This window comes from Castor canadensis, chromosome 12 (genome assembly GCF_047511655.1).
Source record: "Castor canadensis chromosome 12, mCasCan1.hap1v2, whole genome shotgun sequence".
Taxonomy (NCBI): Eukaryota; Metazoa; Chordata; class Mammalia; order Rodentia; family Castoridae; genus Castor; species Castor canadensis.
The window spans coordinates 11,606,044-11,678,132 of NC_133397.1; the positions used below are offsets into that span (position 1 = coordinate 11,606,044).

General features: G+C 37.2%; 1 long non-coding RNA gene and 1 other non-coding gene across 2 annotated transcripts; one reads left to right on the forward strand and one right to left on the reverse strand.

Moving 5' to 3' along the window:
• The first annotated feature begins 15,565 nt into the window (after positions 1-15,565).
• Positions 15,566-15,649, forward strand: Trnal-caa (transfer RNA leucine (anticodon CAA)). The gene has a single exon. It is a non-coding gene; the product is annotated as a tRNA-Leu (tRNA).
• Positions 15,650-27,987: 12,338 nt separating this feature from the next.
• LOC141415008 (uncharacterized) lies at positions 27,988-59,971 on the reverse strand. The gene is made up of 3 exons (XR_012440027.1): positions 59,913-59,971; positions 41,105-41,231; positions 27,988-32,785 (listed from the first exon to the last, which is right to left on the reverse strand). It is a non-coding gene; the product is annotated as an uncharacterized lncRNA (long non-coding RNA).
• Positions 59,972-72,089: the final 12,118 nt, after the last annotated feature.

The window sequence follows — 72,089 nt, forward strand, 5'->3', positions numbered from 1 at the left end:
AGCGATTCATCGCCTGAAATTTCCTTGGGCATCTGGGAGTTTGAAAGCCCTCGTGAAGGCCTGTGAGAAGCTCAACATATGCCCCATCTAAAGATAGATACAGGCTCGTGTCCACAGCAGGGAAGATCCACTGCTACTCCTCTAATTGATCATTTGTGCATATTTCCTCAAGGACAATTTGTTGTTTATAAGAAGACCTCCTGCTAGGGTCAGAGGTGATCCAAAATGAACATATTTGATGAGTCTCACACCCTGGTGAGAATGCCAAACAGTGGAGAAAATACAGAAAAATTGCAAGCATTGCTCCACACATTTCATATCTGTGAACTCCTTTGGTTCCTAGAGCATTCCTATATAACAGTCCTAGTATAGTTTCATCCTATAGATGGAGAAACAAGCACAAAAACACCTATCCCTGGCCCAGGATGATGTACTGTGTTCACGGGCAGAGCACTGCAGAATCCTTAGTCTAATTACTTCTATTTCTAGAAAGAGAACCCTAAATAGAAGCACAGCTGGAAAATGCTGTCAGATGGTTTTGTGTGACTCAGACTTAGCTGTCACAATTTTTCGGTCTGTTTTCTTTGTTTTTTTTTTTTTCATGTTTTTATGAGTTTTTAGAAACAATAGAAAGCCTACTGATGAGAGTATCCAGAAAAAATAATTTCCAGAATGGTGCTTTACCACCTTTAATAGGCATTATTAAGAATTTAAATTTAAAATTTTTAAGTTTACTATAAATAAGAAGTCTGCTTATAAAGTAAAATGAAGTATTACAAAAATAAGCCTTTCAAGACTGAATTCCTCTGATGATGCCAAGGACTTTTTCTGTGGTTCTTGACGATGCCAGCTCTCTGTGGCTTGCTTCCCATACACTGAGGAGCTCCAAAACTCTCGGATCCTCATGCAAGTCATGAGCCTCATCTTAATTAACATGCAAAGCCCATGTGCTGATCTAGTAAGATTACACCATGTGAGATTAGACTCCCTCATTGGGGCTAAGATAGAACTCTGGAGGGAGCGAGGTCACTATGGATGCACCAGTTGCAAGTGAGGAAATCCCAAGATATCAGGAATCAGGCAGGTCAGGTTCTGAATGAAGGCATGGCACAAAGAAAGTGGTGATGAGGAGAGCTAAATGGGAGCCTAAGTGTTTGCCCCATGTTTGAGCCCCTTCCATATTCTGAAGATTTATATAGCAAATGCCTCAAAAAATAAAAAATGTACTTCAAAGGTGAGAAAGAACTTTTAAGTTGACAAGCACTACAAGTGGCATAGGTCAGAGAATCAGATTTGAGGAGGAAATTGGTGCGAGCAGGGTCATAGTCACCCATACAGGAAGAATCAAGTAACTGACAGCTGATTCAGCTGCAACTTCTCCAAGTGTTATAAAACTAAAATTCAAGACTGTGAGACTCCTTGATGAATGGAAGGCCTAAGGAGGAAGGTCATGAAAGTGATTCTAAATACCTTAGTACTTAGGTAAATGGTAAGCACAAACTAACTGAGACAATTTGTCCTTATTAAACTTCTCTTAGAAAAAGTAAATGACAAAGACAAGGAATTACAACAGAATTCATGAAAAAAAAAAAAAAAAACTCCAGGATCTCTCTAGATCATTCCATAGCTGGAAGGAAACTTTCAAAAGACAGCCAATACTTCAGGAGTTCCAAGAACAAAAACAGAAATGCTATGGAGAGTTTGACGGAGAAAAAAAACTCATTATGAAACATTGAGAATTCCATCACAAATTGATGGGTAAAGATGTTAGGCTGTAAAAATTGAGAAGAGAGAAAACAATTAAAATTTAGAGAAGAGCTATATTAACCACCCTTAGAAAGAATTCTTTGCAAAAGAGAGTTTAGCACAATGGACATCAGGTAAAGGGAAAATAATGCAAAGATATAATACCTTTAACTGAAATCTTAACCTGCATTGAGTATAGGCTGCTTTTGCATATTAGACTAAGGGACTTCCCATATTCCTACTTTGCTGAGGTGTTTTACTATGAATGGGTGTTGACCTTTTTCAAATATTTTTTATGCATCAGTGGTGAAAGTCATACTTTTTTATTCTGTTGACATGATGAATTAAATTGATTACTTTTCAAAGTTTAAGCCAACTTGCATTCTGGTAATAAATCCTTTTCCGTGGAAGGGACAGTAGAAGAGAGATTTTATTTGTCCACTTTGATGTGAGCTAAGGAATCATATTCAAGCATACTCAGGAAAGAGGACAGGCTCTGAAGTCTGGCATATTTTGGTAAATTAGTTGACTTAATGGTGTCTTTATGTCTCTTTTGTTCTCAACAACAACCATAACAGTACTTTATTTGTGTCTATGAAAGTAAATGCCTCCTTGACTAGCTGACTAAGATGAATATTCATGGAACAAATGTAAATGATTATAATTATACATAAGATTTTTATGAGTCTTAGGAGTTCAAATCTTCGCTAAAATTTTTTCTAGCTATTTTGAATGGTTGAGGTAGACAGTGTTCAGAGTTCACAACATGGTTCACAATAAAACAATAGAAATATGGATGGTGCCAGTCTTCACTTGCAACTATGGAAAGTGATATTTAAGAGGAATGAATATAAAGGAGCAGAATGGATCACAGATCAAGAAACAAAGCTTCTCACTGAGTTTCAGTGGCTCCCTGTGGATAGATATCCAGTGAGGGCTGCAGGCATCCTGGAACTTGGCTCCCAAGCTTGGCCCACCCTCACCGAGAAGGGGTCTCTGTACTTTGCCAGTGCTGACCAGTTTTGACCCAGAGAAAATCAAGGAACTTCCAAACTATGCAGGAGTGATAAATACATCTTGTTCAATGAAGTCTGAACATTAGTTTTAAAGAGAAACTACTCCTCATACTCTTCCAAATTGGTTCCTTCCACATTTATTTTTCCTTAATTATATTTTTTTCCAGTATGGAGATTAAACCCAAGACCTCATGAATGCTAGGCAAGCACTGGACCACTTGAGCTACACTCTCAGCCTTTTTATTTTACATTTTGTTTTTGAGATAGTGCCTCAATAACTTTACCCAGAGCCAGGCACCAGTGACTCATACCTGTAATCCTAGCTACTCAGGAAGCAGAGATCAGGATTGTTGAGGTTGGAAGCCAGCCCGGGGAGATAGTTCAGGAGACCCTATCTCAAAAAAAAACCATCATAAAAAAGGGCTGGTATAAACCCTCAGTTCAAACACCAATTCCACTAAATAAATAAGTAGATAGATCGATCAATCAGGAAGGCCTTAAATTTGTGATTTTCTTGCCTCCTCCTCCTAAGTAACTGAGATTATAGGCATGTACTACCACACCAACTTTTATAAGACATTTTTTAAGTTTTTTATGACTCTTTAAAGTTTTCCTCCTTATATTTATCAGTAATAATTATTTATATTAAATTTATCAGTTCCAATTACTTTGTACTTTCATTCTCTTGATTGAACTCTAACAGACACAGACACATAGGATTGAGATTAGCAAATCAGTCTTGATTAAAGCAAGTGAGTCCCAGCCTATTTACAGAGAAGTGCTACAGGAAAAAAATCAAGTCAAAATTAATTCAAGGAGGAGAAGAAAAGCAGACAAAATTTTAGGCTCTTAGGAGGAAGCTCAAGTCTACAGAGTGAGCAGAAAATCTCTTCAAACAAGCCTAGAAGAAATGCAGTTGGTAGAAATAGGTCTCAGAAAAATGAAAATGTATCCCCAAACTAGCAAGGCTTTTCCCACCTAGGACAACAGAATTTCCTACATTTGCTAAAAATAGGTGTAAACAACATAGCAATTAACAATCATGAAAAAAATAAAAATGAAATGAATCTGTACTAGAACACAAACAAAAGTGTACCATGCTGCAAACATCACTAGCAACAGAGAAGACCTAAACCACACAAAGAATATGCACACTTAAGTAGACAAATCAAAGAACTTGGCAATACAACATGCATGCCTATTTTATGTTTTTGTTGTTCTCTTTTTAAATTGTTGAGAAGATAGATAGCTCTTCATAGCAAATTAAAATATGTCAATAATCGGCCTTTGGAGATGGGATAGCACCCAGATGACTTCAGAAAGCCTAAAAGAAGAAAATACAAGTAAAAATTGGGTCCCTTATTATCACAGAGAAATGCATGTCAGACTGTTCAGTTACAAATTATGAAAAGTGACCATCAAAGACAGGAGAACTTGAGTCACAATCACAAATAACAGATCTATGTCTTGGACAATCCCTTCTACTGGCTTCAATATCGATTGAAGGACAGAAGTATAAAGACTCCAGTGTGTGGATTACAATGTGGCAACTTTCTGGGGTTCATTTGAAACTGAATAAATGAGTCATAGCAGATCAGGCATGCTTAGAAAATAAGAAAATAGATTTTTAATGAATTTTTTTCTACCCGGAGTAAAAGGCACTTCCATCTCCTTTTCAAAGTTAAACAATGTTTGCAAAAGATGTTTGAAGCCCTAATTTGTGTCATTAGAGCCACTGTTCCTCTCATGATTTCATTCTAAACTGTTAAAACCCTTGTCCCTGGAGCCACCAAGTGATCAAAAATATCCCAGATGCCAAACTTCCAGTAAATGAGTCCACAGGGTATAAACTTTTCAAAAAATCAAGTACGATGTCACTTTTTATTATTTCTTTTGTCTTTTTTAGGCCATATTCATATGATGGAGAAAAAATAAACATTAATTCAAATGTCAAGAGACCTAGAATCACATCTCATCTTTGTTGCTACCTTGATCTGTAACTTTAGAAGTGTCCACCTTTCCTGGCTTCAGTTTCCTCAACTAAAAATAAGGACCCCGATATCATTTTCACATAGTTATAGGCACAAAGGCCCTTTAAAGGTATTGTAATAAAGACATGAAAAATGGTACTATTTTCTTGATAGCAAAATAGAGTAAAAAAATAGGCCTCTATTCTTCAGTCAAGAAAACTAACACAAACACAGTTGCAAAAGACTCATATGCAAGGCAGAAAGGTATCTTCAGAGAGAGAGGGGAGTTGGGACACCTAAGTTCACAGGCTGAGATCACTCTCTCTTCACAATCAGAGCGTGGAGAGGTAGTTAAATAAGGGCCAGCAAGAAAGATGGTAAGCTGCCTCCTTCACTGACCGATAGGCAACTGCTCATATTTGGAGGCTTGAGTCCCACATGAGTATTCTGGGTGGCTGAAGAGGCATGATCTCTGAGCCCCCTCCCCTCGAGTCTGTCTTTGGCACCACAGTTTCTACTCTTTATATGGTTGTTCACTGCAGGGACAGGTCTCTGCTCACTCAGAATATGAGCCTGCGCTTTGGTATGATAATGTCCCCACATTCGTGACAGAGAATTCCTTTTGTGAATCCCTTCCACAAGCATCTTTGTGATAAAATCTTCAGAAAGGTAACACGTAAATATAATCTGCAAAAGAGAAGCATAAATAAACACACTTGCCCAAGAAACATCCATCCAAAGACAACATCCAGGGAAGACAAAGTTTAGACAAAAGAATAAAAAAGCCCAAACTTGCTTTTTCAGAGGTTGTGACACAAGAGGCAGAGCACAGGCTTTGACTCAAAAATGATTTCATTCATAGCCTCACAAGCAGTGTCCCTCTGAATGAGGTTAATCAGCTTACTGAGCTGGACAGCTCATCTGTAAAATGGAGATAATAATATAAGCTATAGGATCATTTTGAAGATTAAATAAGATTCTAGCAAAGTATCTAGAATACTTCCTGACACTGAGGACTGCTTGTAAATGCTGAAATCCTTTCTACATTTTATTATCAAGAGAAATCAAGAGTCTATGAAGATAAGACAAAATAATCTGTCATGGTGCAAAGCGAGAAGTTACAACATTGCAACTACGCAAAGTGTTATGAGAACAGAAAAATTACGGTCTTAACAAATGAGGTCTCAACAATGAGAGAAAATATAATTTCTAATGACCAGATAGAATCCATTACAAGTTTTTGGTTAGGTTAAGGGCAGTGAACATTTTATTTTAGCTGTCTTGAAGTGGCATAGGGTTTGGCTTGGGGACAGGATTAGGTAGCAAGGGCTACCCTGTAAAGGCCTAAAATGTATCAGGGAGATATGCAGAAAGAAAAAGACAAGAACCTGGATGTCCTGAGATTATGAAACAATATGTGATAAAAGATAAATAGCTTCAAACTTTTCTTTTTTTCCCAGTGTTCTAATCACTAGATCTTTGGCTTGTGACCTCTCTGATTAATCTTTAATATAGTCGTGGTGAGTCATACATGAATTATGCATTTCTTTTTTTCCCTTGTTACTTTAACATAATCACTTGAATAAAATTCAGGTCTCAAATTTTACCATAGTATTACACATCCAAGAATTTGTCGTCTTTTCTTTATTTCTCCCTCATTTCAAACCAACCCCATAGAGCTTGGTTTATAAAACTTCTTTTAATTTTGAGAGCTAGAAAAAAAGTATGATTTATTTAATGTAATAAAATGTAACTGTATTTTATTTCCAAGTTTTCTCATAAAAATATATACAGAGAGAAAATTATTCAATTGTCCTGTATGAAAATTCAGTCAGTTCTGTAAATTTTCTGACCATTCCCAGATACTACACTGGTCCTACGGTGATTTTAAATTGTCACCATAATCTCAATTCTATGACAGATACTAATGCAACTAAGTGTTTCTCCTTAACTTAACCTAGATAAAGATGGAAGAGAATCTAATTCTCTCTTTTTATCTGTGTTACTTATTTCACCATTTGCTAGCTGCTGTGACTGATCCTCCTGGAGCTAAAAAGTGAAATGCAAATAAGGTGAAGGAAATCTAAGCTTTTCTAGTCATCACAGTTTCTGAAGATCCTGGTGATACACAAACCACTGCTTTCTCTGAGCTGAGGTCTTTAGAGAATCCTTTCCTGAGCCCCTCTAACAGTTACTCTCATGATATCAGTGATGCAAAGTATTCTCCCAGCTACTGCTTCTTCTTCAGCCTCTGCTGTTATGAAAATGAACTAGCAGTTCACATGGTAAATTAACATGAAAGGAAGCCCTTCAAGAAAGAGAGGCATGCTGTGGGAAAATACTCCAAGTGAGTGGCATGTTTAAGTCCTAGAAGAGAAAAGTGAGAGATGGATAGAAGGTCAGGCAGAGCATAGCCTATGAAGGAGTGAGCACAAGTCATGCTCGCCATCGATGGAGACTCACTACATCTCACTCACTCCAGATTTTAACATACGTTACCTATTCAAACCTTTCAAATACATAAAAAGTGAAGGGGAACAAGGGAATAACTAGTTAGGTTTTTACTTAGTACCCAAAACAGAGTGGTCTTTCTAAACTTTGAATCTGATCTCATCATTTCCCTGTTTGAAATATTCTACGCTCAAGATAAAAACACAACTATCTTGTAATAACATAGAAATTCATTATCTGATCACTCCATCACCTGGAACAACATCATTTATAATGGCTAAACCTACTCATGGTTTCTTAAAGGCTTAAAGGAATAAATCACTTTAAGTAATCATTAAACTGTTAGCTTCTATTGTGATGAATTTGTCTTGTTGCTTTTGCCCCAGTCTTTTGCGTGTTATCACCCTGCTTGAAATGGTCTTCACTAACCACTTTCCATTTTACCTGCATAATTCCTGTTTGTCCTTTAAGTCATAAAGTTCTCCCTAATGTCTGTATTGCGCTCTGAAGACCATGTTACAGGTTTCCTGTAAACTTAGTTTGCCAGTTTCTACACTATTTACTTACCTCCTCCCACGGGATAGTATAAACTTTCCTTATGAGTGAGGGACTGGTCTAATGCAAACCATTTTCCTCAGCATCCAGGACACACTGTTGGCAAGCAATGTGCACCCAAGACACATCTGTTGCATTAAAGGATCATAAACACAAATGTGTTTTAAACTTCTGGCTCATTCATTTATTTGGAATGTGCTCTCGAAAACACTTAATGCATTTATTTAAGCCTCCATTTCATTACTTATAAATGAAAATAAATAATATCACTTTTAATACCTGTAATGATTCCAGGTAGTGTGTGAACAATGAATTTGTGCTCAGTGTTCATTATTCCTTTTCCCTGTTCATTTCCCCTTACAGAGAATTGGGAGCAAGAAATCACCTATATTAAGTACCTTATGAGTTATATCGCTCATTGTTAGTGCTCGGTAAATGCTATTTTTGTTCCCATACAAGTAGGAAGGGATTTACAATTCTAGAATGTTCTATGATGTTACTGAATAGATACCACGTCTTCACTCAAGAAGATTAAAGGTAAATTGACCCAAACATTTGTATCAACCTTATCCAAATAAAAGTTTTAAGAATATATATATATATATACAGATATATGTATGCATATACATATATTTATTAGAGAACAGCTACCTGTTTTGCGGCAAAGACCATTATCTATTAGCTTTGGCCAATGTATTCACTGCAACCTTTGCACTCAGACTATGCCATCCTGTCTCATACTCTATTTCAGCAGCAAAGCATGTCTTGGGCTTAATTACAGTACTTGTCCTAAAGCATAGACTGTTTCCCTCAGTGACCTTTTGATTATCTTGCCCATTACATTTTAATTATGAATCTGCACTAGCATTCAAGCAGCTTCTCCTCCATCTTGGATCCTCATTATGCAAGAACACTGGGTTTCCTGAATGTCATACCACTTCTCAACTTTGATTTTCTGTAGCAACTAGAAATAGTAGTGTGCTGATAAATGCTTATAAAGAGGCTGGAGAGGGGAGATAGGGGTGAATGCTAGCAGATTTCTCTTGGGTCAGTGTCCTCCCCTTGGCAAATTTCAAGATATCATGAAGCTAATGAATGGAGACTTGGGTCAATACACACAGTGTGCACATATTTGGCAATCATATGGACATGACAACTCACACTACCTCAGGAGTACGCACAGTGATACATGTCATAAAATATCCAGGAAGTTTTGAACATACATTAATTTCACTTTGAGCAGAATTTATTTAACTATAACTTGATAGAAGTTACTTTTAAATAATAGTTGTACTTAATAATCAGATCACAAAAGCTCCTAAAAATTTCAAAATTGGATCTCAGCTCCACACACAGAAGCCTTGAATTGTGCCTAAATACTACAGGTCCACAGTACTATGTATGAATTGTTTCCTCTAATTAACAAAATATTCAGCAACTTGGCTCTGTTCTCCTTCTTATGACATATAATATGGATCAAATAAAAACAAATAATATGACTGAAGACTACCTAAAAGGTGGAGTTTGAGTTCCTATGAAAAATGAAAAGAAATTTAAAGTCCTTAATATAAAATTATAATAGCAAAATAACAAGGGCTGGGGATGCAGTTGTGCTGCAATACTTGCCTGGCAGCTTTGTGTTCAATCCCACTGAACTAATGGGACATTGAACTAATGACTCATAAAGAGGTATCATTATTATGACAGAGAGTATGAAAGAAGTCCTGAATAGGACTCAAGAAAGACCTGCCATATATACCTGAAGCAGAACATCTGCAAATGCCTAAAACAGTTATTGAAAGTTATTAACAAAATCACACTATATATTACACTTTTTAATTAAATGTATAAGAAAGAACACATTTTCCATGAATCTGTTGTTATAAACCACATTACTTTAACAACTTTTTGGTACATATTGACAATAGGAACTCATGATTTCAACTTCAAAGCTGAAAGGAATGTCAGTGATTATCTGGTTCCACGTCTACATCTAATCAACATGCTCAGAATTGGAGCTGCACTCACTGTACTAAGTCTCTTGACTTGTAGAGGGGAGAATGGCTCCAATTTATATACATACCAAATTCTAGGACACTGTGTGGCTGCTGTAAGATTTATAGATTGAATCAAGAGTAAGAGTTAGAAACCCAGACTATCACTTTTTGGTTCCTTGCTATGATTTACAAAATTGCCACATCTTTCATATCCCACCCCACTGTTAGTTAATGTTGTTATTTAACATGTGCATTTATTCATCCATTGAATGAATGTTATTTTTCACATGTCAAAACCCCGGGGACAGAAGGTTGAACAGAAGTAGATCCTGCTTGTCTTTCAGGGAAGATGCAGGTCTATAACAGGGTAAATGCACACAGTCAGCAAGGCCAGGCAAGGCTCCACCTCTGAGTGACAACTCCAGTCAGAAAAAAACAGCCCTGGTCAACAAAACTTTCATCAGCAGTGTCTCTCCTCCTAAACAGCCCCCAAACTGAATTGTCCAACCATTTTAAATGAAGCTCACCAGCAGAGATCTTGGGACTGAGAAAGGAAAGTGTTACACTATTCTTTCTTTAAAATTATATTTTAATATTTTGATTAACATTATAGCTATACATATTAATAAAGCATGATTTTCAACACATGCATACATACAACGTACAGTGATCAAACCAGGATATTAAGCATTTCCATCTCTTTATCCATTCTTTAGAGACTTGGGGCTTCTCTCTGGTAGATATTCATAAAATATATAATAGGTTAGTGTGAACTAAAACCATCATGCATAGAACTTGTAAGTTCCTATATCTATCTATATACACATACATATATATACACATGTACTTATATATATATATGTACATACATATACATATATATATTCTCTTGGTTGTACTGGGGTTTGACCTCAGGGCCTCACACTTGCTAAGCAAGCACACTACCACTTCATCCACACCCCCAGCCTTTGCTGCTTTAGGCCAGGTAAGACCATGATCCTCCTACTTCTGCTTCCCACATAGCTGGGATCATAAGAATGAACCATGACATTCAATCCTCTAATTGTAATTCAACCTCCTCCTTTTACTCCTCCTCTCTCCTACCCTTCCCCTTCCCAGCTTCTCATAATCACTATTGTCCATTCAGATAAGTTGTTTTTAGCAATGTTCTTTTCACAGCCAATGTTCTTACTTTACCATCCAAATGCATAGATTATTGTTAGTCTTAGCATTTTGTATCCCCTGGAGGAGACACCTGGAAATTTATACCTTGTTTCTGGGCTTTCACCGATCCACTAGCTCTTCTGCCCTTGTTAATCTTCCAAGATTTCTTTCCAAGCATTATATAAGATGGTAAAGAAGTAACATTTCAACCTTCCATGTCATATAGACAGACTATTACAGACTTAGGTGGAAGAAATTCAGGGAAAGACTATACTAAACCATGGCAATCACCACTGATTCGCTGCACCCTCCACACCCTCTCTGTCTAATGCTCAAAGATTTTTGTCAGTCTGATATACTCAAGAAGAATGATTCCTTCAAGTTATAACAAATATGCTTCTATAATAAAAATTAAAGCATCCATGGAAATAAAATCTTATATCCATGATGAAAAACAGTCAATCAGGCCAAGCAGATGTGACTTCCTAACTATTGGCCAGAGGATTATAAATTAGATATAATTTCATATCATCTGTTATTGCAGTTAACATTTACTGTTCATATTCTTTTGTTAAGGGACTGTGAAGAACATCAGAGAAGTTCATAAGTGTAAGTGCTAGATCAGGAAAACTCCATCATCTTTACATTGGCATCTTCTGAAACTTGTCTACTCTAGAAATCAAGATTCAGACTTCCACTCTCAGAAGATAATCACTATACTTCAGGCTTTTGCTTATCCAGCTTCAGTGCACCTTATCTAGGCTAGGTCTCCTCAATATATCCCTTTGCATCACCTTAATCTATTTGTAACACTCTCCAAACTTATAATTATATTTCATGGCCTGTCATCATACATAAATTAATCAAGATCTTTATGGATATAACAGACACAAGGTAGAAGTTCACATATACTTTGACATACATATGTGACTTGCATAACACAAGGAAAACAAATTTGAGCTCAGTTAGTGGGATCATCAAAAATGGAATAAAGAAGTTGATTCTTGAATCCAGAAAATGCTTGCTATCCTTTGCAGGGTCAGAGGGTTGAAGTATTCTTCCAGACAGAAAAAGCATCATGGACAAACATCAAAAGGGAGAGCTCTGATCTATTGGGGGAGATAAAAGCAAATCTGCAGAAGCCATTAACATCTGTTAGGCAGCAGAAAGCAAAGAACTCCATGGATAAAAGGAGCGAGATACTAGTTATAATAAGAATTATCAGAGATAGTTTTGTGCTGGAAAAGTTTTTTTAGATGAGTCATAAAGAACAATTCTCTTGGAGATAAATGAATAAAGAGGTTCTAGAAGACAACAATAGCATGTAGAAAGAACTGAAGGATATAGTAAATTATGGCACAATTGGTATGAGCCAGTCAGGAAATTGTGAAGAGATTTACGTATAATTAAAGATTGGTGCTGTTTGGAGGAAAGGATGTGAATGAAAAATGAGAGATTTTCAGATAGAGAAAATTTTGAAACACTTGATGTAATGCTAAAGGGTATAACCTACACCCCTATAGTTACTGAAAATTACCGGATTATAAACCTAATGTGACATACTGTTTATGGATTCTTTTAAGAACTATTTGTGGGAGAGGCATTACCAAAATCTGGAAGAGAAGAGAATTATGTGAAAGACAATTTAGGAGAGAGGAAGATGAAAAATAATCTGAGGTTGAAGTTAAAGCAGAAACTGTAGAAGAGGAAAACAGGAGTGTATAGAAAAGTACATAGATGTTCATAAGGGAATATAGAGAAGAACCAACGGGAAGTACACAGTGGAACAAGGAAGAGTTCAGGGTAACATGGAGAAGAAGGGAAATCTGGGGGTTTTGGAGGTGGGTGCATTTAAGATTTACACAAAAACAATGATAAATTTGTGTCTGAAAAGACAATTTATCCAGTACATGTTTCTGGATTTTTAAATTTCTGTTTTCAGTCTTTTTGCATTTTTACTTATTTTCATTGACAATGTACAGTGTATAATGAAATCTTTTGATGTATGTATATAGCATAGAATAATTAAGTTAAGCTAGTTAAAATATCCATTAGCTCATTTACCTAGCAAAAGGTATAAAGTATTCTTTATTTCTTTGGAACCTAATGTCTAACTGCTATCTGTACTGAAAAACATTATTTTATTTATTTATTTACTTTTTAATTATTCATTCATTCATATGTGCATACACTGTTTGGGTCATTTCTCCTTCCTGTCCCCCTCCCCCACCATTTTCCCCCTCCCCTCCTCAGTTCCAGGCAGGTCCTGTACTGCCCTTATCACTAATTTTATTGAAGAAAAGACACAAGCATAATAAGGAAGACAAACTGTTTTTGCTAGTTAAGGATAGCTAAACAGAAATATTCCTAGCATTGCTTTCATGTACACACGTGTTACAACCCATGTTGATTCATCTCTAACTGATCTTTACACTGGTTACTGATACCCTTCTCATGATAGCCTCTGTCACTTTAAGGTTTCTGTATTAGTTCCTCTGGAGTGGGGACATCAAACACTTTCATGTTTTGGGTCTTCCCAAAACATGATTCCTATAGATACAGATTCCTGTATCTCCCGTACGTGCTCTCCCCTTATCATGTGATCCAAGTCCAACCACATTGCTGTATTTGCCTTAGATCTAAAGTCTGCATATTAGGGAGAATATACTATTTTTGGTCTTCTGAGCCTGGCTGACCTCGCTCAGAATGATGTTCTCCAGTTCTATCCATTTACCTGCAAATGATAAAATTTCATTCTTCTTCATGGTTCAGTAAAATTCCATTGTGTACAAGTACCACATTTTCTTGATCCATTCATCAGTAGTGGGGCATCTTGGTTGTTTCCATAACTTGGCTATTGTGAATAGCAGTGCAATAAACATGGGTGTGCAGGTGCCTCTGGAGTAACCTGTGTTACATTCCTTTGGGTATATCCCCAGGAGTGGGATTGCTGGATCATATGGCAGATCTATGTTTAGATTTTTAAGAAGCCTATAAATTTTTTCTAGAGTGGTTGCACTAGCTTGCATTCCCACCAGCAGTGGACTAGGGTTCCTTTTTCCCCACATCCTAGCCAACACATGTTGGTGGTGGTGTTTTTGATGATGGCTATTCTAACAGAGGTGAAGTAGAATCTTAGTATGGTTTTGATTTGCATTTCCTTTATGGCTAGAGATGGTGAGCATTTTTTCATGTGTTTGTTGGCCATTTGAATTTCTTCTTTTGAGAAAGTTCTGTTTAGTTCAGTTGCCCATTTCTTAAGTGGTTCATTGATTTTAGGAGAGTTTAGTTTCTTAAGTTCCCTGTATATTCTGGTTTGCAGTTCCTTGTCTGATGTATAGCTGGCAAATATTTTCTCCCACTCTGTGGGTGGTCTTTTCCGTTTAGAGACCATTTCTTTTGTTTTGCAGAAGTGTTTTAATTTTATGAAGTCCCATTTGTCCATCCTTTCTCTTAGTTGCAGGGCTGCTGGGGATCTATTGAGGAAGTCTTTGCCTATACCTATTAGTTCCAGAGTGTTTTCTGCTCCTTCCTGTAGTAACTTCAGAGTTTCAGGTCTGATATTTAGGTCCTTGATTCATTTTTGAGTTGATACTAGTACAGGGTGATAGACATAGATCTAGTTTCAGTTTCTTGCAGATGGGTAACCACTTTTCCCAGCAACATTTGTTGAAGAGGCTGTCTTTTTGGCAGCTTTGTCAAAAATGAGGTGGGTATAGTTGTGTGGATTCATATCCAGGTCCTCTATTCTGTTCCACTGGTCTTCATTTCTGTTTTTATGCCAGTACCATGCTGTTTTTATTGCTATTGCTTTGTAATATAGCTTGAGGTCAGGTATTGTGATTCCTCCAGCATTGCTCTTTTTGCTGAGTATTGCTTTGGCTATTCATGGTCTCTTGTGTTTCCACATGAACTTTAGGGTAGATTTTTCAATCTCTGTGATGAAAGTCATTAGGATTTTGATGGAATTGCATTAAACATGTAGATTGCTTTCGGTAGTATAGCCATTTTTACTATGTTGATTCTACCAATCCTTGAATATGGGAGATCTTTCCATCTTCTGTAGTTTTCCTCGATCTCTTTCTTCAGGAGTTTGTAATTCTTCTTATAGAGTTCATTCACATCCTTTGTTAAATTTACTCCTAGGTATTTGATTTTTTTTGAGGCTATTCTGAATGGAATTGTTTCCATATATTCCTTCTCAGTTTGTTCATTTTTGGTGTATAGAAAAGGTAATGATTTTTATAAGTTGATTTTTGTATCCTGCCACCTTACTGCAGCTGTTTATGATGTCTAAGAGTTTTGGGGTAGAGTTTTTTGGGTCTTTAAGGTGTAGGATCATATCATCTGCAAATAAGGATATTTTGACAGTTTCTTTACCTATTTGAATTCCTTTTATTTCTTCTTCTTGCCTAATTGCTCTCGCTAGAAATTCTAGTACTATGTTGAATAGGAGTGGGGATAGTGGGCACCCTTGTCTTTTTCCTGATTTTAGGGGAAATGGTTTCAGTTTTTCACTGTTAAGTATGATGTTGACTGTAGGTCTGTCATATATAGCCTTTACAATGTTGAGGTACTTTCCTTCTATTCCTAGTTCTCTTAGAGCTTTTATCATGAAGTGGTGTTGGATCTTGTCAAAGGCTTTTTCTGCATCTATGGAGATGATGTCAGGATGGCCGAGTGGTCTAAGGTGCCAAACTCAAGTTCTGGTCTCTGAATGGAGGCCTGGGTTTGAATCCCACTTCTGACACATTCCTTCATCAGAAAGATCATACACCATGAGCAAGTTGGCTTCATCTTAGGGATGCAGGGGTGGTTCAACACTATTTTAGATGAACATTAACTCTTTCTTTTGATTCCCTCAGTCTGTTTATCTCTTGCTACTTCCATAGTAATACCTATCACAACTAAAGACCCTCATCTCAGGGTCAGTCACTAAGACATTCCCTTTCTCATCCACTGGTGTAGTCGCCGTACCTTAAGGAAGGAAGTGTCTGTCATGTTGTAAATGATTAATAAACCTAGTGAAATGTTGACCAAGGGAATGTTAACAGCTGAGAAACTGATTTTAAATCCATGTTTTTATGCAAAACCACAAGGAATATCTAGTTTCAATTCATGCTCCAATGAAATCACAGTTACATAAAGAGTAAATTGAGCATTATTCCAAATAAATGTCACTTGTCCAAGTATAATAAATTGAAAGTCAGAAGTCACTACCACCAAAAGGCTAGATGTTGGTAATAAATACGACAAAGCACTAATCAGAGAAAGAGACCCAACCCTTCATCCTCAAGTCACTGAACAAAGGCCTCATTGCTTCCAAAACCCAGAAAGAACATCCAAAAATGTATTGAGTCTAAAATAGTTAAATATATTTTGGAGACAACTGGGTGAGAGGAAAAAAAGAGCAGCCAGGAAAAGCAGTGTTAAACCCAAGAGTCAAATTTGTTTTATACCTGCTTATAGAGAAGCTATGACACATTAGATATCAGAAAGCAAACTTCTTTAGGAGTTATGATCTCCACTATTGCTTAAAAATTGAAACATTCTCCTCCCTCATTTCATAGCTTCCTGACCACGCAGTTGCTGAAGGTTAGTGTGCCGGCTTCCATATCCATGCTCACAAAACATTCTCTATATTTAAGTAATCCCTTGTTTGGGTGAAAACTAATAATATGAATTTAGCCACGTTTATTATCACTGCCTCCTATGGTAATGTAAAATTCTATTTCAAACCATACTGCATCACTTAGAGATACAGATGAAAGAGTATTTTAAACAGAAATAGGAAAAAAGCAAAACAAATCAAAAACCTTTGAAAAGGAAGCTGACCACTGATTTTTGACAGCAAGGGCATTTAATACCAAGAAAACATAATTTAATAAACAATTAATGTGATTAATCAGAAGTTCTGCATTCTAATTTTCAGGGCACGTCCAAGTGCACCATTATGTTAAATTGCTATTTCATAGGATGTGTTGCAGGGATTAAATGTGTAGAATCTTGAAGCCTCTAGGAAGTTTTAACTGAAATTTTTGAGCTGAAAATACCTCCTGTTACAGAGACATGCCTTTTATGGAAGTTTTTCACAAATTACTTAAAAATGAATAACATATTTCCCAGACAACAGTATTATATGTTTCTTCATCTATAAATTGCTCTTTTATATACATATGTATATGTAATTTAGTTGCATATATATACATATATATTCCATTCATGTTTTTCTGGAAATCTTAAATATTTTCTAAAAGAGTAGATGTGTTAAGTGCACTCAGGTTATACAAAAGAGAATGACATGGAGTAGTAGGTCTCTTTGTGCATTCTACTAATAATTATCCTCCCATTACTACATTTCCTCTTCCCCTAGTGTCCTTGGATTAAGTGCCTACACCACCAATCCTTTTATATCTTCTTGTACATCACTGATCACTCCTTGATCCTTTTCCTAATTCAGCTTGACTATTGCAACTGATAATTTGTAACCTCACTTTTCCCTTGTAGTTTAAGATATGATGGGTCTCTGACATTACTTAATTCCCCTCCACAGGACCTTATGTATCTCTTCATTGATTGATTGACTGATTGATTCAACAAAATTGAATGAATGTTTATGTGTTAGCAATTGAGAAGAGAAGAAGACAAATGGAATATCGTCCCTCTCTTCAAGTTTCTTAGCATAGAGATCTGTATGTAACCATAATTACCCTACTGCATTATTATCAAAAAATTAAATTCAAATGCTGCACCAGTGTAGTGAATTTGGAGAGAATATTTTTTCCTTGAAGAGAAGACAGTAGAAGTGATATTTACACTGAACCCTAGAGAGACATTAAGAATTTTTCACAGGCAAAAGCAATCACTTGAATATCCTAAGTAGGCAAAAGTATGGACCAACAAATCTAATGATGAAATTTTGTGTCATGTTCATGGACTTCTGAATTGTCTTCTCTGACTGAAGGACAGAAGATCCTTATCTCTGATGAGGTTACAAAAAAAAAACTTTTTATCAAAAAGAAAATCTATCAAGTGTAAGATGTGGGACATATCTCCTCTAGCCTAAAGCACCTCCCCACTATCAAACTACATGTACACCTAGGAATTTTCATCATCTTCTTTGTGCATTACACAAAAAATTATTTATACCAATGGCAACACAATTAAATAGGAGGCAGTAACATTTTGGGTTCAGTGTCCAAAATTTTACTCCAGACTAGTATGTTGTTTCTGTGACACAGAAATCCTCCCCCTAAATATCACATTTAGTTATACGTTATAGAGGTCAATATTGAAATACCATACCAAAGTTACACCTAAGAAGTTGCAAATTTGGAAATTTGATGTGGTGAGTTTTTCAGCTTCCTTTCTTGTAAGTATATTCAGGAAAGAAGCCATATTGAAAACTAGAATGCTAACACAAACTATCAGTCATTGAGCCCCAAATTCTGCATCATGTAATGTAGCTACACCATTTTAAATTCTCAAATCTCTGGTGAGCTATTGCTAATTCAGCTTTTGTAAGATTAAAAATAGCTGAGGTTCAAAATGTTAAGTAATTTACCCAAGTCACACAGTTCTCAACAAGAATCTAAGCCAACATTTGGAAACTTTTATTTTGGACTCCACTATGCACTGAGAGCTCAAGGATTTTACTACACAAATTTGTGTTTAATAAGAACTACAAGATGAGTATAAAGTCATCAATATATATATTTAACTTTAAGGCATTTTTCAGTTAATCGGCCAACATTCTTAAAGGATACTAAAATTCATTCCAAAATATACATGTGCCTAGTTCTAAGATAGAAAATATTGCCATTTGAATATAACTTAAACCAGCCATGTGACCCATGTATCATTAGAAAAATCAAGTCAGTGAATTTAAATGGCATGTCTATATAATCATAGAGCTGAGATTTGATTACATGTAATGTCATACATCTAAACCTTTTTCTTTTTCTATAGAATGTCACCATCACTCCCTCACAGAAGTTAGACTATGCATGGCTAACGAGTACAGTCACCTACGTTGTTTATTGTTGGAACTATTGTGTAGAGAAGGTATTCGTTTTTCAGAAGTCATACTTACAATCAAAGTATGAGAAAGTATAGACCTTAGTAATGAAAAAATCAATAATTATACTCTACTGGGGAATTTTAGTCAATGATCTGGCTTGCAATTAAGTAATATATTGTGCTGGAAATGTACCTGATTTCTTTCTTTCTGTACTAAATGTGGAACAGGATTTACAGGCAAAACAACAGGGCCCAGCTCTGATTTAGCTTAGCATTAATTATTGCTAGCATCCAATAACATTCTCTGTGTGCCATCCACAGTGTTACATGGCTTCTTTAACTTATGTAATTTAATCTTCAAATTCAAGTTCCTTCATATCGTATCTTTCTGTCCCCATTTTGTGCTTAATCTGGAGTTGAGAGGCTTAAGTAGCTCATCTCAGGAAACTTAACCATTGAAAGAACTGATAATTCATTCCTATACAGGCCTTGGAAACCAAATGTTGCATCTCAAAATATACACATGTTCTGGGCAAGCCACTTAACTACTCCAACCTTTTCTTTCTCAGATTACGATATTGGCTCTGAAGCCAGAACAAAATGAGATCTTTCTAGAGAGAATGACAGCATGACAGGGTGAGTTAATATCATTAACAGACACATTGGTACCCATGTGTTACCCATGGCTGTTATCATTTTATGTATGTCCGAGAGCGGGGGCAGCAACATGTACCCCAGAAAGCTTGAGAGCATCCTTCGGTTCTCCTATGAGAAAGCTGCGAAAATGGAAGAACCCCGTCTTCCATGAAACTGATTGTGTCCATGGTGCTGATCCATGCACTATTATGTGACCTGGACCTATGAACAAAGATCAAAAATCACGTGACAGAAGGGGAAGTACAATTGTATGGGAATCCAGAGTGGATTTTAAGTCTATTCTCCATGACATAATAAATCCCTCTGGACACAGTCTGCTAAGGGATGTAACCTGACCCAACAGGATCACTGTCCTCAAAATCCCTAAACTCTGGCTAATTTCAGAAAAGTCAGCTCACCTCAGGGAGGCATGATAGAACAGAAAGCTGACAAATCTGCTTACAGCATTTGTAAAAGCTCAAAAATGGAAACTGAGCCATATTTTCTTGGCATGAGTATAGCTATAGTTATGAAAATGAAGGAAAGACAGTAAGTAGCATAAAGTAAGATAATCGTATAGCTGCATATAGGAGCATAAGGTATAATACTGAAGGGCAGGTGTTTATAACATTTATTTCTTTAACCTGCGTAGAGATTTCACAGCTATTCATATTATAATTCAATAAACTGAATATTTTTTGTTTTATATGCTTTTTATGTGTTAGTTACACTTGGTGATAATTTTTTTAAGTCTTCCAATGGCTTTCAAGTTTTAGGAAAAATCCTGGAGGATTTTAGGCACTGTATGTAAGATTTGGTCATCTAGAAGCATTATATACACAACTATTAAAGGGTGCCATCTTCCTACAACTTGTCTAACTTTTTGCACACCTAAAATAATACTCTCATTTGTGACTTAACCCTAAATATAAAAAGAGAACTACCATATTATCCAACCACCCCACTTTGTGGTATAAATACAAGGAAATAAAACCCATATGTTAAAGAAATATCTGTACTCCCGTATTTATTGCAACACTATTCACAATAGTCTAAAGATGGAATCAACAGAGGTATCGTGGATGGGTTAATGCATAAAGAGAATATGGTATATATACTATGGAATATATATTCAGCCATAATAAAGAACGAAATTCTGTCACATGTAGCAAAAATGTAGTGAGGAGGTCATTATATATTAAGTGAAATAACCCAGACACAGGAAGACAAATGCTGCATGTTCTCACTCATATGTGAGAGTTAAAGAAGTTGTTCTCACTCATGTGGGAGCTAAAAATGAACAAAATAGTAAAATAGTAGTCAGTAAAGGTTAGGAAGGAACAAATACTAAAAGGTTGGAAAATGGATGCCAAAATATGTTAGGTAAGAGGAGTAACTACTATGCTCTATAGCAGAGCAGATTCACCAGCTTATACCAATTTATTACATTGTTTATAAAGAACTAGAAGATAAAACATGATAAATATCAAGGACATGAACATGATATGTATCCTGATTGGATCGTGACAGATTGGACACAGTATTCAACCCACAGATATAGACAACTTTTATGTAAATCAAAATTTTTAAATATTTTTGAATAAATAACTTGCTGTTTGATTCCTTGGTGAATCCTGTGACTCGCCTTCTTGCGTGTTGAGTCTGAGAGTAAAACTTACATGCCTAAGTAACCTGCAGCCAAACCTGTTGAGAACTGGTACCCACAGGGGTTAAATCCAGAAGGCTCTTGTTTGGAGTTTCACCAAAAGGTGCATGAATTATGGATCAGTCAGAACTAGGTTTCAATCAAGTTCCACTTTCCTGGAGGGTGACCTTGAGAAAGAAATTTAAATGTTCAAAACTTTATCTTTCTTACCCTACAATATTTTTGCCTATAACATTTATCTTTTTTAGAATAAGGCAACATACGCAAAGGTGCTTAGTGTCAGGTTCAAAGTATGTAATTTTGCCTCCAATTTTAGCTGTCATGTTCATGTAGGTCCAGGTCATATAAATGTACTTCCCCACCTCTGATGACCCTGTCTGTGACTACAATACCTTGTCCTGAACATCTGCCGAATCAGGCTGTCCAGCCCAACAGTCCAGGATCCTCATACCAATGATGTATTAGCAGGACAAAGGCTGTCTCTTCCCTGGGTACCATGTTTTAGTCTCTCCCTCTTTTCCCCAATGCTGTGCTCCCCCATCCTGATATCCAGGATATCCTGGTACCCAAACTGAATTATGTTATTGGCTGGACTTGTTGGAATTATTGATCCTGCCCTTCTGGATCATTTCAGACTAGATATCCATCTCTTACACTTTGTATAAAACAAAACCTAGGAGTGGAGGATTAAGGCAGGAAGAGGAAAAAAATCCAACTTGTAGGAGAAGGGCAGGTGAATGAAGGAATATGGTGGATAGACTTCATATACTTATATGAAATTGAACAAAGAAACCTCTTGCAATTGCTTTAAGTGGGGCTGGGAGGAATGAGGGGGAGAGACCATGTAGTTGATCAAACCACTGTACAATATAAGTCTATTTAGAACTGTCACAATGAATCCCCCCTGTGCATTGAATATATCCTAATAAAAAATTTAAAAATCAGAAGTTAGAGTCTGGAGCTATACTTCTAATTCTGAGAAGAGTTTTTATTTTATTTAAGATTGGATTGTCATATTAGTCTGGAAATGTGACCATCTAGAAATTCTGGCTTACCTGAACATGGTTTGATATATGTAACAAAGATAATTTGTTTTTATTCTCCTTTTTTTATTTATTCATATGTGCATACAATGTTTGGGTCATTTCTCCCCCTTTCCCCACCCCCTCCCTACCACCCCCACCCCTTGCTACTGGCAGAAACTAATTTGCCCTTATCTCTAATTTTGTTGAAGAGAGAGTATAAGCAATAATAGGAAGGAACAAGTTTTTGCTAGTTGACATAAGGATAGCTATACAGGGAGTTGACTTGCATTGATTTCCTGTGCATGTGTGTTACCTTCTAAATTAATTCTTCTTGATCTAACCTTCTCTCTAGTTCCTGGTCCCCTTCTCCTATTGGCCTCAGTTGCTTTAAAGTATCTCCTTTAGTTTCTCTGCATTGAGGGCAACAAATGCTATCAAGTTTCTTAGGTGTCTCACCTATCCTCGTACCTCCCTTGTGTGCTGTCCCTTTATCATGTGATCAAAGTCCAATCACTTTGTTGTGTTTGCCCTTGAGCTAATGTCCGCATATGAGGGAGAACAGACGATTTTTGGTCTTTTGGATCAGGCTAACCTCACTCAGAATGATGTTCTCCAATTCCATCCATTTACTAGCAAATGATAACATTTCGTTCTTCTTCATGGCTGCATAAAATTCCGTTGTGTATAGATACCACATTTTCTTAATCCATTTGTCAGTGGTGGGGCATCTTGGCTGTTTCCATAACTTGACTATTGTGAATAGTGCTGCAATAAACATGGGTGTGTAGGTGCCTCTGGAGTAACCTGTGTCACAGTCTTTTGGGTATATCCCCAAGAGTAGTATTGCTGGATCAAATGGTAGATCAATGTTTAGCTTTTTGAGTAGCCTCCAAATTTTTTTCTAGACTGGTTGTACTAGATTACATTCCCACCAACAGTGTAAGAGGGTTCCTTTTTCCTCACACCCTCACCAACACCTGTTGTTGGTGGTGTTGCTGATGATGGCTATTCTAACAGGGGTGAGGTGGAATCTTAGTGTGGTTTTAATTTGCATTTCGTTTGTTGCTAGAGATGGTGAGCATTTTTTCATGTGTTTTTTGGCCATTTGAATTTCTTCTTTTGAGAAAGTTCTGTTTAGTTCACTTGCCCATTTCTTTATTGGTTCATTAATTTTAGAGAATTTAATGTTTAAGTTCACTATATATTCTGGTTATCAGTCCTTTGTCTGATGTATAGTTGGCAAATATTTTCTCCCACTCTGTGGGTGTTGTCTTCAGTTTAGAGACCATTTCTTTTGATGAACAGAAGCTTTTTAGTTTTATGAGGTCCCATTTATCTATTCTATCACTTAGTTGCTATGATGCTGGCGTTTTGTTGAGAAAGTTCTTATCTATACCTACTAACTCCGGAGTATTTCCTACTCTTTCCTGTATCAACTTTAAAGTTTGTGGTCTGATATTAAGATCCTTGATCCATTTTGAGTTAATCTTGGTATAGGGTGATATACATGGATCTAGTTTCAGTTTTTTGCAGACTGCTAACCAGTTTTCCCAGCAGTTTTTGTTGAAGAGGCTGCTATTTCTCCATCGTATATTTTTAGCTCCTTTGTCAAAGACAAGTTGGTTATAGTTGTGTGGCTTCATATCTGGGTCCTCTATTCTGTGCCACTGGTCTTCATGTCTGTTTTTGTGCCAGACATGCTGTTTTTATCGTTATTGCTTTGTAATATAGTTTGAAATCAGGTATGGTGATACTTCCAGCATTGTTCTTTTGACTGAGTATTGCCTTAGCTATTCGTGGCCTCTTGTGTTTCCATATAAATTTAATGGTAGATTTTTCAATCTCTTTAATGAATGTCATTGGAATTTTGATGGGAATTGCATTAAACATGTAGATTACTTTTGGGAGTATAGACATTTTTACTATGTTGATTCTACCAATCCATGAGCATGGGCGATCTCTCCACTTTCTATAGTCTTCCTCAATCTCTTTCTTCAGAAGTTTATAGTTTTCCTTGTAGAGGTCATTCACATCTTTTGTTAGGTTTACACCTAGGCATTTGATTTTTTTTTGAGGCTATTGTAAATGGAATTGTTTTCATATATTCTTTCTCAGCTTGTTCATTATTAGTGTATAGAAATGCTAATGATTTTTCTATGTTGATTTTATATCCTGCTACCTTCCTATAGCTATTATTGGTATCTAGGAGCTTTTGAGTAGAGTTTTTTGGGTCTTTAAGGTATAGGATCATATCATCTGCAAATAGGGATATTTTGACAGTTTCTTTACCTATTTGTATTCGTTTTATTCCTTCTTCTTGCCTAATTGCTCTGGCTAGGAATTCCAGTACTATGTTGAATAGGAGTGGAGATAGTGGGCATCCTTGTCTAGTTCCTGATTTTAGAGGGAATGGTTTCAGTTTTTTCTCCATTAAGTATAATGCTGGCTGTAGGTTTGTCATATATAGCTTTTATAATGTTGAGGTACTTTCCTTCTATTCCTAGTTTTCTTAGAGCTTTTATCATGAAATGGTGTTGGATCTTATCAAAGGCTTTTTCTGCATCTATTGAGATGATCAAGTGGTTTTTGTCTCTGCTTCTGTTAATGTGTTTTTTTTTACATTTGTTGATTTTCGTATGTTGAACCACCCCTGCATTCCTGGGATGAAGCCTACTTGGTCGTGGTGAATGATCTCACCTCAAGCTCTTCTTGCTTTTAATGTTTCTGTTGAGAAGTCTGCTATGATTTTGATGGGTTCACCTTTGTATATTATTTGTTTTTTTCTCTCACAGCCTTCAGTATTCTTTCTTGGGTCTCTGTATTTTTTGTTTTAATGATGATATGCCATGGGGTAGATCTATTTTGCTCTGGTCTGTTTAGTGTTCTGGAGGCCTCTTGCATCTGTATGGGAATAGATTTCTCTAGATTTGGGAAATTTTCTGTTATTATTTTGTTGAATATATTATGCATTTCCCTTTGCTTGCACCTCTTCTCCTTCTTCAATGCCCATGATTCTCAAGTTTGGTCTTTTGATGGAGTCGGTGAGTTCTTGCATTTTCTTTTCACAGGTCTTGAGTTGTTTAACTAATAGTTCTTCAGTTTTTCCTTTAATTACCATTTTATCTTCAAGTTCTTAGATTCTGTCTTCTGTTTGTTCTATTCTGCTGGGTAGGCCTTCTGTTTTGTTTTGCAATTCTATTTTGTTCTTTTTTCTGAGGTTTTCCATATCCTGAGTTGCTTTCTCTTTAATGTTGTCTATTTTTGCCCTGAGTTCATTTATCTCTATATTAATCATGTTCTTTGTTTCATGTTGGTGTTTATACAGTGCTTCTATGGTTTCTTTTATTTCTTCTTGTGCTTTTTCAAATTCTCTATTTTTGTTATCTTGGAATTTCTTGAGTGTCTCCTGTACATTTTGGTTGACCTTATTCAGTCTTATCTCTATAAAGTTCTCATTGATTACCAGTAGTATTTCTTCTTTTAGATTATTCTTGTGGGCTTCATTGGGTTCTTTGGCATAGTTTATCTTTCATTTTGTTGGAGTCTAGATCTGAGTATCTGTTTTCTTCATTTCCCTCTGGTTCCTATACTAATTTTTTGCTGTGAGGAAACTGTTTCCCCTGTTTTTTCTGTCTTCCTGTCATTGTCCTTGGTGTTGTTATTGTCCCTGTACTGTGTGCAATTAAGTATTTTCTAGCTTGTAATAATAACAATGGTGATATTTAGAATAGAAGGTTGAGAGGAGATGGAAAGCAAAGAAGTTAAAGAAACAGGGAAAAACAAATAAACAAACAGGTATGAAAAAACAAAACAAACTAACAAACAAAAAAAGTTTCAAAGATATAAACAGGGAGAGATAGTATACTAATCAACAGTAAGCTGAACAGGCATTAGAGAGACAGAGAGAGGATCGAAAAAATAATAATAAATTAAAAAAACCCTCCAAGTTCAAATGCAATAAAGTTTCAGTCTTAATAATTTTGGTGTTTGTCCCTCAGCTTTCAATCCTGGAGATGGTGTCTCAGAAGTAGTTCTGTCATTGTCTCATCAAAGAGGAAAAAAAAAAACCAAACCAAACAAAACAAAACAACACAAAACAAAAAAAAAAACCCCACAAAGTGTCCCAAGTTTAAATGCAATACAGTTTCAGTAAGTTTTTCAGCATGCAGGTGTAGTTCAGTTGTTGTCTCATCAAAGGAAGAAAGAAAAAAAAGAGTCTGGAGACAGTTCTGTGAATGGCTATCTGAGGCTGTGGTTCACCTGCCCACTGCTGTCAGCCTGCTGTTGCTGGAGGCGTTATTTATGCAGATCTCTGGGGTGAGCTTAGCACTCATCTGGCCCTGCAGGCTTTGTTTACTTAGAGTTCTCCTGGGTGTGACCACCACTGCTACAAGCTTTCCCCTTTCCAAGCACACTGGGGGAGGTGACACTGCACCAGCTTTCTCAGGTGTGTTTATTTACAGTTCACATGGAAAATGGGTCTGCCCCCTTTCCTGTGGAGTTTTCTTCCCACCACCACTTTTACAAGCTTTCTTGCTCCTGGTTGCTGGATGTGTGCCACTGCTCCTGCCTTCCACAGCCGGCTTGTTGTGAGGGATTTCCCCTCCCCACCTTTTGGTGCTCAGGGTACCCCACCATCTTTGCTATGTGTCTTTTATGTTGTTATTGCTTATTATTCAGGTTTTTTTTCTTTTTTTCCTGGGTGGGGGTCAGTCTGTCCAGGGGGCTATGCTGATCTGGCCCAGGGTTGTCTGTAGGAGTACTGCATACCACTTAGCTCACTTTGTGGTCCGCATCTTCCCTTAGTGGTCTGGGAGCTGGTGTCTGGTGGCAGCACGGGAGCCCTCCTGGCTTCTCCATTTAACATGAAGTGGAGATGCTATGAGTGGCCTGGAGGTGTGGAGGATTCAAAGTTTTGCATCTTCTCAGTGGTTTTTCCTGCAAGGTGTGTCTCCAGCATCTCTCCAAGATTTTACTTTAGGAGGCACGTTTTCTGCTTCCTCCCTCTAGCTGCCATCTTGGAATCTCCTTGTTTTTATGCTTGAAATAAATGATATTTCATTATTTTAAAAAAGTCAGTTAGCACCATGGGTAAGCAAAGTTCAAATTTGCTGATGCAATACAGTGGTCAGAGTAACACCCAATTCAGCTCTGTGCCCATCATAGCTTGAGGACCATTCCCAAGGTCATTTCTCTTTGGAACTTCCAGGCTGCTTGGCCCTTCACTAGAAGCAAGCCACTTATATTGTCAGTGAAAGAGCAAATTCAACAGGTCCAGTTTAGATAATCACAGTTATGCTTGTACATACTACATACCTCACTCAACTATCAGTAACATTGATCCAGATCTTGTAGCAAATAAATATCTGTCATACTTGAACATTCACATGTTTTCTTCAGAAAGAGAAAGCTGATCATAAGAGACTTACCTGATCCAAGCTTGTCTTCTGAATTGAGTTCTGCTATCAGACTCATGAAAAAGAGTATTGATTAGCTAACCATTAGGAAACCATTTTAAACTCACCAACTGCTAAGGAACTGTTTGAAAGTAAATAACATGTTAGTGTGAATTGTCTCCATTGATAACAAAGGTAAAAAATGGATGCCATCTGACTTGCAAATATTTCTCTTCTTTCCCTTTTTATTTTTTCCACTGCTTTTAGGAAAGGGATTTTGCTTAGTGCTTTCTCGAGCCATTGCCTTTTTCCCATATCTATTAGATTCTAGAGTCTTTATAAAGACATTATAACAACCCGGAAATAGAAGTATTGTTTTCTGCATTTGAGATAATAGGAGATTGAAATGAGTTGCTCATGGCAAATAAATGGTAAAGCAAGAATTCAAAAATAGTTTTAATGAGACTGAAGATGCAAGTTGCTACTAGAGCACTTGCCTAGCATGGTCAAGGTCCCAGGTTCAATCCCTAACATCTCAAGGAAAAAATGAGACGTCTAATTTTTAGATATGTATCCTTCCTCCACGCTGCCTTCCAGGATAGTGTCTGCAACTCACACTGCCCTAAAGAAGTTGGCAAAATAGCTGCCCAGTGCTGACTGCTGCTGTTTGTTTTCATCATGCTAAACACTAGAGAAGGCTCTGAACCTGCAACACCTAGGTTTATTCTTTTAAGGTCTCAGCCAAGCTCACCAGAAAAATTTTCTGTGTGTGTGTGTGTGTACGTATGTGGCTGGCACCTGTGCTTGAATACACAAAGCTGACAAAGAACAGCTTATAATATGCCTCAGACACCCTCCCTCCTGGGAGTGAAGGAAGAAAAGCCTGTCTGGACACTTCAGATAACTTGTCAAACCCTGAGGTCCTCCTGTACTGGCATTTTAGAGCATATGCTCCTAGGGGCCAAAGACTTCATCAGCTTTCACCCTCACAATTGTCACTGTCCATGGGAATCCTTCCAGTTCTGTCATGGAAGGTGAAGTCTTGAAGACTTTCATTTGGAGGTTGGCCAGGACCCCAAGCATGTGGACTGGGAACAATGGTGATGTCAGCTGTGGGTGACTCATGTTGGGCTGATCCTCTGCAGCTCATCTTTCTTTCTCCTCTCTCTCCACTTCCCCCAGTCACCTTCCTTTCCCGATTAATCCTTCAGCTACTTTCAGATCATTATAACCATTTTTTTCATAATTCCACATATGAGGACAAGCATGTGATCCTTGCCTTTCTGTGTTTGGTTATTTTATTAATCATTATAAACCATCCATTTTCCTCAAATGACATGATTTCATTCTTCTTTATGGCTGAACAATGCTCCATTGTGTATATATACCACATTTTCTTTATCTGTTCATCCTGTGATGGGTACCTACATTGATTCCAGAGCTATTGTGAATAGTGTCCCAATAAACATTAGTGTACAAACATCTCTTCTGTATATTGCTTGTTGACTTCATTTTTCTCCAGTATATACCCAAGAGTGGTATACCTAGATCATATAATACTTGTAAAGTTTAGTTTTTATAAGGAATTTCCATACTCTTTTTCTATAGTGGCTGTATCAATTGACATTCCCAAAAACAGTGTATAAGGACTCCTTTTACCTCACATCCTCCCTAGCTTTTGCATTTTTTTGATAATAGACATTCTGACTGGAATGAGATAAAATCTCAATATATACAGAATTAGGTATATAAGAGATGCTAAGCATATTTTTGTATTTACCTGTTGGCTAAAGATTTTGAGGTTTTTAATCTCTCTGAGTTAACCTGTATGCAAAACATTATGGAGCCGTAGCTGTCCATTAATATTCCATAGATGAGGAAGTTGAACCCTAAAGAGAGTGCAGAGAGACAGAAAAAACCTGCATATTCCCATTCCTTCACTCATCAGAATCTTCAGAACTCCAATAGAATAGAAAGCACACCACATATCACTTTTAACCACTAAAAGAACGTATAAGGACATAATAATGACTAAGACTATAGTCTGTTGTTTGCTTACCACCCCCTTGCTCATCAACAGACACAGCACAAATCCAACCAATTTCAATGCAGTGTCTGTAATAGTAGTATTAAATACTAAAGATCATCAAAATATCAGTTGAGCACCCAGCTGTGCTAGGCATAGTATCTGTTGAATTTGATTGACTATTCTATTCATTCCTCATGACAACTCTGCAATTGGAGTGATTGCCATTTTATAGCTAAAAATAATCCGAAGCTTAGAAAGATCGGGTAAATAAACCAAGATTAATTTTCCTATTTTATAAAATCTGTCGGTGTTCCACAACTTCTTTCATGAAAACTGGCTTATTTTTTGCAGAACTAGATACAAAGAAATACTAAATATGGCAAGTGAACACTCAACATTTGTTGAAAGGGTAAATCAAATTGCAATCTTCCGCAAGCACAGGCAGTGTAAAGTGACCATTTGAAAACAGTCAGCAATCACTTTTCCCTCAAGTCCATGAAGAACAACATGCAAATCAGTGAGGAGTTCATTCTGACAAGCTAGAGAAGTTGGCTTTCTATCACTAAATGCAAATAGACCTATTCCAAGATGCTGGATGAGATCAGTAGTTAATGAAATGAAAGGCATTAGGAAATATTGAAATGATGAGTATTACTTTGCTCTCACTATCATCATGACAATCAATGTTGGCTTATTTATGTTTCTCTATTTCCTTCTTAGATTTCTCTGGAGTAGTTCTCATTAACTGGGTAATCAGCTGCCAAGTCTCTTTTTACAGTAGAAAAGCAGAATTTTCCCTGGAAAGCCTGTGCTCCACTCTCTCTTTCCACTGCCCTAGTCCTTGCCTGACTGGGGAGGTTGTACCACCCAGGCTTGAACCCAGACCCTCTATGAGCGAAGGAAAGCTGCAAAGGTGAACTCATTTTCTGGAACAGACAATTCACTAAGACTCAAACACAAAGATGTCTGGATAAAGACTGAGTGACTGGCAAGTGGCTTGACACTTCTGTGCCTCAGTTTAGTTATCTTCAAAACAGGTATCAAAATACCAACTTCACAAAATATTTTGAGGGAAGTGCTCTGAACATTATCTAACACAATGTTTTCTGATATTACAAATGTAAGATAAGCCACAAATGGAATCTTACATTTTTGGTAGTTGCATTTAAAAAGCAGCTGAATTTATTTTAATAATGTATCTTATTTATTCCAATATGGAAAATGTCATCATTTCAGTCTAAGCATTAGAACCACCTTTCTCTATTTCCAGGATCCTTACAGAAGTGTCAGTTGTAATTGGTTATGGTCTGAATTTAGCACCTTCTGCAATCTTAGTGGCACTGTCCTACATAGATATGATATTGAACTTTCACAAACCAGCACATAAAGCTTATGTTCATAATCTTCTGCCTTTTCCATGATGACTGGAAACTTTCATGTTGAATCCAAATGCGATTGTGTTTCTCTCTTCATCTGTGACAGTGTTGACATTTTTCCCAATTATTATTTCACTTGACAGTGAAAACAAACGAGAATATAGTAAGATAAAACATGCAGAAATAACTAGAGCTTGCTGTGATCTCCTGACCATCATGGCAGCATGTGTGATGGGGAAGGAAGATGGAGCCTGGCAATGAAATGGCCTTGCAAACCTTCTTCCATAAGCAAGGTGTACCAAGTTCCCCTGCCATCCAGAAACACCCCAACCTCATAGGCAATGTGAATTCTGCCACATTTTGACAAAAGCCTAAGGTAATTTATCCAAATTTAGTATGTGGATATTGAAGACTTATTAACATTTTCACTCCTTTCTCCCATAGTACACAAAAAGGAAATGGTGACACATAAGGATGACATAAAAGGATGATTTAGGAAGCACTTCCTGCTCAGCAGGTGAAACTCCCCTTTCAGTCAGGAAGACAAGAAGTCTCACAGAGATTAGAAAAGGCTGCCACAATCTCCCACAGATTAGTCCTCAAACCATGAAAAAAATTGAGCTGCTTGATATAGTAAATCTGACTTACATTTCTTGTTTTTGTGAGTGACAGAATGCCTGCTTAGCAAGTGCAAGACCCTGAATTCAAACCCCGGTACCACCCTCCTCTCCTTCCAAAAAATGTAGAACATCATTCTTACCTTCCTTTTGCCTTTGTGGAAGTTCCATGGTAATACACTGGGGCATTTAACCTTTTTCCAGGTCTCACCAAAATGTCCCTTTTCACATAAAATACTTGTGCTTTGCTTCTACCCCAGAATTTCTCCATTATTTTTAGTATCTTGTACACAAAAGTGGATTTTGACAGTTATATTCCATGAAAACAGACATTCTTTGTTGCAAATTGTAATGGTATTTAAAATAATCCTGAGTAAAAAAAAAAAGCCTGCCAACTAAACTATGACATTATGCTTTCTTATCATTTATAAGTCTTATTTTATTCTTACTAAAAAAGACCTTTAGACTATGTACTGCTAGAAGGGAAACAAGATACATATAAAGACTCTAGTAGGCACTGATGACTGTGTCACGATGGTCATCTCTGCTTACAATCTTAAAACAGCCTCAAGTTCTTGATTTCAAAGACATTAAATTGTAAAGAAATTGATAAAAGATGAGATTCTTTTTCTGTTCCCAAACAGACTCCAAATGTCCTGAGAACATGGTTGGTGTGCTGGTCATAACTATTTTCCATACGTTTACCTATGATATGCTGAAAACACTTTCACTAGGCATCATGACGTATTGGAAATGTCTGTACTATGGAGTCACTTACTATCTAAGCCCTGTAGGCAAGCTCTACTTAAGAGTGTTAATATGGGGTTATCGGAAGCAATATATATAAGTCATCTAATTCTGTGTCTGGCATACAGTAAGCATTAACAAATTTTAGCTTGTTGAGAAATGGGTGGGTACCAAAGCTAAGGGATGGAGAAAACACTCTTTCTTTCAACCTCATTCTATCACATATCTTAGTATTGCAGATGCTGAGGGGCTGCAGAGCTTCGCTTCATGTTCCCAAGGGCATGAAGAAGGATAATGTTCTCCATTAGTCAGGCCTGAGCAGTCCATAGATAAACTTCAAGTCCAAAGCTACAGTTACTTCATGGTTCTTTGTACCTGATGGGAAGGCAGAACAGAACATTCATTCAGTAAGCATACGAGGCAAACTGCATGCTTAACTCTGCATCCTCTGAAATCAGGAAGATTTGTGGACTAGGGTCCAGCAGTGTCCAGTGACAAAAATAAGACTATAAGAAAATCAAATAGGAAGATAAAAGAACAAACAAAGGTCACTTTCCTGGTCCTTTAAAAAACAAATCCCCAGCTTTCCTGATGAAATCCAATTTAATGAAGTGCAGAAATCCAAAGCTCTTTGAAATTTTAAAGCAATTACAACACAAATGACTCCAAAGCAAGATGATCTTATTATGGGGATGCCATAAAATGCTAACTTCAGAATGTCAGGAAAGCAGAATGGTTCCTGGCTGGTGTGTCAGGATTTATGAGAGGTTTGTGGAATTGTCAGTGCCTCATTATTCTCGGAGGATAGTTTATTGAAGCAAATGCTGTATTTCCTTTGGTACTAACAGATTTTAGTATTATTACCAGAAGGCTAGACACCTTGTTCTGTGAATCCCCAAAAATTTCTTTCAGAACAGTTTACAGTTCAGTGGAGAGGAAACAAAAAACAACAAAAAGATGGAATTTCATTTCCACTTGATAAATTAGGCTAAAAAGACATAAAAACACGTGTCAGTCACCCAACTGCCTTGCACCAATGCAGTGGTTCTCAAGGTTTGTCCTTATCAGCATCAGAATCATGTGGGAATTAAAATAAACATAAAATAGTTGGCTCTGGCCCAGACCTACTGAAATACAAACTCTATGGATGGCTCTATGCTGTGTTTTAACATTGCCTCCCATCCGGGGAATCTGGTGCAACCTCTACTTCCAGAACTGCTGTATTAATGCACACACAGTAAGATTAATCTTTCTACCAGACCCACAGCCTGCTTTGTTTAAATGTAGGAATAAGATTTTGTCCCTCTCCCTAGATAACCAGTGCCTCCCTTGGGTCTGAAACAACTTTTGTCTTTAAGTAAACAGGATTCAGGAAGCTAGGGTATACCATATCAAATCAAAACAGAAGAAGGAAGCCTTGGTAGCCTGAGGTTGTTCAGGTGTTATAGGAGAGGGTGATGAAAAAGTTCATTATGAAACATAACCTCAACCTTCTGAGAGAATATTCTCCAGAGATTGGAGCATTGTACTGGTAGTAGGATCTCCAATTTTTGTCCTGTATCTGAGGCTCTCTTTTCATACCTAGGCTAGAGCTCTGATTGCCATAAAGTGTGGAGCCTCCCTTCCCTTTGCTATTTACCCTTCAAGTCCAAAAACAGGACCACAAGAAATTACAATGGCTTCAGTTCTGAGGGACTAGGTGTTGGAGCCTTACCTTAGACCTGGTTACCTGGTAACTGACCTTCCTGAAGGGACCTAACTGATCTCCAAAGTGCCTCCCTGGTTGAATGGACCAAAGTAAAGTAGTAAAGTATACTCACAGCAGGGATACATTGAGAAGCCCCTTTGAACATCGACTTAAATATTAGTAGTTAAAGGCAGGACTGTAAAATAGGTACAGTGTGTGTGGAGGGGTACTTGTGGGAGGGGAAGAATTAACAAAGGAGATTAAGGTGCAGGAATATGGTTGATGGACTTCATATATTTATATGAAATACAACAAAGAAACCTCTTACAATTGTTTTAAGTGGAGTGGAGAAGGGGTCGAAGAGGAGAGACCATGCGGGTGATCTTACCAATGCACAATATAAGCCTATTTGGAATTGTCACAGTGAATTCCCCCTGTACAGTGAATATATCCTAATAAAAAATATTTTAAAAGCCAAAGAGCCTCCCTGCAGATTCTTTGTGGGTGTCCATAACCCTGAGAGGCCTCCCAGACAGCAATGAATGACCATTTACATCTGCCATCCTCTGTGTATTCTGTGTTCTGCCTCTGAGTTGAAATACTCTGATGTGACCTTCCCCTGTCAGGTCCGTCTGTACTTGGAGCAGGTTGGAGCCTACTGGTGTGCCAGTAAATGGTAACAGCTTTCCAGAAAAAGAGAGAAGCTATGGTTTGTAGGAGTTGATGAGTTTCATGATATACAAACTCACTCTATTTTTTTTTTTTTTTTGCAGCCAAATGTAGAAGACCAATGTGATATCACAGTACAGATCTGGGAAGAGGGCAGCACATTCTGCAAATCCACTACACTCTTATCTCAGAAATCTTCCCCATTATGCTGTAATTTTCCCATTTTTGCCTTTACATATCAAGACAAACAACACTCAAATCAGGTCTATGAAGAAAATGCCTCTGGGCTGGGATGTAGCTCGGTGGTACAGCGCTTGCCTAGCATGCGTGAGGCCCTGGGTTCGATCCCAGCACCAAAAAAGAAAAGACAAAAAAAAAAAAAAAAGAAAATGCCTCAATTGGATATTTTTTCTGAAATTATAAAATACCCAGCTTATTTGCTCTAAGAGAGAAGACAATGAAATCCAGCTACACTTGGGCAGGGATAATTTTTTTAATAGCCTAAGCACCATATAAAACAAAAGCATCCTTAAAACTGCATTTTTCCTTCTTTAGCTGATAGTGTTGAATGTATGTTGTTCACATTATCAGCAAAATGGGTTTGAAACCCCTGGAAAACCCCTCCCTAAACATTGAGTTCTCTGTTACACAGAACATTAAGCGATGTGACAAGGGAAAAGGCAGGTCCAGTGAGAGGAAGGAAATAGGTGGTATTCATGGGACACTCTTCTCAATAAGCCACAGCAGGGGCTGTTGAAATTAACCTCTTTGTGAGGCTCAGTTTGTCTTTGATGCTATAAATGGCCAACTTGTTATTCAGATGTTGCCAGAGTGATTTTATTGTAAGAACTATCGTACTTCCAGAGTGGGATATTGTACAAGTGTCAGAGCATTGGAAGAAAAGCTGTTTGGAGGATAGGAAAGTTGCACTGCTCTGAAATATAACTATCAAACTACTTAATATAAATGGGAGGATGTGCCTTGGTGATGGAGAGGTCTGGTAGAGTCCATTCTGACCAAACAATCAAATATCCATAACAGTGAAACCACCTAATTTAGGAGCCTCTTGGGGTGTAGAACAAGTGTAGACTTAATGTTTATAGTATTCTTGCCAAAACATTTAACCTATACGTATTCAAGAGGAAACAGTGAGACATCCATGAAACACTCTTCATGAACCCTTTAAGAAAAAGAAATGTAAGAAAAGCAGACATTAAAAAGCAGAGAAACTATTCTAGAGTAAGATACTGAAAACCCTGGACTGAAAACAAATAAGACTAGCTAGTAGATAACTTTAAGAGAATTCAGGAAATTTGAATGCAAATTCTGTATTAAGTGATATTGTGGAGTAGGGCTAATTTCCTTGGGTGTGGTAATGGCTTAGTGGTTAGGTAGGAGATAGTCTTATTTTCTTAAAGAACACATGCTGGAGTAGTAGGAGTAGTGAAATGTCCCAATGTCTGTACTTCCCCAAGAAGACTCTCTAATGAAATCAGGCTCTGCAGGTATATAGCGCCAGGTATGTACCTAGTCATTGGAGAATGGATTTCATTCAGCTGTACAAGAAAGCAAACTCCAGGAAGGCAAAGTATTAGTTTTATTTCTTATTGTGCCCTTGGTATCCAGAATGGCACCTGTGGGACAGGGACACTCAATAAATATTAGTGAATCACTGAAAACATCACACTGCTTTCTTAGATATTGGCCTTGTGTTTGACACTGGCACCAAGGTTGGGTCTGATCAGCATCAGAGCATTTGAGTCTGTAATTCAGGATTACAAACTATTTTATAGCCAACCAAGGCAGTATCTAAAATGTAGAGAATACTGACATAGGAATAAACATTATCCCCTTGAATAATGAATAAATAGATCTAAAATGCAATCTCAGAAAAAATAGTCTTTAAAATTAGTAAAATGAAACAAAATTACAACAGCAATATTTTCAGTTCTAGGTTAATATTGCATTTAAGCATTGAAAGAAGGTTTGAAATTGTTTAGTTTAGCAGTTTGCGATAGAAGTTCCTTACAGACCCTAGTAGTTCTTGCAATGCAGCCTTGCTTTGTTTAGACTTCTTTTCAGCCAGCAATATAATACTTCAAATACTGATTCCTCTTTTACCTGTTGCCTTTTGGGTGATTAAATTCTCAGTGCATATTTCTTACACTGTTTCTGAGGCAGTGCTTTAGAAATTAATGGCTGAACTTGTTAACAGTGTTTCTTTTCATGGACTCATGACAACCCTGGGTGGTTTGTTACAGTTTCACAAATCCTGTGTTATTTCACCTGCCATGAGCAGGTAAAAAATTGTATTTAGGTGTATGCTTCATGATAGATCGGATGTTGTAGTCAAGTTAAAGTTTATAACCATTGAGACTGAAATTCATTGCATTTATTTGGAAACTGTTCAATATATGTGACATGATTTATTGAGTTTTGGAAGAAAAATAATGGTTTTGTTATCCACCTGTGAAAAGAATTTTGCATTTTCAGTCATGATGGTATAATTTTCTACTGAAATATGCTTTAAAAATAATTTTTAAATATTCTAGAATCACACATGACAAATGTAAAATATTTTAGTAAAGTGGCATATAAAGAATTGCTTTCCCACTGTAAGGTAGGTTTTCTCAAAAATAGGTTCTAGGTTGGAATGCATTAATTTTGGATGAGGTTCTAGGACATGACTAATTAAAGGAAGCATTGCTCAAACACATATTTAAGAATAACCTCCAAGAGTGAGTGAGCTGGGCTGTAAGCACCCCAACCAGTAATTGATCAAGATTTTCCTTGCTGGTAAACCGACTCAAGCCATAAAGTACCTACCTAGCAAGCATGAAGATCTGACTTCAAGCCCCAATGCCGCCAAAAAAAAAAAAGAGAGAGAGAGTTCCCTTGAAAGAGATTTTACTCCCAGGAACTCTCCCACCTGTGCTGTAACACCAGAGTGGTTTCCAGCAGGCTGAGATAGTGCTAGTCATTGGAAGTCAGCCTGGCTCAGGAAAACTGCCCTAGGATACATGGGGACATAGGATGTAAACACCAATAGCTTATGCTACAAATCCATTTAATTCAAAATGATGAAAATTGGCATGCATATGTATATATGCATATATACATATCTGTCTCCATGTATGTATGTGTTTATATATTGTGTATATTATATATGTATATTATATGTACATGTATAATATATTGCATATATTTTTATGTATATATACATTGTATTTGTGTATATATACACATGTATACACCCGTATATTATATTGTGTGTATATATGCACATATATAGATAAATTGCATCATGTATATTATGTATATATACATAAACTTTATACACACACATAGTTCATGGTGAGCATTCACAATAGGTCTCCTGTAGGGTTTATAAAAGCCATAGGATTGAATGCTTATAGGGATTAGTAATATTTTAAAGGCTTGTCTTCCCTAGATGAGCTCCTCAATACCATCTTTGGCATGCTGAATAAAGATTCATGATCCAGAGTTTGACTTCACAAAGTACTATGAAGTATCGAAGTGCCAAAGGCATGAAGGGACAATTACCTTATTTTAGACTATGGGGAGAGTGGGAGCTGTTAACTACCAGTTAGATCCCAGCCTACCTAACACCTAAGAGAAGCTTCACTCCTGAAGCAACACGAGTTTTACTGAAGGTGAGAGGAGTCAGGTTACAAGGATCTTCCTCTTCCTGTCCCTATAGTATTTTACTATCACTCTTAGGACTGTCAGATCCTCCAATGCACTTGCTTCTGTACCACAGCAGCCCTGGGTTTCAAAACCCCAGTAGGGACAAGGAGAGCTGAAGGCTACAGTAAATAGAAACCACTAGGTTTGCCAGGCCCAGTGGACCAGAAGGAGCATTTTGCCTCTTCCCTGGCTACATTTAAATTCCACCTTCTCCAGTCTTGATTTAGAGACACTTTAAGGGATAGGCATGCATTAACATATGCTTGGGGTGAGAAGTTCTGACATGATTGACATAGGTACATGTTTTGCATTTGACTTTTCCCAGAATTAACATATCCAGGAAAAAATAGATCTTCCTTTGAGACCTTTACCTTGATGGCATATGCTTATCATCCGAGCTTTTAAAAACACGAGACTTTGTCTTTCCTTCTAATAGTAACATCAGTCCCAAGCTGAAATTCAGTAAAATAAATGTTGTATTTTATATTTACCTAATAAAAAATTCCTTCTCAACCTAACTGTCAAAGTTGCTGGGACAGATAACTGGTCCAATTTTAATAAACTAGCGAGGCCTAAATTAATTTAAGAAAAAAACTAAAGGCCAATAGGTAAGTCTGAAAATACGCTCCTGGGAATATGGCCTCATTTCTCTGCTAAGGTACCCAGTTCAGGTCAAACTTCTGGAGCCCCTGCTTGTCTGCCTCAGCCTCAGGGAGGAGAGGCAGTGAAGACATTCAGCCTTCAGGCTTTGTTCTAGGTAGTTCCCTAATAAAATTGGACTTAGCCTGATGATTTTTCAGACCGTCCAAACCCTCCTTCAGACCTGATCTGGATTCAGACTCCTTGCTCCTAGCTGGTAAAGAATGGGGTTACTCCTCACTTTTACTCTAACCTGCCATTGTTCTTCCTCAGCTCCTAACTACATGCAGACTCCTCTTGGTCTTGGCTTCTGTCCTGATGACATTTCCTTTCTCTACATCTTGAACATATTGCCTGGCCTTTGCTAGTTTCTCTTCATGAGAACTAGAGTCTTCTGCAGGTTTGTCCCTCACTAGTTCTCCATTCCACTCTGCCTCTCTCTCTCTCCTCCCCCCTCTCTTCACCTCCCCACTGCCCTGTTTCTGTCACACACACAAGCACCTGCACACACATACACACACACACGCACACACAACACCCTTAAAGGGCTTATCAAAAAGGACAGACTAATTGGAAATGCTGTGCAGACACCCAGGCATCCCTGCCACATACATCATTATTTCCTGGATGTCCTGATCCTGTTCCCTTAATCTTGCCTGGACTTATTGGAACCTAACCCAAGCTCCAAAGGACTCAACTGCTATGCCTCTTGCAAAATTTAACAGGGGCCATTGATCCCTCCTTCATCAGCCAGACCTGGAGTCTGGACAGTTACCATAGCTCAATTCTGATACTGCCTATTCCCATCAGTTGCTCATGAGATTCCAGAATGTCTGGATGAAGCCGCATGCATAATAGCTGCATCCTTCCCAAGAAGCCAAAAGGGCCTAGAAGAAAAATTTATCTGCTTTGCACACAATAAACCAAGGCACAGAAGAATGCTCCAAGCAAATCTAAGCCATCATTCATAGTATGTAAACATGTAAACACAAACGTGTGTTGGAAAAGTAAATAATAACCATCTTTCTTTCTTTCCTTCTTTCTTACTTTCTTTCTTTCTTCCTTTTCTTTCTCTCTTTCTTTTGATCTCTCTTTCCTTCATTCTCCTTCTTTCCTTTCTTTCATTTTTTTTCCTTCGTTTTTTTCCTGGGGCCACCTAAGGCTCTCAAAAACCAGTAAGAATGAAACTAGTCCTAGTAGCAATACCTACACATCACTAATTTCTATTAAGTATTTATAGGTGAGATAGCACTATTACAGAAGCAGACAACCATTTCATATACAGAATCAATTTAATTTAAGTTTATTTCTATCTTCTTGCCCATCAACATCTGCTATTTCTAGGAAGTATAAATCCATAGATTGTCACTGACTTGTGTTCATTCCTAATGGCAGGTTGGAGAAAAATAGCTAAAAAGAGCTCTATTTCATTTTTTAATTATGAAGCAAAAATGACAGTTCATCTGGAACGTTGTCAAACCAAGATTGAAAAAAAAATAATTGAGACTTGGGAAGGGAAAAAAGGTACTCTAAAACACACAAAAACATTCCAGTCCAAGATGTGTAGCAAGTTCCCCCAAGTGCATCAGAAAAAATCTGTTGCTTGTTTCCACAAGTTTTATCTTTGTTTGCTTAACTTAAAATTTTGTATGGCACAAACAGAGGACACAAATATGATTAAACATTAGTTTCTTACTGATAAAAGCTTTTTCAGCCTAATGGGAAATGGAGTAATTATAAGCATGAAGTATAGCAGGAGAGAAAGAATGTGCTGTGCTGTTTTATACCTAATTCAATTGGTTATCCAGATTAAAGTGTCTTAGCCAAGGCCAGGGCCTATCAGCTACTGCTGCTAGCTAAGGATTGTCCTCAAAACTCTCTTGTCTATTGTAGGTGTAATGCTGGTATTTGTTAACAAAATCAAAATAAAGTATTTGCCTTCCAGAAATTCAGAGTTCAGGTGAAATAAATATAAACAGCCTGGTGGATACCTGAGCAATGCGGTGAGGGCAGTTGTAGCCGTGAGCTGAGATGGAAGTGCCACTCAGCCACAGGAACAGGAAAAGTGCTGAGGAGGCAACCCTGGTGCAGCTTTCCCACAACCTTTCACATCTGTATCTGTAAAGGCAGATTATAATACATACCATCAAAATTCACTCCCAGCTACAGGTAGTACGAAACTGAGATTTTATTTTAGAGTCACAATAGCCCAGTCTGAAAAGACCTGTTCCAGGAGATATAAGATTGCACCATGTTTAGATTTTATTTTGTAAAAATACAGGCAAAGACTGGTCAGACAGAAAGGAGAGTACAGGAAAGGACAGGGGCAAATGAAACCTAATACTCTTAAGGAATACGAATTTTCTGTAATCTCTGTCCAGGAAGCAGTGGTAGTTGCTTGCCTGCCTGGCTCCTTTGAAAAGGGAGTTAAACACATAATTTAGAGCTAAGCATATTAAAAGGGTTCAAGTGTTGGGAGTGTGAGTAGAAGCATCACACTACCAAGAAGATTTTGCTTATCCTTTAAAAATATAAATATGGCTTCTTTTAAAAGCCTTTCTATTAATACATGTGTGGATATACATAGCCATAGTAATAGCACTTTTTGTGTTTCCTAAATGCATACACAGCACAGTTGCCAAAAATGATGCTAGGATAGCTGTATGAAAGACAAAGATCAGCCATACGTTGCAATAGGCACCAATGGCCATAAATACTGTTTATGGGTCAAAATTCAAATTTGTAAATATTTTCAAGACAAATTTACATGAATTATCTGAGTTTTACTTCACAACAGTCATAAGTAGATAACCCAGATATCAATAACTCTGAATCCCTTAAAGTTAAGGTGATATAGCTAAAGTCAAGGGTCGGTGCTGGGACTACAAACAAGAGATATGAAGAGACATGAACTCTAAAGACCATTTAACTAGAACTATCTGAATTATTTCCAGGGGAAAATAATAGGTGAGAAGTTTAGCAATGCACATGTGTGGATTTAACCAAATCTATAGCCCTTGCCGAACAGAAAGGAAGTGTCCACAGTATGTAATTTTCTTCACTAATGTTTTCCCTTTCAAAAGTTTCTACCCACTCAGTGCGTATTGATCAACTTTGGATTTCTCACCACCTCCTCCACTCTTTGGAAATCAGAGTATTGTACTGTGTTTAGTCTGTTGATATATTTCCATTCCCTTCCATTTGTTTAAATAATGTTTTACTGGGATACAATCCACATACCATAATATTCACCTAATTAAATAGAACAATTCGATAGTATTATGTATCATGAGATTTTCCTATTAAAGTACAAAGCCCAATGGTTTTTAGTACTTACAGCTATCACCATAATGAAGTTTTGAACATTTTCATTATCCCCAAAAGTAACTCTATGCCCAGTAATGATCATTCTTTTTATCTCCCCGCTTATCTTGGCAAACATTAATCTCCTTCTTATCACAATGGATTTGTCTATTTCAGACATTTAGTACAAATGAAATAATCCATTATGTGGCTTTTTGTGACTTGTTTTTTTTTTTTTTTACTTAACTATGTCTTCCAGATTTGCCCATGCTTTACAGTATATCAATACTTCTTTCTTTTTCTTTGCTGAATAGCATTTCATTACATGGACATACCACATTTGATTGACCTATTCATCAGCTGGTGAGCATTTTGTTAGTTTCTTTCTTTGACAATTTTAAATAATAGTGTTATGAACATTCAGGTAAAAGTTTTATTGTGGATGAATGTATCCATTTCCCTTAAGAAGATAATCAGGTGTGGAATTATGGGATCAGACAGTAACTGTATTTAACACTTTGAAGAACTTCAAAACTGCTTTTGAAAGTGGCTGCATAATTTTACATTCTCACCAACAATGTATGAGGATTCCATTTTTTCCATGTCCTTTCGGGTACTTATAATTGTGTCATGTGGATTTTAGCCACACTAGCATGTATAAAGCAGTATTTCATTGTGTTTAAAATTCACCAATTTTTAAAAGTTTACTGAAAATTTGAACATTACAAAATATTTTTAACAATAGTAATTATTCTTATTGTTCATAGGCTTAGTAATGATTTCTGGAATTTTTTTCAATATAGTTGCAGTGGTAGGGGGAGAGGTTAAGTACTGGAGTAGAAATTAAGAAGATGAATCATAAATTGATAATCTTTGAAGCTGTGTAACAGGCACTTAGAACACTCACTGTGCTATTCTGCTTTTTAATATTTGAAATATTTCTATTTTAAAAGTTTTTAAGGTCATTATAATCTCATATTAAAAGTTTTTCATATCTTAATGTGAAATTTTCCAGAATTTGTAAAACTGGGCTTCTGTAAAGTGACTGTATATTGTCTAAACAATCTGTTATCCCACTTAAATTTAGTTTTCTTCTAAAAAATTTGTTATCCCACTGAAATTGAATTTTCTTCTATTTCCAGCAACTTTAACACTTTCCTTAAAGAAAGAATGGGGAAAATGATAATTACATTTCTCTTATTTCATTAGTTTTTCCTAGCTCCTATAGGCTATTGGTGATTTCAAACCTCTGAAAAAAGACATTGTTTCTTAGATGACATTTAAGAAAGTCAGTAGCTTTTCAGTTTCTGATGGAGTCATTATTAGAAATGCCCTGTACATTTCAATCAAGTTTTACTATGCATGTTTATACTCACACTGCTCTGCTTTTCTGTTCTACTATGTTCTATTCTATTACCTTTTATCCTTAATTGGTCATGAAACACTTAGTTGATTTAATAGAGAAAATGATAGCTTAAAAAAAAAACAGTGAGTAGTATCTATAGCCAACTGATCTTCCCCAAAGGTGTCCAAAACTCATTATGGAGAAAAGAGAACCTCTTCAACAAATACTGCTGGGAAAACTGGATATCCACATGTAGAAGACTGAAACTAGATCCCTGTTTTTCACCCTATAACAAAATCAACTCAAAGTGGATCAAAGACCTTAATATAAGGACTGAAACTTTGAAACAACTCCAGGAAGCAAGACAATGGAAAAGCTAGGCATAGGGAAAGACTTCCTAAACAGAACTTAAAAGGCTTAGTGTTTAAGAGAAGCAATAAACAAATGGGACTGCATTGACCTAAAGAGCTTCTGCACAGCAAAGAAAACAATCACCAGACTCAAGAGGCAGCCCACAGAATGGGGGAAAATCTTTGCCAGCTACTCAACCACTAAGGGACTAATATCCAGAATCTACAGGAAACTCAAAAAACTCAGCCCCCAAAGAATCAACAACCCAGTGAAGAAATGGGCACATGAATTAAACAGGGAATTCTCAAAAGAAGAGATACAAATGGCCAGTGAAGACATGAAGAAGTGTTCAACTTCCCTTTTTATAATCAATTAGATTCACTGTTCTGTTAAATTTACCTTAGTACATTGTAGTGCTTGGGAAATATTTGATGATAAATTAATTAACCTCTCAATGAAGGTATATTCTAATTCAAGGTAACACTCACCCATTAATTCTAGTTCTTTTCTCTAAAGTACAAGAATGAAATCTAACTTGTTTTCAGCCTGGGATTTTTTGATACATAATGATTAAATTGCCCCAGCGTGCCTTTTTAAATTTAGGGAAATACCCTAAAGTTTACCAATTAGCCCAAGCATTCAAAAGTTTTATGAAGAACATGTCATGTATTGACTATCAAGTTCCACATCATCACTTTCATCTTTTACAGTGAGTATCTGAGAGCATCCACTCCTTTCCTGCACTCTGGACTTCTATAAATGTAATCTCACATGTAAAGTTCTCCCATGCAGTTTTAATTTATAGATTTATTCAATAAATGTCTCCTGTACATTGTCATGCAATTTGTCAATTCAAGCACTGCAAAGAAGATTGTTTGCAGCATGCTTTTGAAAGGTGTTCTGTAGGAGGGCAGATGTCCATTTACCTTTCACTGGGTGAATGAGTAAATCCACTGTCTGTTCCTAACCCATGGCTATATCCCAAGGAATGTTGTTGAATCCTTTTTCTTTATGGGTTCTAAGATTCACCATGTTTATGGAAGTAAAGGAAGAGAGAGAGAGGAGATATTAATACACTGTAGAGATGGATTTAACTTTTTATACCTCTTCTGCCAAATACCTCTTCTTTTTCTCACCTTTCAAACACTTAATTCCTTGAATTCAGATGAGTTCTTTCTTTATACCTATGTGATGATTCCTACAAAGCACTTAATGGTCTCTGTCACTCTGAATGAATATTGGTCCTAGGAAGGACCCTGATTTAAGTGTCTATAATCAAGATTCCAAGATGGCGGCTAGAGGGAGTAAGCAGAAAGTGTGCCTCCTATAGTGAAATCTTGGAGAGACGCTGGAGACACACCTTGCAGGCAAAACCACTGAGAAGAGGCAAAACCTCCACATCTCCAGCTGACACAGAGCATCTCCAATTCATGTTAAATGGAAAAAACAGGAGGGCCCCCGGGCCACCAGTCACCCGCGCCCAGATGGCTTGGGAAGACGTGAACAAGGTGAGCTTAGTGATACTGCAGTACTCCCACAGACAACCCTGGGCCAGAGCAGCATAGCCCCCTGGGCAGACTGACTACCCGGGAGGAAAAAAAAAGAGAAACTGAGTAATAAGCAATAAAAGCAATAAAGACACGCAAGAAAGAGGGTGGGGCGCACTGAGCGCTGAAGATTGGGGGAAGGGAATCCTTCATAGAACTGTAAGTAAACAAGCCAGGCAGAACAGAGAGGCTCCAGCGGGAGTGGGGGAGCACACCCAGCAACCAAGAGCGGGAAAGCTTGTTTGTTTACGTGAGCTGTAAACAAACATGGCAGCTGGCAGGAGCAGCAGCACTGCCCAGTAATCAGAAGCAGGAAAGCTTGTAAAAGTGGAAGTGGGAGGAAAACTCCACAGGAGAGGGGGGAAGACCCACTTCCCACGTGAACTGTAAATAAACACGCAGGCCTGAGAAAGCAGGTGCAGTGTCACCTCCCCCAGTGTGCTTGGAAAGGGGAAAGCTTGTGGCAGAGGCTCACACACAGGAGAACTCTGAGTAAACAAAGCCTGAGGGGCCAGATGAGTGCTAAGCTCACCCCTGAGATCTGAATAAATAACACCTCCAGCAACAGCAGACTGACAGCAGTGGGCAGGTGAGCCCCAGCCTCAGATACCATTCACAGAACTGTCTCCAGACTCTTTTTTTTTCTCTCTCCCTACCTCTGATGAGAAAACAACTGAACTACATGTGCATGCTGAAAACTTACTGAAACTGTATTGCATTTGAACTTGGGACACTTTGTGGGTTTTTGTTTTTTGGTTTTTGGATTTTTTTTGTGCAGTTTTGTTCTACTTTATGCATCCCCTTTGATGAGACAACTACAGAACAACATCTGAGGCACCATCTCCAGGATTGGAGACTGAGATGGACACCAAAATTATTAAGACTGAAACTTCATTGCATTTGAACTTGGAGGTTTATTTATTTTTTCTTATTATCTATTTTTCATTTTGTTTTATTTTATTTATAAACATATTTCTTTCATTTACTTATTTTTTATTTTTACTCTTATCTTTATTCTTTTTATTTTTTATTTTCACTCCTCTCTCTGTCTCTCTAATGCCTGTTCAGGTTACTGGTGACTAGTACACTAACACACCCTGTTTATACCTTTGAAACTTTCTTGTCTGATTCCTTGTTTCATTTTCTCCTACTTGTCTGTTTATTTGTTTTTCCCTTTTCTTTAACATCTTGCTTTCTATCTCCTCTCATCCTTCCATTCTAAATATTACAATTGTTATTATTACAAGCTAGAAAATACTTAATTTCACACAGTACATGGACAGTAACAACACCAAGGAAAATGATGGGAAGACAGAAAAAACAGGGCAACCAGTTTCCCCACAGCAAAAAATTAGTACAGGAACCAGAGGGGAGTGAAGAAAACATACTCAGATCCAGACTCCAACAAAATGAAGATAAACTATGCCAAAGAACCCAATGAAGCCCACAAGAATAATCTAAAAGAAGAAATACTACAGGTACTCAATGAGAATTTTATAGAGATGATACTGGATAGGGTCAACCATAATGTACAAGAGACACTCAAGAAATTCCAAGACAACAAAAATAGAGAATTTGAAAAAGCAAAAGAAGAAATAAAGGAAACCATAGAAGCACTGTATAAATGCCAAAGTGAAACAGAGAACAAAATTAATAGACAGATAAATGAACTCAGAACAAAAATAGACAACATTAAAGAGGAAACCATCCAGGATATGGAAAACCTCAGAAAAAAGAATGAAACAGAACTGCAAAACAAAACGGAAGGCCAATCCAGCAGAATAGAACAAACAGAAGACAGAATCTCAGAACTTGAAGATGAAATGGTAATCAAAGGAAAAACTGAAGAACTATTAATTAAACAACTCAAGACCTGTGAAAAGAAAATGCAAGAACTCACCGACTCCATCAAAAGACCAAATTTGAGAATTATGGGCATCGAAGAAGGAGAAGAGGTGCAAGCGAAGGGAATGCGTAATATATTCAACAAAATAATAACAGAAAATTTCCCAAATCTAGAGAAAGATATTCCCATACACATGCAAGAGTCCTTCAGGACACCAAACAGACCAGATCAAAATAGAACTACTCCACAGCATATTATCATTAAAACAAGAAGTTCAGAAACTAGGAGAAGAATATTGAAGGCTGTAAGAGAGAAAAGACAAGTAACATACAAAGGTAAACCCATCAAAATCACAGCAGACTTCTCAACAGAAACATTAAAAGCAAGAAGAGCGTGGGGTGAGATCTTCCAGGCACTGAATGAAAATAACTTCAACCCCAGTATACGCTACCCAGCAAAACTATCATTCAAAATAGATGGAGCAATAAAAGTCTTCCATGATAAGCAGAAACTAAAACAATATGTAACCACAAAGCCACCACTACAAAAGATTATTCAGGAATTCTACACACAGAAAGTGAAACCCAACTTAACCATGAAAAGACAGGCAGCACCAAACCACAGGAAAAGAAAAAGCAAGAAAGTAGAGAGTAACCTTAACTTGGGTACATACAATCAAACCTTCAAACAACTAAGAACACTAAATGACAGGAATCACCACATACCTATCAATACTAACGCTTAATGTTAACGGACTTAATCAAAAGGCACCGTTTGATGAAATGGATTAAAAAGGAAGATCCAACAATTTATTGCTTACAGAAGACCCATCTCACCAACAGAAATAAGCATAGGCTTAGGATGAAAGGCTGTAAGAAGATTTACCAAGCGAATGGCCCCCGAAAACAGGCAGGAGCAGCAATAATTATCTCTGACAAAGTAGACTTCAAACCTACATTGATCAAATGAGATAAAGAAGGACATTCCATACTAATAAAAGGGGAAATAGACCAAAAGGAAATAATAATCATCAACCTGTATGCACCCAATGTCAATGCACCCAATTTCATCAAACATACCCTGAAAGACCTAAAAGCATATATAAACGTCAACCCAGTGGTTGTGGGAGACTTTAACATCCCATTATCATCAATAGATAGGTCATCCAAACAAAAATTCAATAAAGAAATCCAAGATCTAAAATATACAATAGATCAAATGGACCTACTTGATGTCTACAGAACATTTCATCCAACTTCTACACAATATACATTCTTCTTAGCAGCACATGGAACCTTCTCAAAAACAGATCATATCCTAGGGCACAAAGCAAGTCTCAGCAAATATAAGAAAATAGAAATTATACCATGCATACTATCTGATCACAATGCAGTAAAAGTAGAACTCAACAACAAAAGTAAAGACAAAAGCCATGCAAACAGCTGGAAACTAAATAACTCATTACTTAATGAAGAATGGATCATCAATGAAATAAAAGAGGAAATTAAAAAGTTCCTGGAAGTCAATGAAAATGAAAACACAACCTACATGAACCTATGGGACACAGCAAAGGCAGTCCTGAGAGGAAAGTTTATAGCCATGAGTGCATGTATTAAAAAGACTGAAAGATCCCAAATCAATGACCTAATGATACATCTCAAACTCCTATAAAAACAAGAACAAGCAAATCAAAACAAATAGAAGGAGAGAAATAACAAAAATAAGAGCTGAAATCAATGAAATAGAAATCAAACAGCCATACAAAGAATTAATGAAACAAAAACTTGGTTCTTTGAAAAAATAAATAAGATCGATAGACCCCTGGCAAACTTGACTAAAATGAGGAGAGAAAAAACCCAAATTAGTAGAATCAGGAATGCAAAAGGGGAGATAACAACAAACACCATGGAAGTCCAGGAAATCATCAGAGACTACTTTGAGAACCTATATTCAAATAAATTTGAAAATCTTAAAGAAATGGAGAGATTTCTAGATACATATGATCATCCAAAACTGAACCAAGAGGAAATTAATCACCTGAATAGATCTATAACACAAAATGAAATTGAAGCAGCAATCAAGAGTCTTCCCAAAAAAGAAAAGTCCATGACCTGATGGATTCTCTGCTGAATTCTATCAGACCTTTAAAGAAGAACTGATACCAACCCTCCTTAAACTGTTCCGTGAAATAGGAAGGGAAGGAAAACTGCCTAACACATTTTATGAAGCCAGTATTACACTTCTCCCAAAACCAGGCAAAGACACCTCCAAAAAGGAGAACTATAGGCCAATCTCCTTAATGAACATTGATGCAAAAATCCTCAACAAAATAATGGCAAACCGCATTCAACAACACATCAAAAAGATTATTCACCATGACCAAGGAGGCGTCATCCAAGGGATGTAGGGGTGGTTCAACATACAAAAATCAATAAATATAATAAACCACATTAACAGAAGCAAAGACAAAAACCACTTGATCACCTCAATAGATGCAGAAAAAGCCTTTGAAAAGATCCAACATCATTTCACGATAAAGGCTCTAAGAAAATTAGGAATAGAAGGAAAGTACCTCAACATTATAAAAGCTATATATGACAAACCTACAGCCAGCATTATACTTAACAGAGAAAAACTGAAACCATTCCCTCTAAAATCAGGACCAGACAAGGATGCCCACTATCTCCATCCCTATTCAACATAGTTCTGGCATTCCTAGCCAGAGCAATTAGGCAAGAAAAGGAATAAAAGGAATACAAATAGGTAAAGAAACTGTCAAAATATCCCTATTTGCAGACGACATGATCCTATACCTTAAAGACCCAAAAAACTCAACTCAGAAGCTTCTAGACAGCATCAATAGCTACAACAAGGTAGCAGGATATAAAATCAACATAGAAAAATCATTAGCATTTCTATACACTAACAATGAGCAAACTGAAAAAGAATGTATGAAAACAATTCCATTTATAATAGCCTCAAAAAAAATGAAATGCCTAGGTGTAAACCTAACAAAAGATGTGAAAGACCTCCACAAGGAAAACTATACACTTCTGAAGAAAGAGATTGAGGAAGACTATAGAAAGTGGAGAGATCTCCCATGCTCATGGATTGGTAGAATCAACATAGTAAAAAATGTCTATACTCCCAAAAGTAATCTACATGTTTAATGCAATTCCATCAAAATTCCAATGACATTCATTAAAGAGATTGAAAAATCTACCGTGAAATTTATATGGAAACACAAGAGGCCACGAATAGCCAAGGCAATACTCAGTCAAAAGAAAAATGCAGGAGGTATCACAATACCTGACTTCAAACTATATTACAAAGCGATAACAATGAAAACAGCATGGTACTGGCACAAAAACAGACATGAAGACCAGTGGAACAGAATAGAGGACCCAGATATGAAGCCACACAACTATAACCAACTTGTCTTTGACAAAGGAGCTAAAAATACACAATGGAGAAATAGCAGCCTCTTCAACAAAAACTGCTGGGAAAACTGGTTAGCAGTCTGCAAAAAACTGAAACTAGACCCATGTATATCACCCTATACCAAGATTAACTCAAAATGGATCAAGGATCTTAATATCAGACCACAAACTCTAAAGTTGATATAGGAAAGAGTAGGAAATACTCTGGAGTTAGTAGGTATAGGTAAGAACTTTCTCAACGAAACCCCAGCATCACAGCAACTAAGAGATAGCAGATAAATGGGACCTCATAAAACTAAAAAGCTTCTGTTCATCAAAAGAAATGGTCTCCAAACTGAAGAGAACACCCACAGAGTGGGAGAAAATATTTGCCAGCTATACATCAGACAAAGGACTGATAACCCGAATATACAGGGAACTTAAAAAACTAAATTCTCCCAAAACTAATGAACCAATAAAGAAATGGGCAAGTGAACTAAACAAAACTTTCTCAAAAGAAGAAATTCTAATGGCCAAAGAACACATGAAAAAATGCTCACCATCTCTAGCAATAAAGGAAATGCAAATTAAAACCACACTAAGATTCCACCTCACCCCTTTTAGAATAGCCATCATTAGCAACACCACCAACAACAGGTGTTGGCGAGGATGTGGGGAAAAAAGGAACCCTCATACACTGTTGGTGGGAATGTAAACTAGTACAACCACTCTGGAAAAAAATTTGGAGGCTACTTAAAAAGCTAAACATTGATCTATCATTTGATCCAGTAATACCACTCTTGGGGATATACCCAAAAGACTGTGACACAGGTTACTCGAGACACCTGCACACCCCTGTTTATTGCAGCACTATTCACAATAGTCAAGTTATGGAAACAGCCAAGATGCCCCACCACTGACAAATGGATTAAGAAAATGTGGTATCTATACACAACGGAATTTTATGCAGCCATGAAGAAGAACGATATGTTATCATTCGCCAGTAAATGGATGGAAGACTATGAGCACATGATAAAAGCGAGAGCACACAAGGGAGGGGTGAGGATAGGTAAGACACCTAAAAAATTAGCTAGCGTTTGTTGCCCTCAACGCAGAGAAACTAAAGCAGATACCTTAAAAGCAACTGAGGCCAATAGGAAAAGGGGACCAGGAATGAGAGAAAAGGTGAGATCAAAAAGAATTAACCTAGAAGGTAACACACATGCACAGGAAATTAATGTGAGTCAACTCCCTGTATAGCTATCCTTATCTCAACCAGCAAAAACCCTTGTTCCTTCCTATTATTGCTTATACTCTCTCTACAACAAAATTAGAGATAAGGGCAAAATAGTTTCTGCTGGGTATTGGGGGGGGGAGAGGGAGGGGGCGGAGTGGGTGGTAAGGGAGGGGGTGGGGGCAGGGGGGAGAAATGACCCAAGCCTTGTATGCACATATGAATAATAAAACAATAAAAAAATAAATAAGTAAGTGTCTATAGTCTATAGCATAGAAGTGTTATTAAATTCCTTTCACTTAAGGTTAATCTCTTCACGTTAGACAAGTCATCTTTTTCTCCTGGAGAAAGAAGATGATTATATCTGTCTATCATATGTAGGAGAGACAAGTGAAATCACCTTTATGGATAAATCTCTCCATCAGAAACCACTTCTTGTGCTATCACTGAGATATATGTCACTTTTTCAATTTTCTAAGACTTAACGTGTAACATGGAAGTTGAAAAGCTTTCATAAAATTGCTAGCCAGTCTAATTGACTTCTACAGTGTGAAGATAGTATAGTAGCAGTAAGCTATGTCAAAGATCATTACACCTAATGCATCCAGCCACTCATTCCAGCAATTCTAAAACATATTCAGAACTGTATTCTTTGCTGTGAGAGAAATATCAGCCAGACCCTGATTATGTGCTTGAAGAAGCCATAGTCAATTACAGAACACAGCAGGCTATAACATTTAAACAAAATGATTCCAGGAAACCTTGCACATGCTGGAAGACATGGTGACATGCAAGTGCCAAAGTCAGCTCTGAAAGGACAATAAGATTTGAATAATTATTAATGTATTAAAACATTCCAGGAGTGAGAATAGAAAAAGTAAGGTCTCCTGTGCAAGAACTCAAGGAACTAATGATAGGATTATCTAGGAATTCAGTCTAAATTAGTGTAAGAGCTAAATGGTGTTGAATAGCTGGGGCACAATGCTATCATGTATCAAATCATACCTGCATGAAAACATGAGGAAGAGGGACTTTGTGCAGAAGATGGGGTTGCAATGAGATCATTAAAGTGTAAAATCCATGACAGAAATTTGTGGGGAAATATGCATTCATTCTTACAGCTTCTCCTGAGCAACACCAAAGCAAAATCCCAAGTCCTTTAAAGATTTCATCCATTGAAAGAAAATTATAATGTTTTTGATGATGCCTATGTAATACCACCGGTGACCAAAAATATTTCTTAAATCTGTAGTTCTCCTAATAGGCTAAAATCCTCTCTGGGAAAAAGCAGAGTTTGGAAATTTGTAAGGCCCCAGTAAGATGCCATTCATAAGTTTGGGGGATGCAATCAAGTTAGCTGTTATTGTCTATCTCCTCAGGTTGTTATTTTAACATGCCATGTTAGAGTCTTATAGATAGTATAATATGCCACAGACAGTAGAGATGTAAAAGGTATCAGACATGCTCAAAAAAGCAAATTAGATGACTGGTATAAGATGCAGAAAATCGTAGACAGAGTAAGTAATTTATCTCCATGTTCTCTTTTAGAGATGTTTAGAAAGAGAAAGAAATAGCATGTATGGATTATTTCTGCGAAGGAGAAGAACAATGGAATGGATGAGCTCTAGTGGCATTTTTCCTCTACATGACAAATGGCGGAGATTTTAATGACATCTATTTAAACATGTGATACCTGGTAAATCAAAATAGCAAACCTCACCACCACATTTGGCTTTCCCACCTTCATGCCTCAGTGGATTTGTGCCTCTAGAGGAGCAGCAGGAGGTAAAATTTACAGAACTATGTTATGATTGTCAGAACCACAATCTGTCACTCCCACACAATGTGAGAGAGAACCATTTCCCAGAGGCAGACAGGTGGCATCTTTTAGCTCCTCTCAAATGGAGTTTCTATTTGTTCTATGTGCCTGTTACTGTCCTTCCTAACAAAGTGAGACTCTCCTTATCCTTAAAATTCATTGGAGAGTAAGGGCACTTTGTACCAATACAATCTACCTTCCACCAACCAGCCAAGCATTCATGTTGAAGCTAATGAACCCAAGTTCACAGAACCTCAATTTCATAAGTCTGTACTTAATTTTACATTAATAAAAATACAAACACAAATAGTCTTGAACTCATAAAGGATATCCTAATTTTTCTAACCTTAAACCCTATAATGTCCCTGAACATATTAGGCTACCCAAGTTAATTTCCACTTTGCCATATTCCATGGGCTCCCTGCTCTCTACCTATGAGTTATCAATGACTCTGTCCTTCTCTATAAGGCTAGTGTCTGTCACTTGTTCCTATCCACTACTGTTCCTTGTATCATTACTCAAACTTGCTGCTCCATATCCAGGGACTTTTATGTTAACTATTCCCTCTAGCTGCAGTACTATTGTCCCTGAATGACCCTAGAAAAGCCTTTCTCATCCTTTTGAATTCCACTTGTGTGACACCACTGCAAGGTCTTCCCAGGGTCCTTCAGGAAAAGTCTTCATCACCTGATGTGCACTCTGTTCCAAAATTCAGAGGATTTGTTTCATTCTCAATTTTATCAATCTCCACATTAGCTTGTAATTACACATTGTATTCCCTAAGCCCCTGCCACACACACACCTAGGAGCAAGACACACATCTTGATTATTTCTTTATTCTGAAGGCTCATACAGTGCCTTGCAGAGTAGTGTTTAGTAAGCACCAGTTAGGATGACTAGTTTCAGGATCCCTTCAAGGACATACACACACTTTTTCTTCTCCTGATGTCACAGAAGTTAGAGGCAAGAGGACAATTGACTCACTGATTCCCTCTCCACCCACAACCAAAGATTTATTTTCTCTAAGGACTCAGAATTACCAATTCCCTTGCTTTTATCCTCTATCAACTGCAGTCACAAAAAACAATTTCAGAAGAAGTTTGCAATGTCATTTCCTCTTCAACAGTTTACAGGCAGATGCAAATTTAACTTTAAAATGTAAATGGTCTGAATGAAAGTTTTCTGTAGTTTAAAGCCACAATTGATATTAGTGTGGCTTATATGTGATCAGAATTAACATGGGCATGTTCACTGGGCTTCAGTGACTACCTCCAACTTTATATCTTAATCAATCACCTGTTTCCCCAACAGGAACAGGAAAGAAAAGAAAGGCATGATGCTAATGTCTATTTTCCACATTGATTCTTTCATCTATTCATCTATTAAATAAATCCCCCAAACTTACCATGAACTGTGTGAGAAGCTGAAGGGATAGAAATTAATTAAACATAGCCATTGCCTAGTCAAGGAACCCCAAATTCAGACTGGAGAGAAAGTTTCACATGTAAATAGTGCAATGTAACTTACAACTTATCATACGGAAAGTGTGATAAGTGGGGGTAAGGTAAGCTGAGATAGATTTAAACCAAAAGGAAATCTCTATTCAAAATCCAATAGAAATTTGACTTAAATCAAGCAGAAACTTTTATTGGATTTTGAAGTATGAAGAAAATTTGAGATATGAACAAGATAAGCGTTTTTGACTTTATCTTGAAAACATGGGTATCCACTGAAAGGTTTTAAACTTAAGAATATGATCTTTAGAAAAATAACATTGGAAGAAAAGTACACAATAGAATATAGGGATGACAGAGTGAACGTGACAAGAGTTGTTAGAGGACGTTTTCATAACTTAGATGACTTTTGAAACTAGGAAAGTAGCAATAGGAAGAAAGAACAAGGAAAGAGATTCAATGGTTATTTAAGGGACTTGTCCAGTAGGACAATGTCCAAATGAATGTGGAAGGTGAAGAACACAGACTAATAAAGATTTCTAGTTGTCTCTAAACTAGATATTGCAAAGAATGAGGAAGCGTAAACTAGAGATAATTCAGATTAGTGGAAAGGAAGCCAGTAGAGCCAGAGAAAGAAAAATCAAGTAACTGGCAAGGAAGAAGCTTATAATTATGTTAGAGAGATGGGGTGGTAAGTGAGGTTAAAAGGAGAAATGAATTCATAAAACAAAAATCTTGCATAACAAAAAAACATGAGCTGGAAGAAAGAAAGAAATCAAGAAAATCTGCTCACGAACAAGGTAGTGAATAATGAGAAGCGACCAGTATAGTTATACAGGATGCTGGCTCTGTGAAAGAAAGCATTTGATATGCCCCTTGCTCTCACAGTCATGTACATCCACTTCATCTCACGTTCTTGACAGAGGGCAGCTCGTGAGGGCACAGAATAGAGTCTGTTTCCCATTAGTGGATCATGCACCTTAGTAAAGAACCAAGAGTGAACAATTCGTAAGAAGTAGAGGTTTAAGTAAGCTTTTTGTTTTAGATGGTTAGTCATAAGGAGGAGATTACAGAGACTAGGGAAAACCATCCTTGAGAAAAGTTTTAGCTCTAGAAAACGAGTGCACAGGAGTGGGGCATATGGCAATAGACAATAGTGTGAAATCCCAGTGCAATGTTTCTCAGGATGACATAAGAAAGACGTACAGATTCAGACTGCCATGTAGCTTGCCATTTCATGATTCAGTTGTGTGACATTAAGATTGCCACATATTTCCACTGACTTAGTTTTCTCATCTATAAATGTGGGGATTAATACTGTACTGTCTTTGAACAGTTAATAAAACTCAATGAAATGCCTTTCACATAGTGAGTACTCAATGAATGCTGGCAACTCTGCTTTCCTTCATCATTTTTATCTTGTTTAACTATGTGCTATTTGAATCGCATTGGTTTAGGCTACAGTGTAGGAATGTGTTTCCTATTGGAACAATTAATGGATCTATTTATGAACAGATGGAGAAAAGAAGACAAAGGTAGGGGAATTCAGTCACTGAAGTGACAGAACACAAATATCACAAATTAATGCTTTTTAAAAAATGGTCATGGATTTCCACTGAAGGAAAAAATGACAAGATCAGAAAGCCAACTGTCCTTGCTATATGAAACCTGGGTCTGTGCCAACAGAAGACAATCAAAATGGCCAAGGCTGGCCCTTGGGCACAACCAACTCACTAACCATCCTGAGACAGGACAATTACTCACATTTTTATGGACAGCTAATTGCTAAAGTAGCAGCTTGCTAGAAAGACAGAAACATCCTTTTGGTTGCAAGCTGTGTAATGAGGGAGCTGCTTGTCTAAGCAGATTTTGGGTTAATGAAAAGCAGACCCTTCTGTCACCATGATCAGCGTCTGTCTGTGTTAAGATTAAATTGTGTATATTGCTGACTGTCCTACATTTTTACATCAAAAAGAGAGCAGAGAGATGACATTTGCAGTAATTTGGCTAAGGGCTATAGCAACCTAATTAAAAATGTTCAGTTCTACAAGTTCATGAAATTGTATTGTAGCAATTGCTCTTGAAAAATTCATTCTAAAAATGCAATAAGCAAAACCTGTCACTGGCGCTAACACGTGTTCTGAAGTTAAGTTCTGTATTAGAAGCTAGAGTACAAAAACCTCTAGGTCCCCAAGGCAGTTAGAATGAAGTCCCCATGGTCTTAGCCAAACTGCCCTATCAGAGCCAGTCATGCAGCTGTGTCCCCAGCCACAACCATGGAAGTGCCACTGCATTCAGGCTTTTCCTCCCTCAATTCCCTCCCACCTCATTCTCCTCCTGCACTCTCTCTGGGACTATTTCCTGAGCTTCAGTTAGACTATGTGAGAATGACCTGGAGTGTTTGATTAAAATGATCAACATCTTCGGATACAAGATCCATTTCTTAACATATGACTTAGAACGTCTGCTCTGTGCCAGATATTATCTTCCCATTAGATTTCATTATTTTATGCTCCTTTCAAGAAAGACTATGATCAATTTTATCACTGTAGCCACTGAAGCCCTGGATATTGCCTTTCACTTGATGACTATATATTTGCTGTGAATTTTATTTAATTTCTTTACTAATGGTTCTCAAACTATGCACCAAAATAAATTTAGGGAGCTTTAAAATTATACTAGCACTTAAGCCCCATGTCATACCAATCAAATTAGAATCTGAGGGGGCGGAGAAGAGTTGTGGCTAGATACCTGAATTTTTACAAAGATTCCCAGATGATTAATTTGTACAGCCAGGTCTGATGTAGCACCATTGTGCTACAACTCTGGATCTCAAGCTTGAATGGAAGGTCAGTCATTGCACACATTCCCAGGCTTCAGATTTAGGATTTCTGGTTCAGGAGGTGTGAAAACACAGAATCTATTGTGTTTTAAAACTGTTTCTGGTACAAGTGCCTAATGAACCACAAATTGAGAATTGCTTTTGTACTAATTCTTACTAGGCAAAAGGGATTGAAGGAATTTGGGAAAATCCTTAAATTTCCATGCTGTTGTACATTCTAGTCCCTCAATCTAGACAACAGTCATCCTCATGACCCAGTGGCCTATGGGGAAGTTGTACCGTATCCTCCTCACTGTAATTGATATTTCCCCTTATAATCTTACTGTACTTCATAACACAGTACTTAAGATACTCTGGGAAATTTGTTTTACTCGTGTATCTTTTCTCTTAATCTTTGACACCCCCAAAGATCATTTTGTGTCTGAACCCTTAGATCTGAGCTGCTTAATGGTATAACACAGGTAACCTTAATATTAATAAATAGATAGATGATTATATGACTCAGCTTGGTATTAAGGTTACTATACATGGTCCTAACCTTGTGGTTCAGATATCTTTCTTAAATCTAAATCCCTGTCCAGGCATATTGTCAAGTGTGCTTTATTTTAGAATAAAACCTCAGGATTTTATGTTCTGTTTTATCTTATCATCATGAAAACTAGAGCCCTGTCTCCAAGTCATATATTGGCATCTGAGATCAGATTGCCCAGTACCAGATCTCACTAAAAGAAGCATCTTTACTGCATTTCCAAATTGTACTTGTATATTAATTAGCTTTGCTACAGTAACAAATGACCTTAAAAATTTCAGCTGCTTAAAAGAAAATGAGTTTTATCTTTCAACTCATGACATAGGCTGAGTGACCATGTGATTGTGTAACACCCCTCTGAATTCCAAGATGAAGTACAAATCTTCTTTTAACAAAAGGAAAAATTAATTACAGACAGAAGCATGAAAGAGATTCATAGAGATCTGCTCCAACCTCACATTTCATCATTTGCTCTTAGCTTCCATTAGTTAAAGCAATTGTTTGGCCAAGCCTGATAAAGAGCCAAGAACTATATTTTCATTGGAAGGTCCCACAAGTCACATGACAATTGACAGGAATGTGTAATCCTTGTTTAGTTAAGGGGAAGGCAACAATTGGGTGATACCATGAGACATGCTTACTGCTGAATTCCCAATCACTGTGATGTAACCCTCACTTTTCCTGTCTATGCTCAGAGTGCTAACCATATCCTATGCCTTTAAATCCTGCTTTTTATACTACACTCATCTCCCTGTAGCTGGATCTGTCTTCTCTGTACATCTTTTTCCAGTTTCTATTTTCTTTCCATCATAATAATCCCATCAGTAATCAGCCATACTCTAAATCAGGAGTTGCCTGTTGGCAAAATCCGGCCTGCTTCCTGCTTTTCTGCAGCCCACCATCACTGCTCCAGCTTGTTAGCAATGTGAGCTGTGGAAACCAAGCTGTGGTTTCCACCCATTTCTATTCCCCATTGCACCTTGGGCCTTGTGTTCTTGGCCAGGAGCTAAGCCTGGCTGCTAGCACACTGTCTTACCTGCCACCTACACACAGAGGCCTCTCTATTTGGCAATTGCTGAACACAGTTGGTGGGAATCTCAGTCTACAAACCTGTGACTCAGTGAGTCAGCAGCCCCAGCCAGCTTTCCTAGTTGAAAAGACCAGGCTCTGCAGGAGGAAAAGAAAACATGCCTAAATTTGGATGTTACTGAGACTGAGGCAATGAGTGACAACATCCCTCCTTCAGCCTGACCTTCTTGCTTAGTCTACTCTACTCTGAAAAATGTCTGCCCATAGCTGGCCCCAAAGCTCACACACCACCTAGATGGTTTCTAACTACCCCTGACAAACAGCACAGGTGGATAAGTTGTGTTTCTTGTTTCTGTTACTATACAGTACCCAGCTGATGTCCCCAGTGTGGCCTCTTGGCATATGCAGTCTAAGTATTTATTACTTCTTTCTTTAGAGAAAAAGTTTACCGACCACTGCTCCGAAATACAGAATCTGCTTTAAAAAGTGAACTTCAAAATTGCTTCTGAAAATGGTCCCAAAGACTCACTGTGTTTCAATACTCTACTTGGTGCAATGGTTATGAAACTGATTCCATTGGGGCTGCTGAATTCCTTTTCATTTCCAACATGTCCCTAGAGAGTAGCTCCAGGCCTGTGGAGTCTGTTTCTTTGTTTTCCTAAGTACTGATTGAGACACAGAGTTAGAAAATGAAGTAGTGAAGAACAAGAGAGGCTTTATTTGTAGTTATTAACATTTGCCAAAGGCAGTTTTCTGTGGATTGGTTTAGGACCAATAGTGCAGCCACCCATGCAAGTGAATAATCAGAACTGCCTGTCCCAAGGTACTCTTACTTTGTGTATTCACTGTTTGGTTCCTTGTCGATCAGTGGTATAGATTCAACCTGTGCATTGATTCTTCTTATTTCTCTTTCTTCTGAAGGAGAACATGGGTTTACAAGGCATGAAAGAGACAGACTTAGTTTGCTTAACTCACAAATTTCTTTCAACAAGTAAATGTGAGTGGGTCAGTATAGCATAGTGGTTATAAGACTAGACTCTGTCACGGCCACTTAATTGTGTGACTTTGAGAAATTATTAAACCTTTTTGTGCCTTGAAGGTTTTTCTTTTGTTGGTTTATTACTTGAATATAATAATTCTTATATTTTGGTCTTCAAAATGTGTAAGCTTTTCCCATTCACAATATTGTGCTAGGACCAAGAGTTTCTTGAATGAATGAGGTGGGTTCCCAGTTCATCAGGACGGGGAAGATATTTACAAAAATAACTAAGGTACAGGATAGGAAGTGAGCCATGATGAAGTTCAAACAATAGGTTATTAATATGCAGCGCTAAGTGTAGTATTTTTGCCTGTCTTAGAACCCAGGACCCATCTGAATCAGAGTTGTGCTTGCAGAGTTGGTGGTAAAGGAATTTCATTTTTAAAAAAATTCACTGGAAGCAAAATCCATTGAAAATGTTAAAGGTGAGGTCCATAGATCACTCCATTTTATAAAAAGAGAAAACCAGTGCCCAAAAGCAGAAAAGCTAGGACATGACATGCCTTGGTGGTAAACTGGCCTAAGTGAAGGCTATTGATTTGTTTTATATATATATATGTAAGTATCTTAAAACCCACTAGAAAACTCACAACATTTTACCAATCACTTAACATATGCAGATGCTTAGTTACACACAAACATAGAAGCTTTAGAGGAAACATATATGCATATAAAAGGGACACAGCCAGGCACTGGTGGCTCATACCTATAATCAAGGCTGAGATTGGGAGGATCTGACTAGAGGTCAGCTCAGGTAAATAGTTCTTGAGATCCCATCTTCCAAATAACCAGAGCATGGGATTGGCAGAATGGCTCAAGTGGTAGGGTACATGTCTAGCAAGCGTGAGGTCTGGAATTCAAACCCTAGTACTGCCAATAAATAAATAAACCAGAGCAAAATGGACAGGAGGTGTGAGGTGTGGCTTAAGCAGTATGGCACCTGCTTTGTAAGCTCTGAGTTCAAACCACAGTCCCACCAAAAAAAAAAAAAAATCACACACTACTACCTCAGCTACAAGAGCAAATGATAACGTAAAGGTTCATCTGGTTGGTGCAGAATCAAAGGACAGCTACTCTTCTGAGCGTGTGTATGCTAAGTGTGTGTGTATATTTGCACACATGTAACCACCATTGCCAAGTTGGTGACAGTTAAGAAATCCAGAAACAATTTGAGTCACAAGACATGAGCTTAGTTCCCACTTGGCACAACATCTGGCATGTGTCACCTTGGATGAATCCTGTACCTCTTTGAGCTTCAGCTTCCTTATCTACCCAAACAAATGATCTCTGACTCATTTATTTGACCAAGTTGTTTTAACTGTCAGAGAAACCAAAGTCTGTTGTTTTCTCCTTAAAAGACTACTCAAAAGTGAAATACCAAGATTCCTGAGGTTTTCTTCCTGATACTCACACACACTCGCATACAGCCTCTTTTTTGCTGACTCTTTTTGAGGGCAAAGGCTCACACCTAACATCATGTGAGATGTGACACTGTGGCACTAATATGTTACACATTATTAATCTGCAGACCCTCCAGGAAGTCTAACAGAACCTTTAGAACTTGACCTCCTATAAGTTAATTGTATAATGTAATTTTGCAACAATCAATTAATTATAACTTGAAGTGCTTAAGAACATTGAATTTTACTACTTTTCAAAATTTGTCAAAAAAAAAAGACATCCATTTAGCATTACAAACTTGATTACATATTGGCTCATTGAGAAGAAATTTTCAAAGCCCCACACGAATGCTTATTAATGAAGTCTTGGCTGGGACATAAAAATCAGTGTCCTTATTTTATTTATTTGTGTATTTATTATTTGATTATTTGGCAGTCATAGGGCTTGAATTACTCAGGGCCTTGCACTTGCTAGGCAGCCACACTACCACTTGTGCTTTGTCCACAGATCTTTTTGTCTGTGCTAATTTTCAGACAGAGTCTTGCCATGCCTGTGATCTCAGTTATGCATGGCTACCATGCCCAGCTTGTTGGTTAATATAGGATTTCACTAACTTTTAGCCTGGAGTAGCACCAAGTTGTGATTCTCCTGATCTCTACCTCCTGATTTCTGCCTCCAGAGAAGCTGGGATTACAAGCATGAGCCATCATGCTCAGCCCAAAATCTGTGTTCTTAAATCATTCCAGAAGATCTGGTATGCAGCTAGTTTGGAAGCAGCTGGTCTATTCTTGCCTACTGTGTCAAATAGAGAAAAGGTTTACACACAAGACTGAGAGATTAAAGATTCTTCTTCCTAAAATTATGATGCTTAATGAATTAATAAAATATCCTGTCTTAGTCTGTTCAGGCTGCTACAATGGAATACCATGTTCCTGGTGAGCTATAAACAGCACAAAGTTATTTCTCACAGTCTGAAGACTTCAAAATCCAAGGTCAGGTTGCTGGCAGGTGACAGCCAGCTATTATTTAGCTCATGGAGAATGCAGAGAGCAAGTGGTTGTATCTCTGCTTATAAGAGCACCAATCCCATTAATGAAGGTTCCTCTCTCTTGACCTAATCTCATCCCTAAATCTCTACTTCCTCACACCATTGCCTTGAGGGTTTCAACATCTGAATTTGGGGAAGACACAAAAGTTCACATCACAGCAGGTTCTAATAGTATTTTGACCCGGTTCAAAGACTGCTATTCTCTATAAAATTTTCAGGTAAGTCTTCCTTCTTTGCAAAAAAATAGCAAACTCCCTGTGTGTGTCATGCTTAAAGGATTAGTTTTCATAGTGGCTTTTAGTCATCTTCTACTTATCAAGAAGTAATTCTTTGAACCACAGACTTCATCAGTTGATCAATCAATTCATCAATAAATTTCCTCTTATGACAATTTGCCAAAGTCATTGTGTGAGCTGTCATCCTGGATTTGAGTGGGCATGGGGAGGTCTATGTGAGATACTGTGTAAAGAAGTCACAGGAAGACTGGACATGGTAGTACATGCCTGTAATTCCAGCTACTCAGGAGGTGAAAGTAGGATTTCAATTTCAAAGGCAGCCAGGCAAATGCAGTGGTAAGACTCTATCTCAAAAACAAAACACAAATGAAAAGGCTTGGGCAGTGCTCAAAGAGTGCTTGTCTACCATGGGCAAGGCTGTGGGTTCAATCCTCAGTGCCACAAAAGAACAAAAAGAAGGAAGAAGAAGACAAGAAGGGAGAATTAAGAAGATGAGGGAGAGTAGAAGGGAAGAAGAGGGAGGAAGGAGCAGGAGGAGAAGGAGGAATGGGAGAGATGATAAAGGGGGTGGGGAAGAAAAGGAGCAGTAGGAAGGAAGTTGGAAGAGGCCAAAGAGGGAAGGGGTTGAATAATGATTGCCTACTCTATATGGTTCATGTGTCTCTGGGAAAATGGCTATTGCAAGTGGAGAGCTTATGTTCCATGTTCTCCCACTGTGCAGGAGACCACTGAATCTTGGAGTCTACCTGGCTGCCTACATAACACATGACCTTGGATGAAATACGCTGTGATTTTTCAACTGTCTTACTACAATGAGGAAAGAGGGCAATCAAGGGCCTCCCAACAATTTGGTATTTATGTTTCAGCATTTGTGTGACAGATCCATCAATAAGAGGACTTACCTTTTGTTTCACAAAATTGTACAATATGGTTAGATTTACTTTCTCTATGTGTTCCTGCTCCATGTTTCAGACTTTTGTGATGAAAGAAAACCCACTGCAAGAGTTCAAAGTGAAAATTCATTTTGATAATATTCCTAAACATCCACTGCATGCTTTGCATTATATTATCTCTTGGGCTTTCAAAGTTAAAGAAAACAAGATTCTTACCTAAAATTCTTCAGAACATGTAGAATTTGATAGTCCTAAGCTCTACATTTCAAAGGTTTTCTTCTCAGTTTTTTCTGCCATAGACTGATTTATTATGCAAGATGCTATTCCTTTCTGAGCCTCAGTTTCCTTATTGATGAAATGGAGGTAATATTTCCTACGTTGTTTAATTGTTGTCAGGTATAATAATAATATCTTTCTTACACATTAATTTGACAACTTTCATATTCTAGGATCCTGTAAATATTAGCTACTATTATTCATCATACTATTATTAATATTACAGTGATGACAATTGTAGTTTTGGTTTTACAGAACTGTTTACTAAGAATTATTATGCTTTGAAGAATGATATAAATAAAAATATAAAATTCTCATCTCTTATAAAAAGAGTTATTTTGAGATTATAAAAATAAAAGTCCACACACTATTCCAGGGAGATTAGCACAATTAACTCCTACCAGGTAAAATTGCTTCCAATTTCCAGCAACTTCCACAACTATCTTTCACAATTCCAAAATGATTAAGAAAGCTCAACTATTTGTCTGGGGATAAAGATACTCAGTAGAAAAGTCAAAAATTCAACTCAGCCCATTATAACCTTTGAATTTTATGTTGCAGGTGCTTTTCATTGGGAGACCATGGGGTTGAGCTATTGTGGACATGGGTGTGGAGGGAAACACTCATCTAGGAGCTAGAAGAACCTGAGTTCTTCAAAGAATTTCTACCTCTAACTATTCCCAAAGGTAAACCATTTCTTTCTTGAGCTATAATTTTCATTTCACTCTGTTCCACTCCAGCAGTAGTGCCTGAGAGAGAGTGGAAGGAAAGGGCCATCTAACTGCTCTGCTTTTATTTCTGGATACATTTATCTGTCCTTAATTCCCTGGTTTCCCTACCCAGGAAGACCAGACAACAAACCAAAATGTACCATCCTCAACTTTATAAGACCCAGGCTCTGTTTCTTCTCCTCTGAGTCTTGTCCCAGATGCTTGAGTCTTATTCTTTCAAAGGGGACCTCCTAGCTTAGAGTTCTTATTCTCCCATTCAGTATCAAAGTCAAAAGCTGTCTCAAAAGACTTTCATGATCAACAGTGTCTCAGAGGCCATATTGGCCATATTAAGGGATCCATTAAGAAGTGCTGGGAACTAATTTTTGGAACACAGTGAGTATGTGTAGATGATTAACAAAAAGTAAAAGGATTAAATGAAAGTACTAATTTACCACTAAGAAAAAGTATGTGAAGTTGAGTTGCTTTCATTCTCAATCCCTTCACTTCCTTTTCTGTAGAATGTGCTATCCTCCCATAACAATCTTGTATTAATTTTTTATTGCTGCTATAATAAATTACCACAAAATTGGTGGTTTAAAACAATAAAGATACATTTTCTCACAGTTATGGGAGTCAGAAGACTAACAAGGTGTCGTCATGGCTCCATTCCTTCTGGGGTCTCTAAGGAAGACCTATGACCTGGACTGTACAAGCTTCTAGAAGTCATCTTCCTGCATCCTCAGAGAGCATCACTCCAACCTCTACTGTCATCATATCTTCACATCACTTTCTGATGGTAACCACTCAACCCCCCTCTTATTATGATCTTTCTAAATTCAGAGATCCCTCAGGATTACCCAGGATAATCCTCCAACTCAAGATCCTTAACTTAATCAAAAATACAAACTCCTTTTTCACCATAAAGTAGAAAACTATAGTTAGGATTTAGAGATTTGTTGGAGTTCATTATTTTGCTACCAAAATATTCTATCTAATTAGAATTCTGAGTGTTATAATTCTGAGTGAGTTATGTGAATTGATAAATATTTATTTTTATCCCTATAACACAGAATGGATAAAAGACAAAGTATTATTGATCTTTCTCCAACTCACCTTATATCAGAAGACGATATGAATTTTCCCTCCAATATCACCACACCTTTTCTCTTGAAATTAAGTCCAACAGCAAAGTCTATTTTCAGCCAAGTTGCACATGTTTATTTTTACCTTGGAGAACAGACCAGCTTTGAGCTTTGTAAAGATAGTGTCCCAGTGTATGCCTGTGATTCTTATTTATCCTCCTGGGCCCAGAAATGGACAAATCAATCCACTAATAACTCAGTACCTAAAAGAAAAAAAAGAAGATGATAAAAAATTTTATCAGAAATTTCCTCTTTTACAAATATGAGGAGAACATGAACACAATACCTCCTTACTCACTGAGCAAGGAAGACTTATGCATGCCTAACCCAGTGCAAAACACACTGTGGTTTAATGATTCATTTCCAGACCAAATGAGAGAAACCTGCTAGAAGAAAAACTCATAAATTATGAGCCAAAACACCTGCATCTGGTGTCATCATGGCACTCATATAGCCCTAGGCAAATCCTTTAATGTCCCAGAGTCTCATGTTCTTCATTTTTAAATTAAAGCCACATTTCCCTTGACTATAGTACATTACCTAAGTTGTCTAAGAAAGTAAATAAAATATTAGGCAATCCATAACAGTTTGGATTTCTCCCCCTTTTTCATGGCAGCATTAAAATAAAGACAGATGTCCTTCCTTGTTGCCTTCTCTTTTGGGATCTTCAAGGTGGTTCTACTCTATTCCCTTTAGCATTCAGAAGCCATCAATTCAGTCTTTCCAGTCTTGAAGGAAATAAGCCTTTCTGGAATGAGTGAGAAATCCTTACATGTAATGTTCATGCTTTGCAGTTTTAATATAGAGATAGTAGGAATGGGAGAGCCTGGGTCCTTCACTGGAGTGGTAGCTCCATTTTGTTTCTTGCCTTTGCTTACTTATCATCTCATGCTGGGGGGTTGGGAAACACAGAAAGTGATGTCCGATCTTACTTGAAAGCTCTCTTCCTAATCAATTTCATTCCTTTCCATGACACATGCTCAGCATTCAGTACTTACATGCCATGGCTTAATGTGGAACACTGCAATCTGTGTTCAGTCAGACCTCAGTTTTACCTTATATATTGTATTTATCAAGTTAATGTTAGTTATAAGCTATTGACTAATACCTTTTTTTTCCTTTCATAACCTGGCAAAAATGTTAGAAAGAAGTTGGAGCAAGCGGTTCCTACTTTATATTTCCAACATCTCTCTTCAAGGTAATTTGGTGACATTGCCCACAAAGGCTGTCTCCTGTGATTCATAATATGGTGAATTCATAAAAGTTTCAGCTCAAATGCAGAATGGGACCAAACTTTTCCCCCTGCAAAGTCCAGCAGCTTGTGACATGTGTAAGACTTGACTTCTGTCACTACAGACACCCCAGCTCTCTTTCTGAATACCTAATATTCAGCTGAAGGAAGCATACAAAGATATGTAAGTTTTTGTTTATTGTTGTGGGACAGATTCCTTCCCTGTATAAGAATGTCTGTGTCTCACTGTTGATAATAACTTTACTACACACATACGCAATCTATATTAAAAACAGCAGAAAATTACTACAGTGTCAATGTTTTGTTCACTTTTAAAAAGTAAACTTAAAATATTAAGTTAGATTAGGTAGTAGAAATGACACTGGTATAAATCAGAAAGTTGTGATTCTCTTCTTAACATTGGTAATTACAATTTTTGCAACATAAAATAAGATATTTGCAACTGTCTTATCTACCTTGCTGGTGGCAATATTTATGAAATAAGGTATTACAGAAAAAGTGTTTTATAAATTTTAAAATAGCATACAATTATAATAAATGATAATTTATAATAAATGATAATCAAGTACAGCACAAAATAGGATTGTTTCTTCCCTGTCTTGTTCCTCTTGCCAGCCAGAAAAATACTTTTGGACTTAAATTTCACATCCATAAAAAAAAGTGAAACTTAAGGTCCCTTCTAGTTCTAACATTAGATCAGTCTAAGTGGATTGGACAATTCGTCCAAGATATTTTAAGGGAAGAAAGCACTTTCCTAATCAAAGAACTTTTCAAAAGAGAACACGTTGAACCTTTTTTGAGTCATTTCACAGTTGGGGGACACCTTCTAATTTTATGTTCAACCATCACCAATCAATCACTGAAGGAAGAGAAATAACTTGAGTTAGAACATTTAAAAAGCCTTCACAATTCCTCCTAGCAGAAAAATGTCTGTGGTTTAGGGAAATCACTCATTTCCACAAGATTTATATATTCAAACAATCTACTAATTTGAGAGCATTTGAGAAACAAATGCAGTTGAGTAACTTGCCAGAAAAGTATATAAATGGGATATTGTGACTATTTCCTTTAAAAGATTATAATCAGCTCTTGTTACAGTAGAATTGGCCTCATCTTTTTTATAAGCCACTTTAAAGGTGCCATGAGGCTCCCACAAGCACATTTAGCAATATCCTCTTGATTTTATAGGTAAGGAATTAGTTAGAAAAGGGAAACAACTTATCCAAGACCAGATAGCTACTCAGCAAAAGAATCAAACTAGATACTGATTAGAACTGCAATTCTTGTGACATTTTCCTATACAGCATCTTCAATAAGCAGTGCAATTTTAGAAGATTTTTGTTCCCTATGCATCAGGAATTGAAAAGTGTCAAAAGCTCAGCATCTTTGTATTTACTGAGCATTGCTTTTTAATAGTGTAAATTCTATTAAAAGAATTTGGTGTCATCTCATCTTGTTCCATAAATTTTGGAATAATTATAAATTTTAAAGAGTTGGTTGATAGATGAATTTTGTTCATTGCCACTGCAGAATTAAAGAGAACTACTATGTTTCAGGCACTGGGCAGTCAGCAATCAGGAAATTTGTCTCTATGACTGATCAGTGTGAGGACTTATATAAGTTAGAAATTCTACTATCTCCATGTTTCATATCTAGTCACCTATGCCTGATACTGAGTGTGCAAATCTTAGCAGGTACCAGAAACTTCCTATCAATCTGCTTAATCAAGAGTCTCTACCCAAATCCTTCAAAGCCTATGATAATTTTGTGGACACAAGTTATCTCTGACCATCATCATCCTTGTGAGTCCAATTCAGTATATCGCTCAGTCCTTTCAGGTTTTCTTTATTCTTTAGGAAATAGCCATACTGAAATAATGATTTTTACTCATGCCCTCCCATAGTCTTTTTCTCCAAAATATCAGGCCAGGAAATTGTGGTGATTATTTCTGACCAAGTGCATCAAACTTGCAACAACCAAAGAATACATTGTTAGTTTAGGAGAGGAGGGGTAGCCAGCATTTTCAGAAAACAATATCTACTAAACAAATTGTGCTTATTTCATAATAGTTAACTTTTTATTTTAATTGATTACTAGGTAAATTAATGTATAAATGTTTACAATAATTTCTACCCACATACTCTTTCCAATTTTAATCATTTCAGGCAACTTGACATTCCAGTAAAGTTGTGTAATTTTGTTGAGACGTGATGCATAGTATTTATTTTAGGATTAGAAATATTGAAAATTTCTGTATGTCTTCTAATATTATCATTAATAAGTCTGAAAAATTTCTCTTCAAAATTACCCCTATGGTTTCCTGAAGGAGAGAAGTTTATCTTCTAATACTCAAATAAAAGGCCTAAATAGATCATTGAAATATACTCATGATAGAAAAATAACTATGAGGACAAACTGGGATGTTCAGGTTTTATTCATTTTTAATTGGACTACACACCTCCAGGTGAAACGCGTTTTCTCGGTTACATTTTGTGAGGGCAGTAAATGCATTTTTAACTCATGATGAGTCAAAAGTATATTTCGGAGAAATGTTGAAATTCTCCATGGTAAAACTTAAAAACCTGGAGAAGCCTGTGGTTTGAACAGTCTTCTTTTAGAACTCCTGCCTCTAACCATATGGGTTGCTGAGTAATATGTATTTTTATGAAGATAGAACACACCATATACCATTGCAACTCTGGTAAAAATGAAGTGACTTGCTCTTCAGAGTCACACATCAACAGTAATTCGAAGTCCTGTATTCTAGCTCTAAAGAGAGAGCCCTGCAACCCCCAGGAAGTCCCTCAGCTGCTTTAGGACCCAAGTTTTGCATGTATCCAGTTCAAGAGTTGAACTAGATTCATTTAGATGCTTTGGTGACTCTCTAAGGTCCTTTTCAGATCAACATTCTAAATTCATAGGTCTGTGTGATTTTTCAACAAGGTTTGTTTTTTCAGACATCACAAATCTTGCATTCTGGATCTAGAAATTATTTACAAAACAGGTATTCATTCTACACAATTTGCTGCAGTATATTTCATGTATTTATGTCTTCACTCAATCATTCAGTAGAGTTTTATTCAAAACCAACTTTGTACCAGAAACAAAACCAGAAGCTACAGTTGGAGAAATGATAAAGACATAGGAACTGTGTTCCAAGAGCTCAGGAGGAATGGTTGGAAACTCCTCTGTCAGGAAGTTACAGACAATGTGGTTAATGTCCTGACAGTGGCCACTCACACATAAGGCATAAATGGGATATGCAAAGCAGAAAAGAGTACCCAGGAAAAAGGTGGCTCTCAGAGGATAAATACACTCAGTTAGATGAAGAAAGTATACAGTGATTGAGCACAGCTCAAAACAAGTTATCTCTGACCTTAAGGATCCTCAGGAAGTTCAGTCCAGTCTATATCTCAGTCCTTTAAACTCTAATTCTTTGGGAACTAGCCATAATGAAATAATGATTTCCACTGCTGCCTGTTTTTTGTTTTTTCCCAAAATATCATACCTAAGAAATATAGGGATAGCTTTCCACCAAGTGCATCAAACTTGTCACACCCAAGGAATGCACTGCTAGTTTTTGTTTTTTTTTTTTTTTTGAGAGAGGGTTAAAGAAAAGAAAGGGAGTTGCCTGAAACTGAAGGATGTGGTGCATGATGGGCAGAGTAGGAAAATTAGGTAATTGCAGAGCTGAAGAGTCTAGAAAGGCATCTGAAGTTTGGCAATGGATTTTGGTTTGGGCTTAAATGTAATATACATTTTAAGTAGGGGGTGACATATCACATTTACATTTTAGAAGGGTCACTTTGGTTGGAAGGAAGGCAAAGGGGTTCTGAGGGATGGGGAAAGAGAGGCTGGCAGCAGAGTCCATTAAGAAGCTTTTGCTAAAATTCAAGAGAAAGTCCGAATATAAAAAGCTGTAGATAAAATAAGTCCTTGAAGAAATTTGAGAGATATGAAAGAAAAATGATGGATAGGCCACAACAAGACTAAAGGGTGAATGTTACAGCTAAACTCTAGATTTAAAACCCAGCCTCAATCACCTTACAAATTAGAGCAAATATAATTGGCCACATGTTAAGCTGGTAGATATCCACAGCTGCACTTTGCATCTTTCCCAGTAGACCTTCTACCAAGGTTTTAATGATTGGGAAAAAGCAGCGTGTCAAAAATCCTTTACCAAACAAAAATATCCTCAAACCCCATTAGACAGTGGGTAATGAAATGTTACAAATGGAGGATTACAAGGGAAACATAT